Source organism: Gymnoscopelus braueri (genome assembly GCF_963280865.1).
Source record: "Gymnoscopelus braueri genome assembly, chromosome: 22".
NCBI classification, from domain to species: domain Eukaryota; kingdom Metazoa; phylum Chordata; class Actinopteri; order Myctophiformes; family Myctophidae; genus Gymnoscopelus; species Gymnoscopelus braueri.
In genome coordinates, this window is record NC_137624.1 from 41021406 (window position 1) to 41093494 (window position 72089).

General features: G+C 41.0%; 4 protein-coding genes and 2 long non-coding RNA genes across 12 annotated transcripts in view; all 6 read right to left on the reverse strand.

Annotated features, from left to right (window-relative positions):
- Nucleotides 1-8876: 8876 nt before the first annotated feature.
- Nucleotides 8877-9987, reverse strand: LOC308078144. Its single transcript, XR_013932500.1, has 3 exons — nucleotides 9916-9987; nucleotides 9353-9397; nucleotides 8877-8991 (listed from the first exon to the last, which is right to left on the reverse strand). It is a non-coding gene; the product is annotated as an uncharacterized lncRNA (long non-coding RNA).
- A 2794-nt stretch (nucleotides 9988-12781) lies between these two features.
- Nucleotides 12782-14507, reverse strand: LOC308078143. The gene is made up of 4 exons (XR_013932499.1): nucleotides 14413-14507; nucleotides 13499-13546; nucleotides 12983-12998; nucleotides 12782-12880 (listed from the first exon to the last, which is right to left on the reverse strand). It is a non-coding gene; the product is annotated as an uncharacterized lncRNA (long non-coding RNA).
- Nucleotides 14508-14565: 58 nt separating this feature from the next.
- LOC308079027 (Fc receptor-like protein 5) lies at nucleotides 14566-18523 on the reverse strand (the record flags this gene model as incomplete). The annotated part of the gene is made up of 7 exons (XM_080420364.1): nucleotides 14566-14631; nucleotides 14900-15135; nucleotides 15275-15523; nucleotides 15936-16241; nucleotides 16429-16707; nucleotides 17227-17496; nucleotides 18382-18523. 7 exons carry the CDS (start codon nucleotides 18521-18523, stop codon nucleotides 14566-14568), a joined length of 1548 nt encoding a protein of 515 aa, XP_080276490.1.
- Nucleotides 18524-22720: 4197 nt separating this feature from the next.
- On the reverse strand, nucleotides 22721-40993 carry LOC308078131 (arrestin domain-containing protein 3-like). Its single transcript, XM_080419240.1, has 8 exons — nucleotides 40290-40993; nucleotides 35728-35809; nucleotides 34690-34837; nucleotides 33662-33764; nucleotides 29635-29891; nucleotides 28748-28901; nucleotides 28017-28171; nucleotides 22721-25598 (listed from the first exon to the last, which is right to left on the reverse strand). The coding sequence occupies exons 1-8, from the start codon at nucleotides 40597-40599 to the stop codon at nucleotides 25536-25538; spliced, it is 1272 nt and encodes a 423-aa protein (XP_080275366.1). The 5' UTR covers nucleotides 40600-40993; the 3' UTR covers nucleotides 22721-25535.
- A 3462-nt stretch (nucleotides 40994-44455) lies between these two features.
- On the reverse strand, nucleotides 44456-45502 carry LOC308078136 (ubiA prenyltransferase domain-containing protein 1-like; the record flags this gene model as incomplete). The annotated part of the gene is made up of 1 exon (XM_080419250.1): nucleotides 44456-45502. The coding sequence occupies one exon, from the start codon at nucleotides 45500-45502 to the stop codon at nucleotides 44456-44458; it is 1047 nt and encodes a 348-aa protein (XP_080275376.1).
- Nucleotides 45503-53307: 7805 nt separating this feature from the next.
- LOC308078121 (multiple C2 and transmembrane domain-containing protein 1-like) overlaps nucleotides 53308-72089 on the reverse strand; it is a 47353-nt gene continuing 28571 nt past the window's right edge. For 4 of the 7 annotated variants that reach the window (XM_080419210.1, XM_080419208.1, XM_080419209.1 and 1 more), the window contains 16 exons: nucleotides 70883-70921; nucleotides 67449-67616; nucleotides 64528-64658; nucleotides 63071-63257; nucleotides 60185-60278; nucleotides 59884-59986; nucleotides 59153-59255; nucleotides 58889-58990; nucleotides 58507-58581; nucleotides 57939-58058; nucleotides 56742-56849; nucleotides 56570-56623; nucleotides 55792-55901; nucleotides 54531-54640; nucleotides 54293-54390; nucleotides 53308-53547 (listed from right to left, as the gene is read on the reverse strand). In XM_080419210.1, coding sequence (XP_080275336.1) covers nucleotides 53470-53547; nucleotides 54293-54390; nucleotides 54531-54640; nucleotides 55792-55901; nucleotides 56570-56623; nucleotides 56742-56849; nucleotides 57939-58058; nucleotides 58507-58581; nucleotides 58889-58990; nucleotides 59153-59255; nucleotides 59884-59986; nucleotides 60185-60278; nucleotides 63071-63257; nucleotides 64528-64658; nucleotides 67449-67616; nucleotides 70883-70921 — 1680 coding nt within the window. In that variant the 3' untranslated portion in view covers nucleotides 53308-53469. The remainder of the gene's footprint in view (nucleotides 53548-54292; nucleotides 54391-54530; nucleotides 54641-55791; nucleotides 55902-56569; nucleotides 56624-56741; nucleotides 56850-57938; nucleotides 58059-58506; nucleotides 58582-58888; nucleotides 58991-59152; nucleotides 59256-59883; nucleotides 59987-60184; nucleotides 60279-63070; nucleotides 63258-64527; nucleotides 64659-67448; nucleotides 67617-70882; nucleotides 70922-72089) is intronic. The other 3 variants (XM_080419211.1, XM_080419212.1, XM_080419213.1) reach the window with 3 other exon arrangements.

The following is a 72089-nucleotide window of genomic DNA, read 5'->3' on the forward strand; positions in this document are numbered from 1 at the left end:
TTACACCCCAACAATGATGGCATTGAAGTGCTGGCCAATCACATCTCCAGTTACCTCCCCAAAAAGTGACGCCAGTTACCACAATTGAGTATACTACCAGTACCACCTACCACCAGCTCCTTTCACACCACCTCCACTATTCCAGTTCTCATCACACCTAGGTGCAATCTTGGTCTCAGCGTAGGCTCACTCACTGGCAGTAACCCACATAATCTAATAAAGATTAGCCAGACAGAATCTGTCTCTGCACATTACAAACCTAACATATTGTATTTTGCACTTTTGAATATAAGATCGCTGTCCATCAAGAAGATTTCTTATATTAATGATTTGATCTCTAATCATGGCCTAAGCTTTTTGTTTTTAACTGAATGTTGGCTGTCATCTGCTGCATCAGCCACACTGTTAGAGGTTTCCCCACCAAATTACAGTTTCCTATATTCCATTAGACAGGGGAAAAAAGGAGGTGGAATTGCTACAGTTTTCTCTAATGATTTCACCTGCACTAAATGCACTTTTGGGGATTTCCCTACCTTTGAATATCTGGCAACAATCATAAAAGCGCAGCAGTCTGTACTTATTGTTACTGTTTATCGGCCACCTAAGTATGACACCAATTTTTTATCTGATTTTTCTGACCTTATGTCCATTGTTCTCACCAGTTATGATAGACTGATCCTAATTGGTGATTTTAACTTCCATATTAATGACTGCACTAATTCAAGGGCTATGGAATTCATGGACCTCGCTGCAAGCTTTGACCTAGTCCAACATGTAACTGGCAGCACCCATGACCATGGAAACACGTTAGATTTGATTTTCACAAAGGGAATAGATATTAACATCTCATCAATCTCTGAAAGTCCTGTATCTGATCATTGCTGTATATATTTTAATGCCACAGTTTTAACATCAAGAGATCGCTCTGAAACTGTTTTTAAAAAGCGAAATCTTGATGATACAGCCATAGCAAAATTTTCTGATTTAATGAGCACTCCTACTCCATCTAACATGACCTCAGTTGATAATCTTGTAGATTATCTCAATGACAAATTAAGACACTCCCTAGATACAGTGGCTCCTCTACAAATTAAGAAAAGGTATAAAAGCCATAAAACACCATGGAATAATGCCGCCCTCTGTCAGCTAAAAAGAAATTGCCGCAAAGCTGAGCGAAAATGGAGGAAAAATAAACTAGATGTCCATCTTGAAAAGTTTAAAGAACACCTACATTATTATAACACTGCTGTCAGAAAGGCGAGACAAACCCATTTCTCAGACATAATTAATGGAAACCAAAATAATCATAAAGTCCTCTTTTCCACCATCAACAGCCTTTTAAATCCTAGGCCCACTACAGTTTTAAATGATCAAGCACTTGCTTTGAAATGTAATGATTTTGCATTATTCTTTAGGGATAAGATTGTCAATATCAGAGCTGAAATTGTTAATCCCATTCATAATTTCATCTCTAACTCCCCCTTAGGTACTCAATGGGATCTCCCTGGGCGGGGGCCTACATCTGCGATGACTTCATTCGAGCCTGTCAGTGTTGACTATGTCAACACTTTGATTGGAAAAATGAAGTCATGTACCTGTGCCCTTGATCCCATCCCAACCAAGCTTTTCAAAGCTACCTCCCACTATCTTTCCCAGGATACAACTAATATAATAAACTCTTCCATTCAATCAGGTATATTCCCCAAATCCTTCAAAATGGCCCTCGTAAAACCTCTGCTTAAGAAGCCTAATCTGGACAGCACTGATTTGCACAACTATAGACCCATATCCAACCTCCCCTTCCTCAGTAAACTCCTTGAGAAGACGGTTTTTAATCAACTTATTAATCATCTTAACAATAACAGCATTCTTGACAAATTTCAATCAGGTTTCCGATCCCAGCATAGTACTGAGACAGCACTACTGAAAGTAGTCAGTGACCTTAGATCAGCAAGTGATAAAAATAAAGTGTCTGTCCTCATCCTTCTAGATTTAAGTGCTGCATTTGACACTATTGATCACTGTATTTTAATTGACAGACTAGAAAAATGGGTAGGTCTCTCTGGTAGTGTCCTTAACTGGTTCCGATCGTATCTAGCTGAACGACAGTTCTCTGTCTCCCTAGGTGATTTTGTATCGGATCCAGTTGAGACAGAGTATGGGATTCCCCAAGGAAGTATTTTAGGACCCATCCTCTTCTCACTATATATGTTGCCACTTGGTCACATCATTAAACGCCATAATATTAACTACCACTGCTACGCAGATGATACCCAGCTTCACATATCTGTCTCACCAGACGACCCCAATGCCTTAAGTGATCTCAATTCCTGCCTCAATGAGATACATCTTTGGATGGGTAAAAACCTTTTAAAACTCAACGAGGCAAAAACTGAGATCCTCCTTACTGGCCCCAAATCAGAGAGAGAGAAATTACAGGCAATGCTTGGCTCTCTGGCCAGACTGGTCAAAACAGAGGTCACAGACCTGGGTGTGATCTTGGACTCCGACCTAAATTTTAATTCCCATTTTAACAAGGTCACAAGAACAGCCTTTCTCCATTTAAGAAACATGGCTAAGGTAAGACCTTTTTTAAATCAGAGAGATGCAGAAGTCCTTATCCATGCTTTTATAACTAGCCGGCTAGATTACTGCAACTCTCTTTTTACAGGGCTACCAAAGAAATCCATTAGAAAATTACAACTAATTCAAAATACGGCAGCTAGAATTTTAACAAACACTAGAAGAAGAGATCACATTAGTCCAGTCTTATCAACACTACACTGGCTACCTGTATCTTTTAGAATTGATTTTAAAGCACTTTTATTTGTTTACAAAGCACGAAATAACTTAGCACCTTTATACATCAAGGAGTCTATACAATTTTATGTTCCAACCAGAACACTCAGGTCCTCCTCCGCTCTCCTACTAGAGGTTCCCGATGCTTCTCATAAAAATACTGGTGAGGCTGCTTTCTGGGTCTATGGCCCTAAGTTGTGGAATACATTACCACTAGAGCTTAAAAAGGCAAGCTCTCTCAGTATTTTTAAGAGTAAACTAAAAACCTATCTTTTTAATATGGCATTTATTTAAATTCATCTTGTGTTCACGTTTTGTTTTTATTATTTTATTTTGTATTGCTATTTCTATTTTTGATTGTGTATAAATCTGCCCTATGTTTACTTGATTTTTAGTTTAACTACATTGTTTAGTTATATTTCTGTTTGCCAATTCCTTTTCTGGCATTCTACTGTTTATTGTCTTGATGTGAAGCACTTTGGGTTGCAATTTTGTATGAAAGGTGCTATACAAATAAAGTTATTATTATTATTATTAAATCAAAATTTGCTGTAAAAATTAACACTGCCCACAACACACACACACACGCACACACACACACACACACACACTACTAATACTACTACTACTAATACTACACTCTCCTAATACGACAGGGGAAATGGAAATGTACAGTACTTGAGTAAATGTACTTAGTTACTTTATAGTTAACACCACTGCTCATTTACCGTGTGTGCCGGTAGCAGTGAGCAGCAGAGAGAACCCATTCACTGTTGATCAGGGAGCCGCCGCACGTGTGACCATCATCGTACACCGTCTCAACATTGACCTCTGCATCCACGCCTCCATCTCTGCAGTCGGAGGTGTTGAAGGATGGACCAGGTCCAGTAGCAGCTGCACCAGAACCTGGGGAAGAGATCAGTGATATATAGATCAGTGGTTTTCAACCTTTTTCATGCCAAGGACCCCTAAATTGATATGAATTTGGCCGCGGACCCCCATCTGAAAAAGTTTTGTGTCAGGGACCCCCTGGAAGCAAAGATTTGAGTTAAGAACATTCGCTTAAAAATATATGTATTCAAAGATTTGAGTTAAGAATATTCGCTTAAAATATATGTATTCAAAGATTTGCACACATTTTCAAAAAAAAAAAAAAATAGCAGATCTACAAGCTCATAGCGCGGCACTCACTGATATATATATATATATATACTTGACAACCACTGATATAGATACACATATAATGTATACATAAAGCACATATTGGACTCCATTATGACGTTACATTTACAGTCACAAAGCATTAGGCCTGCTATATATACCAGTGGTGGAAAAAGTACTCAAAATGTTTTACTTAAGTAAAAGTATCAATACTGCAATGTAGAAGTACTCCGTTACATGTAAAACTCCGGAATTCTATATTTACTTGAGTAAAAGTACAAAAGTATTGGCATCAAAATGTACTTAAAGTACCAAAAGCAAAAGTACTCATTATGCAGAATGTCCCATTTCAAGTTTTCAAATGTATAAAAATCTTTTGAAAATAGCAGATCTACAAGCTCACAATGTGTCGCATCGTGGCGCATTGTGGGCTTGTAGATCGGCTATTTATAAATGGCCGAAATGTATGCAGAGCTGAAGTGGTTAATGTAGGTTTTGTAGTAATAAGTAAAAGTACAATATTTGGATCCGAGCTGTAGTGGAGTGGAAGCATAAGTATTTGAAATTGGAAATACTCAAGTAAAGTACAAATACCTCAACATTGTACTTAAGTACAGTACTTAAGTAAATGTACTTAGTTACTTTCCACCACTGGATATAGATACACATATAATGTATACATACAGTACATATTGGACTCCATTATGAAGTTACATTTACAGTCACAAAGCATTAGGCCTGCTATATACCAATCAAGGGTTAAAAAGTGAAATACAGCTTATTCTGCCTTAAATTCACCTGGCCTTGTAAACAGGGGCGTTTCTGGCATAGACATTCACACCAAGGGAAGGAAGTCGGGAGAGAGTGTGACGTGTGGTGTTTAACACGCACGCATGCATGCACTCACGCACGCGCACACATTGTGGAAATTGCACTGTAGTGCACAGTGTAGTGGTGGGGAAAAAACAGGTTCATTTCAGTTCACGGCACTGATTCGTTCAAATGATTCGTTCACGTTTTCGTTCAGTAGCGCTATTTTCTAGCGTTCAAAATTTACTCGAGTAAAAGTACAAAAGTATTGGCATCAAAATATACTTAAGGTACAAAAAGTAAAAGTGCTAACATATTTGAAAATAGCAGATCTACAAGCTCACAACGCGTCGCAATGCGACGCGTTGTGAGCTTGTAGATCTGCTATTTTCAAATAGCCTCGGTATAAAACAGGGCTAAAGTGGTTAATGTATGTTTTATAATGTGTGTAAAACACCATCGCGGGAGCGGGGGGGTTTTTACGTCGCACGTGAACGTAACAGTTTCAGAAAGTGAACGAGCTTGTTCACGTTCGCGGCAAATTAACTAGTTATTTTGAACAAATCGATCATGAACGACACATCACTAGCACAGTGCAGGCATGGGGAATGGCATAGACGCAGACAGACTCATCATTCTGTAACACTCCTCCAGATAATGGGACAGCCACAAATCATATTCATTTATGTTATAGTCATAATCAGTCATACAGGACACTATTCATGATAGGGGTCTTAAATCAATCAAAAAGTGACAGAAAAGCTGCTCTACAGTTGTGCCACCTTTAAATGTACCACGTCACTACAGTACTATTACTTAATACTGTAATACTACTAATGATAACATATTTTATGGGTTATCATATATGCTATTGTATACTGGGGAAAAAAACACACTCATCATTATGCAGAGTTATAAAACATTGCAAGAAAAACATTGTTATGAAACTTGTCTTACAGCTTAGGCCAACGATCAAGCTGACGAGTCTCAGAAGAGTTCCAGCAGCACAGGCGTAACGATTGCGCCTGAAAAGAAAAGTTTTGAATCGTTGAAAAAGGTTTTGAATCTTTGAAAAAAGTTTTGATAGGCCGAAAGTGTTTTTCAAATCTCTGCAAACACATTTTACAATGTTTCGCAAACACATTTTCAGAGTTTCAAATTTGTCACAAACACAGTTTCAGAATATGCATTTTGGAACCGTTCTCCCATGAGATCGTTTTTGAAACTTGCAACTTTATTGTTGAAAGACTTTTTTCAATGGTTAAACTTTATTTTGAAACTGTGATTCAGAACAAACTTCATTTATATGATTACATTTTCAGGCTACAATACCACAAAAATCTATATTTTCCAAAGGCCCTGCATGGATGTGAGTTGCAAAATGTTTACTTATCATGAATTACGACCATAAAAATCATTATTACAACCAATATGGTATTGACAGTATCATTAAAGGGATATTTCACTTTAAATTTCTTTTTGGGTCATTTCATCGTCTACTCAGGCTTTTGTGAACACCACAGACAGTTTTTAAGTTGCTTGATTCAGTATTTAGATATTTGTCTTATCAGACACGCCCCCTTCCTATACAAACCCATTGTAACTTCAAACTCCATTTTAACCATGATAGATTCATCAAGAAAACCCGTTCTTGGTTCTGGTGACTCACACTGCCCTCCTAATACGTGAGGGGGCCATGTTTTTATCGATTACTTTTTATTTATTTATTATAAAAAAAAGAAGATATCGTATTAAAATCTTTTTTTAGTTTTTTAATAAATGAAAAAAGTAATTGAAAAAACACAGCCCCCTCACGTTTTAGGAGGGCAGTATGAGTCATGCACCAGAACCAAGAACGAGTGTTCTTGATGAATCTAGTAACTTAAAAACTGTCTTGGGGTGATCACAAAAGCTTGAGTAAATGACAAAATGACCCAAATTCATATCCCAATGGCAATGGCTCTTTTTGTACCCTGAACTATAAACATTTTTTTTAACAGCATAACCATATTTTCAGATATTATATGATGTTACAGAACACACCTTCATCCTGGCATAGCCTACTGTTGGTGAATGTCAAGTGTATGAAATGGGTCATAAGAACATCTCAAAAACTCACTTGCTGATGCCGGAGACCTTCAGAGAATTCTCCTTGCCGTCTTTTTTCTTAAACATCCTGGTGGTTGGTTGGTTGGGGTTGATGGAGGTGAAGAAGCTCTTGCTGGTGCTGATCGTCTTCCTCTCCTCGACCTCTGGCTCTCTCTCTCTCTCTGTCTTTTATACTCTCTCGCTGGTCCGTCCCAAACACACACACTCCCCTCCTGGAAAAAGTGGAGCTTCTTGTCTCTGGTAACCCCTCCCCTATATAAGACTAAATCTTAGTTATCTGTCCACAGCAGTGACACAGCATATTTTTTTTACTTAAGTAAAAGTATCAATACTGCAAAGTATGTCTACATTGCAGTATCGATACTTTTACGTAAGTAAAAAAAAAAACGTACCTTTTCCACCACTGCGTATAAGCCTTTCACGAGTCTCGGGTGCCCATACATATCTGCTATAACGACTGTCTGAGTATTTACTCAAGTACTGAACTTAAGTACAAATTTGAGATATTTTTTACTTTAGCTGAGTATTTCCAATTTTCAATACATTTACTTCTCCTCCACTACATCTCAGAGGCAAATATTTAATTGCACTTTTTACTCCACTGCAATTAATTGAAAACTTTAGTTACTAGTTACTCTATAGATTTAGATTATTATTACAAAACATACATTAACCACTTCAGCCCCATATACAGCTCTATAAACTAAAGTTTTCAAGTAATTGTAGTGGAGTAAAAAGTGCAATATTTGCCTCTGAGATGTAGTGGAGTAGAAGTAAATACAAAAACAGCACCAAAATGGAGCCGAACTGATCACATATATATTTCAGTTTTTACTAAATACCTTCTGTACTGCATTTTCTTAATCCTTGAAGTGTGCTTTTTAAGATTCTGCCATGTACCAGACTGAAATAATGTCCCACTGGTTCATTTTTAACCCTATGTTAACACTTATCCTACCCAAACCCAAAAAGGGAAACCCATCTTCGAGGTTTGGTCCAGGAAGCAGACACCCTAAGTTCTAACAGCACCATCATCATCCATAGTCTCTAATGTTGTCATAGCCAGTGCAGTGCCATGTTCGATTACCTCATTAACAAATGACATGACCTGCCTGGTGAAGCTTACTCTTATTAACGTGTGGTTTGGTGAAGTAAGTACCCGCGGGATGAAAAAAGGTAAAAAACAAAAAAGTTTGGAATGCCCCTCCACAGGTCTTGGGAGCAGCTAGCCTGGTAAACCCTCCCTCCGGAAATGTAATTTCCATTTGATTCAATCAAATGGAAATGAGATTTCCGGAGGGAGGGTTTACCAGGCTAGGGAGCAGCAGCCTCTGTGGACATTTTTAAGAACCACTTGTGGAATGTCTTAGAATTTTGTGTTTTTGTTGTTTTCAATCATTTGAATGTTTCATGCTGTGTTTTTATTTCTGTTGTATCTAAAGCACTTTGTGAGTTCTCTAAAAAAAAAAGAAAAAAAAAGATTTATTTAAAATCCGTTAATAAAGCACAAGTTTACATTAAAAGTTTAAAATCTAATTGAAAATAAACAAAGAATAATTAAAGACAGGCAAGAGAATAATTTGAAACTCTGGAAAAAAGAAAATAATTGTACCTATGTTGCTTGACCACACCCCTCCAGAAATTCAGGGACATTTACGTCATCAACATACAAATCATTTCAACAGCAGAAAGCCTTCCAGAGCATTGCAATATATTGCCAATATAGCTGGTTTTGAATACTAGGCATTTTAGATGTACATTTATTTGCCAATAATCATTTCTATAATCCACCAATTAATGGTCGAGAATGACAACTGTAAACCAAGATGTTAACATTTTCTGTGTGTTTGCACAACATGTAAGATAAATCAATAGTGGTTTTACACTGTCAATCCAAACTCTGTGTGCGTGTGACACAGTGTGCGTGCGTGCGTGCGTGCGTGCGTGCGTGCGTGCGTGCGTGCGTGCGTGCGTGCGTGCGTGCGTGCGTGCGTGCGAGAACATGGCTCTTGCATTCATGATGATGTGTATAAATGCATTTATTGGTGAAGATCCATGTGACTTTATCCAGCGCTGTGTGTTGGGTTGTCCTACACGTGTCTGCCTAAGGAGCTGAAACAACAGTAAACATTTAAAACAGGACACTCTGTCATTGAACATGCAGTATAACATGTAGTCTGCATTTAATAGACTGCTTTTCCTTGACTGTGTAATATGTTTGCCTTTCAAGGCTTCTGTCCAATTTGTGGCAAAAGACATTCTTGAACATAAGAAACACAAACAAGCTCTAAAATTCACCTGCTTTTCAAACATGAATTACACTTTTTCATTGTGATAAATGTACCAGCAGTGAGATAGTCAAATCCTATTGTCAACAACCAAATTATACTGTTTACTGATTCTTCAGAAAACATTCAGTAAAATTATAAAGCCTCAACGTTTTGAGATAAGATAAGATATTCTTTATCTTTACCTGATTGTAAATTGGTGGACACAACAGCAGCAGTTGTTCCAGGTTCTGAAAAAAACGATAGCAGCTTGTGATAAAAATCACAATGAAAGAATAAACACAATGAAATTTGCATTGTATGTATATGTAATACAATGGTGACAAATGTACAGCACGGGCAGTACGGTGCAGTGTCTTTATGGCAGAACAACCATGCTTGTGCAGCTATAGAACGAATAAACCACAAGTTTATACTGATTCCACATGCAGGAAACAATCGGATCAATGACGTCGTATAATGACGTGAAAATGTACCCTATTTGTACAGTGTATATCCAACAACATTGCAAGTCTGGAGATAAAATAAACATGCAGGCCTAATTCTCCAGACAGTTTCTCCTTCATAAGAAAGCCTGTGAACGAGGTGGTGACACTGTCACACAGTAATTAACAAACAATAACAAATCAAGTGATATAACTGAACGTGAACAAATGACACTCCTAACACCTACCATACAACAATAAAACTTAGAAATGAGATTGAAATAATTTGATCTGATCTTTTAAAAGTATATACTGTACTGTACCATTTTCAGAGTGGTTGATTACGCCATAGAAGCTGGTGTCGCCTAAAATTAAACAAATAAGCATTAATGTGGTGCATGTTTTTGTTATTTCAAACGTGGTTTCAATTATTTAGTTAACGAGGAAAAATAAACACAAAACAAACTGACAGACTTGAACTTCCAAAAGAAGTTTAGCGAATTAATTCTTTATTTTGACTAGAAAAACTTCCTATGTGAAAGGCCCCGCCCTGAGTAGCAGATGAATTTGTAAAGTAAGTTAGAAATGTGTGCCGTGGGGCGTCCGCTGGCCTAGCGGTCCAAGCGCATACCACATATGCTGGTAACCCAGCTTGACAGCATGCCGCGAGTTCGACTCCTGATCCCCGCAACCTTTGCTGTATGTCACCCCCCCATCTCTCTCCCCATTTCCGGTCAACCTCTATCCTATCAGTAAAGGTAGAAAAAGACCCAAAAAATATATTAAAAAAAAAAGAAGAAATGTATGGTGTGGAAAGTGGTTGGAAATAGGCCTAATGTATAGTGTACATAATTTTAACATGCATGGTACATATTGCCTGGCATTTAATGGCTTAACCAGGCCACTTGTGGCCTGCAGCCATACAGACTCAACTGGGTGTGAAGCAACTGGCAACAAAAAATTTTTTTGCATCTGTTTTGTTGGCCTGTATGTATGTACATCATAGCAAGAAAATGCACTCCAATCTAGTTTGTTTATGTTGTCACGGCCGGGGCATATAATGGTACACTATTGCACCGCATGTATTCATCCGAGTCGTCATTGCAGTGGTGACAGGACAGAACATAATTTGATAGGTAACCAAATGCGGTGCAACACCACCATATACGGATAGTTTTGACCAGAAACAGCGCCGGTCACGTGGTTCATGTGAACTCGAAATAGTGACAAACGCTCATAGACTCCAGTGCATACCGTAAACTTCCGATTCAGGGCTTTGTCACTATTCGTCTCCTCCCGAGCCGCAATTGGACTGGCCCGATGAAGTTAACGGAGGTGACTCAACTCTCCTTATATGGCTCTGGTTTTGACACAATACCTTTGTATGTCTCACGGCTGCCTCGGGCATCCCCCTTGAACTCGAACGCGGTTGTGACACAAGGTGGAGTTCAAAGTCTAATCCTGTTAGTAAAGTGCTTAGACTAGAAGGGAAGCAGACTCATTGTTGCCTGCCATAAAATGCATGGGGGATGCAATGGTAAAAACTCTCGATGTCTCTGGCAGGGTTTTTGGTGCTATAGTTAAAGAAGACGACCTTGCTTCATTTTGGACCCACCTTGCTATCAAAGAATGCAGGGGAGCTACATTTGACACACTACTCAAGGTTTTGGACATGTGCCCACGTGACGCTTTCGCCAGTGTCCATTACTTCTTAAGGGCACTAATTACACTGCCACTGACAACATGCAGCGTTGAACGCCTATTTTCCATTGTCCAAAGAGTCAAAAGTAAACTCAGAAGTACAATGACAACTTCTCGCCTAAATAGTCTGTGTCTCCTAGCGTTTGAGAGAGATTTATCTGAAGGTCTGAACTACGATTCAGTTATAGATATTTTCAAGTGTAGCAAGTCCTGTCGTCTCATGTTTTGAGACATCACTACATGCTTGAACACTATTTGTATTGTTGCTGTTGTAATCGCAATGTTGAAATGAGTCAATAATTTGTGCAGGACATCATGTTCGCCATATCTGTAATTTTCCCCCGAGATTTGTAGGCTACCTGAGATTCTAAATGTAATTCCTGGGGACGCTACTGTGGCCAACCCCTGACAAACGCCATGTCTTGGCCATTTCAATTATAATAGTTAGACTAGATTAGATTTGAAGTTCTTTCATTGTTTTTGTTGGACATAATTTCTTTAAACCAGTTGTCCTTGTCAGAAGTGTTATTAACCAACATGATTGGTTCAAAGACTGACCGTACTGCAGTGGGCAGTACACATCATGAGGAGCCCCACTGTGATTTGTCCTCTGGTCTGCAGCTGAGCCCCGATTGGTTCCCTGAGACTGAACTGGTCTGTTATTAAAAGATAATATATTTAACAGAAATTAAGTTAAAAAATTAATAATAAAACTGTACTGCTGTCATGAATAGACAGAGATTAATACTGTACATACCTGACATAACCTGGATCTGTAAATTAAAGAAAGATTAAGTTGTATCATAATTATTTGAACCAAATGAAAACATACAAGTCTAATTGTTTAGACAGTCTCTTCTTCACGAGAAAGTCTGTAAACGTGATACTGTCACTAAAAAAAATCTAACAAATCAAGTCATACATGTGACCCTGAAAGGAAAGACATTTCTAATATTAATATTCCACAATAAAACCAAATTAATTTGATATTAAAATAATACAGTACCATTTTCATAGTCATCGTGGTGGCTGATTACACCATAGACACTTGTGTTGCCTAAATGTAAACAAATAAGCATTAATGTTTATTTTATGTAATTTCAAACATGGTTTCAATGTAGTTACTCATAGTGCTGATTGGCAAAACAAACATGAACTGACAGACTTGAAATAAAATTTAAAAAATCTTCTTCAATGTATCTCCCAATTTAGTCGTTTTCGCCAAATTATTCATTTCAAATAGCAGATCTACAAGCTCATAGCGCGGCAGCTTGTATATCTTCTATTTTTGAATAGCAAATAAATCTTAAAATGACACAGATGCGTTCCCGGTCTTAATGGGTTAAAGTACTTCCAAAAAGGACATTTAATGAATGTACACATATCTTTTATTGGAAGTTCTAACTTAATTAAGATTTATATATAGAACCAGTTGTCCTTGTCAGAAGAACTTGTCATAAGTGTCCTTCTTGTCCAACCCTTGACTGACCGTGCTGCAGTTGGCAGTACGTATCATCAGGAGCCCCACTGTGATTGGTCCTCTGTCTAGTAGCTGAGCCCTGATTGGTTTCCTGAGACTGAACGGGTCTGTAATTGAAAGATCATATATTTAGCAGCAATGAAATAGAAAACAAGATGGATTGTACTGCTGTCGTGTCATGAATAGACAGAGATTAACACCGTCCTTACCTGACATAACCTGGATCTGTAAATTAAGACAAAAGTCCCATTATAAATATTTTAAACAAATAAAAACAATTTGATTGTGATGGTGGTAGTCTTGAATGCGCCCCACCGGAAGTCTCGCTAGACGAGATTGAAATCTCGAGATTGAAATCCCGTCTAGCGAGACTTCCGGTGGGGCGCATTCAAGACAATCACGTTGCATAGTGTTCTGTCACTATGAACGTCAGATCAAAAAAAAAAAAAAAAAAAAAGCTATCAAAATATGCGATCGAGCGCAAGGCCTATTGGCGCACGTTTTTAGCTGTGGTGGACCCGGGATGGAGTTAGGAAATTTTTCTACTGTACATTCATCCTAGGATATCATAACATCATAGAAAAGGTAAGAAAACTGTGGTCCAAAATTCCCCTTTAAGGAAGAAATGTGAGCACTTTTTCCACCACGGTATATATGACTACAAATGTAATGTATTGTTGTTTTGCTTTTTGTATTGAGCAACAATGTTATATACTGTACTGTACCATTTTCATAGTCAGGGTGGCTGATTACTCCATAGACACCAGTGTTGCCTAAAGATGAAACACATAAGGCATTATTGTGGTGCTTATTTGTGTTATTTCAAACATGGTTTCAGTTTAGTTCATTATTCTGTTAATTAGGAGGGGAAATTACAGACTTAAATGTACTTCCAAAAAAAGAACATTCAGCGTTTAATTAAAATATATATTTTTTAATTTGAAGTTGAAATTAATTACAAAAATAATGAATTACTAAATGACTAAATTAATTTAGATTAAATTAAATTCGAAGCAATTGTGCTTGTCCGGACTTGTCAGTGTTCTTAAAGTGCAAGACCACTTTGGTAGAGGTTTGGGTTGTGTAGTTACCTTGCCATGATGTAACCACAAAGTTGGACAAGAAATCAAAAACTATTTCTCCATTGACTAGAAATTGATAATTCAAAATGATGCTCCTCATTGATTTACATGGTACGGCAAGACCAGCATGCTGGCTCTTTTTCAGCCTGAAAACTAATGCAAACATACCTGATTCTGTCAGTAGTACATCACCAAACCCAGTATTGCTTGTTATTTTTTGATAAAAATGACAACTTTCTGTTGATTTTGCCATTTTTATTAGGAAGACAAAAACCCGGATCCGTGGATCTGGATCCGGATCTTCAAATAGTAAAACCATCAGGAATTTGACATTTTTATTTAAAAAACAAGCAGTAACTGGGTAGCCTATGGTGATGTTCTATTCTGTCAGAATCAGGATTGTTTGCATTCATTTTCAGGCTGAAAAAGAGCTTCCAGAATTGTCTTGCCGTGTGAGCCATCATGTAAGTCAATGAGGAGCATATTTTGAATAATCAATGTCTAGTCAATGGAGAAATGATTGCCCTTTAATCAACATGATTGGTTCACAGACTGACCGTGCTGCAGTCGGCAGTACACACTATCAGGAGCCCCACTTTGATGGGTGCTCTGGTCTGTAGCTGAGCCCCGGTTGGTTTCCTGAGACTGAACGCATCGCCGCAGCAGGACCAGAAGGACGGTCAGTAGAATCACAACCAGAAGTCCAACAATCAGACCCACGACATGTGGCAGACCCATGACATGTGTAGGAGGAGTGTGTTGCACAGATCCAGACACTGCAAGAAAAAAAAAGGTTATTATATTAAAGAGGACCGATTGAGGAAATACACTGCTGTTCAGCCACTGGTACAAACCACGTAGTTCATTTTTTATATATAAAGTCAAGTGGTTTAACGGTTTAACAAGCTGTTTTGAAAACTGCAAATTTTCTGTTCATACTGTAGTAAAATGTACTTACATCAGTAAAATGTTGAAGTACCATCTGCAATTGTAACATGACGTGCGTCATATGTTAAGTATGTTTTAAGTATACTCACGTCTCACTGCCATCCAGCTCTGTGGTGACTCCCCTCCAGAATAGCTACACTTGTAGAAGCCCTCATCAGACTTAGATACAGCAGGTATGATCATCTCTCCACTGGTTTTAGTTTGGATCAGTTCTTCGTTCCTATAAAAGTCCACGTTGGAGAGTGGCGAGCCTGTTCTGAGTTTACAGCCAAGAGTCACAGAACGTCCCTCACTCACAGGGTGAACAGGACTCACCAGGATGACAGGACCATCTGTAAAACAGTTAACACGTTAAAAACCACATGTTAGGATTCACACTGAGCAAATATAAAAGCAGGCTTTTATTTTATTTTAATGAGTTGATGGAATGCTGCAGTATTGTAAGGTAATGAATGAAGTAACTGGACTCACCATGAACTGTGATGTTGACAGCATTGCTGTACTCTCCCAATCCAGACTCACACCAGTACACTCCACTATGACTGGTAGATACCTTTTTAGTCCATGTAGATCCAGTCACTGGACTCCTGGCCGAAGACACTGGGTAACTCATCACTTTCCATTCAGTAGAGATTCCCTCACAGCTCAGTGAGAGAGACTCACCGATGAAGTGCTGAGTTCTGTTAGCACTCACTGTGAGAGAAGCTGAGGAATGAACATCTAAAACACAACAGGATGAAACAAAGATCAGTGTTACAATGACACAGTGAACTAAACTCTAGAAAAGTGAGAACAAGATCAGAGAATGTGAAAGAAATGCAAATAGAAAACATGAGAAAGAGTGAGTGAGTGAGTTAGTGAGTGAAAAATCTGAAAGACCCGTTTCGTTTAAGGACTATAGAGATACTGTGCAGTACGATTTGTGTGATGCTTATGATAAAAAAAATGTTTTGCAAAATATCTGCTTCCTGGTGGCGCTATAATAGGCCCATGTGAAACATTTGGGGCAGAGGTTCTGCTCTGGCATCCAGGGAGTGTGTGTGCACAGTTTCGCTGCCATCAAGCCAACGGTGCCAGAGATTAGCTGTTCACAGACGGACACACATATGCGGACGGACGGGCGGACACTCACCACCAGACCACACAAACTGAGGTTCACTGTCTCTAGTGTAATAAACTGGATCTCCTCTCCCAGCTCTACACACATATCCTCCTGTGCCTGTAGGACCATAAATGATGTAGGAACCTTCCACAGTCCCATGGTGGCTACCAGGTAAGGGCTCATACGTGTAGGAGTTGAGTGGTAGTTTAGGAACAGTCCTGTCCCAGTAGAACCTCCAGTCTGCAGATGATTCCATAACCTCACAGCTCAGAGTCACTGAGGCTCCAGGACTCAACCATTGAGGAGACAAACTTAGCACAGGCTGGGGTTTGTCCGCTGGAAAACACATTTCTCTGAATTAAAAACATTGTTTTGCTATTTGACATGACATACGTCAGTAGAAGATATCGATATTTCGTGCAATGCCTGGAGACTGAATAAAATAGTTTTATCTTAGTTCCCTCTCCAATTAACAATATTCCCTCCCCATTTTCCTAAACAAATTATATATATTCTGACTTACGTGACACAGTCAATTTAACAGCATCGCTCCATCCTGTTGAAGAGTGCAGGCTATTTTTGGGACGGCCCTTACACATGTAGTCTCCACTGTGAGACACAGAGACACCGTCGATCCTGAATTCAGCCTGGCTCTCTGGTTTGTTTGTAGATGAGCCGGTTGTCTTCCATTCATAAATCCAGTCGGTGTCTCCTCTCTCCTGTATCTCACACTGGAGAGTGATGGTCTCTCCGTCGAATAACTGAGACCAACTGGGCTGCAGGATCACAGCAGACCTGCCCACTGTTTACATTAAGAAACACAAATTAGTGCTGAAAATTACTGCATATAAGTAGATGTGTCCGTGTAGCAGTGGTGTAAAGTAACTAAGTAAATTTACTCAAGTACTGTACTTAAGTACACTTTTGAGGTACTTTTACTTTACTGGAGTATTTCCAATTGTCTATACTTTTACTTTTACTCCACTACAGTTATTTGAAAACTTTAGTTACTAGTTGCTTTGCAGATATAAATGATTACATTATAAAACATACATTAACCACTTTAGCCCTATTTTATACCTAGGCTATATGAAAATAGACGATCTACAAGCTCACAACGCGTCGCATCGCGACGCGTTGTGAGTTTGTAGATCTGCTATTTTCAAATATTTTAGTACTTTTACTTTTGGTACTTCAAGTACATTTTGATACCAATACTTTTGTACTTTTACTCAACTCTAATAAGGGCCTAGGCCTCTCAGTCTTTTGCCATCGCTATAGCAGACCACTGTATTTTGTCCGTATGGCAACAATTACTCACCAATTGTGTATATGGTAACAGCATCACTGTATTCAGTGTAGTAAGCTGGCTCTCCTCTCGCTCCTCTACACCTGTAGATTCCACCTGCTGACACACTGATTGGTCCATCAGAGTATTGAACAGCATCTTGCATGATCAGTGAGTCTGTGTTGTTTTGGTACCATTGGTATCTCCATCCAGTTGAGCCCTCCACAGCGCAGGTCAGTGTAACACTGCCCCCTACTGGTATCTCTGTTTGGTCAGCTTCCAGTGTGGCCTTGTTTGGTTTATCTATAATGTTCACAATCATTAAGAAGAAAAACTTAAAACTAGAACAGACAGTACTACCAGTGGTTGTCAGAGTGGCATCCGGGGACCCCCCAGGGTCCTTGAGGGGGTTCCAGGGGGTCCCCAGCAAAGGTAGTTAACATACTGTCACAATCATTTTAACCAATTTATCCATTTATACATTGGCTATTCAAAAATAGCAGATCTACAAGCTCACAGCGCACCACTTCGTGTGGCGCTGAGAGCTTGTACATCTACAATTTTTGAAAATGTTTGGAAAATATTGAAAATGTTTGGAAGATTTTGAATAATTTGTATTATTTAAAAAATATATAAATCTTCTCTTCTGGGGAACCATGGCACAACACCTTTCCAGATGGGGGGGTCCGCGGCCAAATACATATCAATTTGGGGGTCCTTGACATGAAAAGGTTTGCGAACCACTGATATAAGCTATTTTCACTATTTTAAATATTTTTTTTTAAATAACAATTTAACTAAAGGTAGGGTAAGTGATATTTTTTGGTTAATTATTTTGTTAAAAGGTTAAAGTACTATATTGTGATAGTAATCATTGCTACAGAGCGTTTGTTCGGTCACAGGGGTCTCTCCAGCTCTTTAGTAAACAGAATATAGTACATTTTCAGGTAGGTGACACATTTTAAGCGAATCAGGAGAGAGCACTGAAAATGCATGTTCTGTTTAATAAAGAGCTGGAGAGACATGGGAGACTCCTTTTACTGAACAAACACTCTATAGCAATGAGTACTATCAGAATATAGAGCTATTTAACACTTATTTTAACAAAAGTAAATCACTTATCCTACCTTTAAAAAAAGGAATGGTTTTGGACATACAAGGTTTCCACCGACAGCGAAGATATCTTACCTTTAAAAGACACAGTGATGGTTTTGCTGGAATAGACGAACGCTCCCCCAAGCTTGCGTTGACCTTGACATTCATATTTGCCACTGGGATCGTTGGCAGAAGGACTTATAACATATTGATGTTTTTGATCCTGTTCTTTCATCCTTTTATCACCCTTCCACCAGTAGAAGTGCCAGTCAGAGGCACTTCCATCCTGAATGGTACACGTTAGAGTAACTCTCTCTCCAATGAAAAGGTCAGGCCAGTCAGGGTGTCTGCTGAGAACAGACACAGGTTCTGTAGAAGCAACACACACACACACGCACGCACGCACACACACACACACACACACACACACACACACACACACACACACACACACACACACACACACACACACACACACACACACACACACACACACACACACACACACACACACACACACACACACACACACACACACACACAGTTAAGTTGAGCTGATATTGTCAAGAGGTGGAAAAAGTACTAAAATGTTTTACTTAAGTAAAAGTATCAATACTGCAATGTAGAAATACTCTGTTACAAGTAAAAGTCCGGAATTCTAAATTTAATTGAGTAAAAGTACAAAAGTATTAGTATTAAAATATACTTAAAGTACAAACGTAGAAAGTAGTCATTATGCAGAATGTCCCTTTTCACAAGTATTCAAATGTATAAAATGCTATGAAAATAGCAGATCTACAAGCTCACAATGCGACGTATTGTGAGCTTGTAGATCGGCTATTTTCAAATGGCTGAAATGTATAAAGGGCTGAAGTGGTTAATGCATGTTTTGTAAAAATAATCAAAAACAAAAACGTTTTCAAATAATTCTAGTGGAGTAAAAGTACAATATTTGCCTCTGAGATGTAGTGGAGTAGAAGTAAAAGTATTGAAAATTGAAAATACTCCAGTAAAGTAGGCTACAACTACCTCAAAATTGTACTTAAGTACAGTACTTAAGTAAATGTAGGCTACTTAGTTACTTTCCACCACTGATATTGTCCTTCTAATGCGTGCGGGGGCCGTGTTTTTTTTTCAATTCCTTTTTTCATTATCAGACAATATCAGTCACCAGAACCAAGGACGGTTGTTTTCGATGAATCCATCATGGTTAAAATGGAGTTGGAAGTTACAATGGGTTTGTATGGGAAGGTGGCGTGTCTGATAAAATGAATATCAAATCTAAATACTGAATCAAGCAACTTGTCTGGGGTGAAACACAACAGCCTGAGTAGACGTTAAAAATTACCCCAACATGTTTGAACGTGAAATATCCCTTTAATATGTAGTAATAACCTGACAGAAATAAATGTAAGAAATATGTAACGGGTGTCAAAATGATGCTGACTGAGTGAATGTAGCGAATAGATAGAAAATCAATCTTCACCTTGACTGAGTCCATAGGAGACGAAGTTACTCAGCACTGAAAGATATTTGATAAGACAATAAATATCTGCATTTTCATCATTCCTAATTAACACAACACAAACATAGCTACAGCTAAAGTTGACAATAACAAGTTTACAATGCGTCTGCACATTAATGCTATTTTCAGCATTGATGTGGAATCATTCTTACATCAACACAGTGCTCAGGGAGCAGTTAGAGGTTAAGTGTCTTGCTCAGGGACATGTCGACGCGTAGACCGGGCCGTGAACCGGGACCTTTCTGTTCCCCAGGCGACGACCTCTCTATACCCTACACTTATCTAGGCCCACCCTGGATTTGCAACAACATTCTGATAACCAACAAATGCTGTAGTTTGTATGTGGCTACAAGCTACTCATTTGTTAATGAGTAAAAATAAAGATGAAATTAATAAATAAATATACTTTTTTAAAGGGTGTGGTATAGCACTGTATATGTACTGTATAGGCCTACTGTAGTTGCATGGAAATTACAAATGTATTGTTGGAGATACTATAAAAACAACTCCAACATTGATTCCATTTACTTTTTTCATTTTTTACTGTATTCTAACTTAGCTTAACTTTAACAAAATGTTGTTTTTCTTTCATTGACATGGTTTACATTTAGTAATAATAGTGATATACTCACAGAGGAGCACGCAGCAGGGCCACATATGACCCATCCTCTTGTGTGATGAACGCCTCTGAAATACCTTTCTACTAACTATTCACACTGGAATAATAGCTACTGCTGAGCGAGAGAGAGAGAGAGAGATGGGGGGGGGGGGGGGTTGCGTGTGAGAAAGATGTTGGACTTACACACATGAGCTCATATACATATACTTCTATAGATCTGCTTTTCCTTCCTCTTTCTTTTCAGAAGAGAGGTTGAGATGTGTCGAAAGATAGGGCTTTCAAACCAGCCTTTCAACCCTGGCTTCCTTTAACTTTGGATCAAGTGAGGCCTCCATTTGAGCCTATTAGGCCTGCTAAACGAGGGGCAAAGAAGAGAAGAGTATAGCACAGCAGGGCTCATACACCTTGCTTATAAGCTTATCAATAATGAATAATTAATCAAATCATTCTGCATAATGTTGTGTGTAAAGCTTGTATTGTATTGCTGAAAGGAGGACACATCTGGGGGAACAGGATGTTACTGCAATATACACACACACACACACACACACACACACACACACATACACAGACATATATATTGCTTTGTGTGTAGGGCACGATGCTGTTGCAATACAGAGTCAGACACCCATATGAGAGAAGTTCTGGGACATTACAAAATCACAGGGGTGGTAAAGAAAGAGGAACTTTCCATTGCAGTAATGATGCACGGAGTTGCAGATCTAATGCTGGACATGAACATTATTTGAATAATGTAATTTAATCAACAGTATTGATCATACTGAAGTATTAAACGGAATAAATGCAATATTTACAATATCTGTGATGGAATGGGATCTGTATTATTTGGTTGTTCGTTCGTTTATTAAATTATCTTTTAAATATCACATTGAAAACCTTGTCACAAAACTAAGAGAGAAAATTGTTTTTCTCTATAGGAACAAAGTGTGCTTTCCTGCATCCTGTAAAAAAAACTATTATTGAAGCCACTTTTCTTTCTGTGTTAGATTATGGAGACATTATTTATAGGATTGCTGCCCCATCAAATTTAAATCACCTCGACACAGTGTACCATTCTGCCTTAAGGTGGGTAACTGGTGACAGTTATGGTACCCATCACTGTACTCTTTATGAGAACGCAGGCTTATCCTCACTCTCTGTGAGGCGTGATAAGCACTGGTATCGGTTTATTTTTAAAGCTATATCTCAGGAATGCTCCCCCCATATATTTGTGATATGTTGGATCAGAACCCTAGTACCCACCAGACCCGTTCGGGTTCCATCTGCGCATACAGAGCTAGGCAAGGTAGCATTCTCTGTTAGTGCACCATCTGCCTAAGTCCCTAAAAATCTGATTACTGCCCTCATTGGGTCAATATAGAGCAATGGTTTCCAGCACCTTTGTACCAGACTGTAACTGTTTTATTAAATTTTCCTGTTCTTTCTTGAAATGCTGAGTATTTTCTATTCTCTATGATTATTAATTAATATCGATGTATGTAAATGTATTCCTGTTGATTGTTGTATCTCGGCTACATTGAAAATGAGGGCTTGCCCTCAACTGTGCTCCGAGTTGAAATAAAGGTTATGATGATGATGATTATGTACCTGCGAAATAAATTATTCTTAAGTCTTGTTTTTGTAAGCAACATTATGAAATGTACAACTATTAGGATCTGATTCACTCTTATAAATATTATTGTGTTGAACCTATAAAAATAAGGGTGGCCTAACTTGTTTGGGTATTTCTTTTTTTATAATTGTTTTTATCCCACGATTTTGCAACCCTTTTTCACCCAGTGCCAATTCTAAGTAATCCTGGGCGCTACACGCCCCCTGCCAGCATAGGGATCTCAGAGCCGAGCTCATGCCTCCTTCAATGCATGACAGCCAACTAGCCTTCTTATCACCTGACAGGGGGGAATTTCCCCAGTAGGACGTAGCGCGTGGAAGGAACACGTTATTCCAACCAGTTCCTTTCCCCTCCATCAGGCGCCCCGGCTATCAAGGGGGAGGCAGTATAGAGACCAGGATTACTGCATGTTTTTGTGAGGGTACCTACCCTAGGGGACATGGGGAGAACAATGCAAACTCCTCACAGAAAGACCCTTTCGCCAACCCCACCTTGGGTATGGGCGCTGATGACGCAGAGGAGAGGACACGCCCCCAGCACCCACTTTAAAAAATTTCTATTTAAAAATGTTTTTTTTTACCGGGTAATGAGTCTAAAATGTAAAAACAGGGAATATGGGCCCTGAAAGAATGAACAACAAAGATAGATCAGTTGCTATTATTAAATATTTTTCTTTTATTATAAAAAAAAACAATAACATGACAGCATTAAGATCAGAACAATGACGTAATGCAGCAACAACAAAAAAAGAACACCAAACTGTATGAAAAACTAGTGCAAAAAACTCACAAATATAAAAATATATTGCACTTGGTATTTAGAAATTAGGAGGAGGAGTAATATTTGAACAACATTCTCACTTCGATTATTAAATTGTAAACATTGTCATTTTTACACATTTTCTTTTCTTTTTTTAACACCTGCATCTAGAAACACAAATGCTTTTTCTTTTTTTTTGTTGAGCCAACAATCCGTCTCCATGGTAACACAATCACAATATTTTGTATCGATTGGTCAAAATTGTGCTTCAACATAAACCCAGTTGAGGGTGTATACCTGGTCATTATGATCACACACACACACACACACATAATACGCACGTATGAAAGCACGCACGCAGACAGACAGACAGACAGACAGACAGACGCGCACACACACACACACAATGTGTACCGTTTTAACCGCTGTCAACCTGGCATCACTGTTTTTGGACATGTCATTATAGGTCACAATATTCCAACATTTATAAAGACATTCTGGAGGAAAGAAATTATAATAACCCTGAAAAAAAATGACCAAAATTTTGCAACAGTTTTCAATATTCTTTAGTTCTTTAGAAAGGTTCACACATCGGCTATTCTAGAATGTTTTTGAATGATGTCACGTGGTCAAACGCTGCAGTTTAATGAACTGGCTGTCTTTTCCAGTGTCTCATCTCTTCTTGTTCTTTTTTTGTTCAACTCACATCATGCATCGTGTTCAACACTCAACACCACCACCAGCACAACAATATCTCACCCTGAGGCCAAGCAGGTTAGTGACACCTGTAGGCCACACTCAAGACTGCAGCTCAAACATCCCCACTGTAATAACACATGTGGCCTTTCTGCTTCAGCACAGTGATTCTCAACATTTACTTATTTCAAGGACCCCCAGTTTGATATGTATTATTAGGCCACGGACGCCCATTTGATGTGATTTGTACCCTCTGGGACCCCAATCTAAAACTGTATAATCCTCAGTGTTCATTTAGCTCTGCATAAGGGTGCACTCACATCCCTTTTGCACACTCTTGGACCGGTTATAGACCTGTAAAAAGGATCCATTTGGTTCCTAACTATCAATCATTTAGGAATCCCCTCAATTAGGACCCCCTGGGTGTCCTCAGACCTCACGTTGAGAACCGCAGTGGCTTATAGCGTGTACATAGTGGAAAAGAACCTGACAAAGCGCCTGTGGAAGTTAACCATTTCAAGCCACAGGTAGAAAAAACGAAACGAAACAAAACATTAAGATAGACGTGTGCAAAATTCAGGTTGAGGCAAAAACAGATGCTTCTGACCAGTTACTATTGTCTTTTTGTTTTGTTCTGTCTCTCTCCATAGTCACACCACTGTTATGAGGTTTTGGCTTTCCTCTAGCAGAAGGATAGCAGTTCTCTAGGAGCATGTATGCCTTTCACAGTCAAACACATTTCAAACGTTAGCCATTGGCTAACGCTGTCCATCCGGCGGAAAGCGAGAGTCGAAAATATTTCAAACTCTGGACACCCATTAAAACCGGGAACGCATCCGTGTCATTTTAGCTTTGAGCTATAACCATTATTTTATACTTTGGCTATTCAAAAATAGCAGATATACAAGCTCATAGCGCGGCACCGAGTGCTGCGCTACGAGCTTGCAGATCTGCTATTTTTGAAAAATCATGAAAATGTGTGCAAATCTTTGAATATGTTATTTTTTTGAAAGCGAACATTTGTAACTCAAATCTTTGCTTCTGGGGGTTCTACAATGATGTCAATAACCCCCCCCCCCCATCTCAAAATATTTCGTACATTGCACACATTTTCACAATCTTTTTTTCTAAAATAGCAGATCTACAATGAGCTTGTAAATCTGCCATTTTTGAATAGCCAAAGACATCTAAAATGACAGACAGATGCGTTCCCGGTTAAAACCTCCAGACTGTGACACCCCCGCAGCGCAAAATGGACGCTCATCGCCTTGTCACGGCGCTGGCATTGCCAGCACAGCGTAAAAATATGTGGCGCTCCCATTGGAAACAATTCAAAAACATACGCATGTGCAATTTGGAAACCGGTGCTAAAACTATTCCGTCCTCCCTGGCTTTGCCAACTCAAGACGGCGCGCTTGTCGACGACGGTACAAGGCCATTGGGTGCTCGGCGCGGCCACTCCCAAGTAAAAAGAGGGCGTGGTTTTGGAAATGTGTTGGCGCAAAAGGCATACACACAGGTTTGGATTATCTGGGGTGGGATGGGGGTCTGCTCATTCGTTTTTAGTGGTCGGTGGGGGGGGGGGGGTTATGTTTTATCACTGCTTCTGGTCACACTGAATGAAATACATGCATTTCCTTTTGGGGAAATGCATGTCTGATATGTTTCATATTTATGTTTGATAATAACACCATTTAAAAAAATTACGTTAACCTAACGTGAACCCTGGCATCCATATTTCGGGCAAATATTCCAAATTTGTCAAAAAGAAAGTTCTAGAAAGCATTCAGTACATGGAGCCGAAAAACCCGCATTCCCCACAAAACAACGGTCAGCGAACACTTCTCTCCTATAAGTGGCATTTCTGTGTGAACCGGTGTTCCTCCTCGCCTCCACTCATCGTGACATGATGATGTGGCCCGTTGGGTGACCTCTGTGACCTCTGACCTGAGGCATGCTGCTGGCTGCAGCTGCAGTGTGCTTCTTCTGAGCAGCTCTGTGCTCTTCTTCTTCATTCAGCGCGATGGACACAGGAACGGTCTGCCACAACTGTCCACGTCATCTGGGTAAGGGTCAACCTAAGGGAGACACACACACACACACACACACACACACACACACACACCTCAGAATATTTATCGCTGGACGGGTTAAATGCCATTCACATGGATTTAAGCAAAATAAAACGTCACGACTGGAAAAAAATGTCCTATTATGCGATTTGTGAAACAAGTGTGAAAGTATCCCCCCCCCGCGCTGTTTCCTAGACAATTAACACATTATGTAAAATGATTATGTTTTAGTAATATTGTTACTGCTGTTCTTCATACAGCCAACCAGGTGAAGAAATCACAGATTGAGGCCTTAGCTTTTATTTACCCAATGGTCCGAGACCATTAGGGTTTTATGGAAAATGATTCTAAAACATAATGCTAGTTTGACCACATCAAATGCTCAAATCTTAAAAAAGAATAATACAGAAAATAGCCTATCTACAAGCTCTCAAAGCGTCTGCGACGCATTGAGAGCTTGCAGATCGGCTATTTTCGCTGCGCAACGTGGTTTCATAGAAGACAAGCGGGGAAAAAAAGAACAGAAACTGAGAGACTGGTTTCTGCTGCCTGCACCTTGCACTTTAATCACATTCACCTGCAATATTGACTCTACCGTGATGAATTATGTTTATGGACAGGACACTGCTTTTATGGACTTCAATGTGATACGCAATATATGGATGTCACTTTAAATATATATATATATATTATTATTTTAATTGTGCGTCTGTGTCTTGTCTTTTTATGCACTGAAATTACACCAACAGAGTGGCAATAGAATGTCACTGAACGCTTGCATACGATGACAATAGGGATTCTGATTTAATAGCATCCCTATTCTGGGCATTACATAATTGATTGAATATTTGCCGAACATTTGGCGAAAATAGCCAATCTACAAGCTCACAAGATAAACAAAATATATAGGGTTTAAGTGGTTAAAGTCATGTTAATTTTGGTAGTGTATGTATATGTATTGTATTTCGATTGAGGTTCGAGACTTGTACAGGTGCGACCTGGCCGAGACGAGGCCTAAGAAAACACGTAAGCAGAAGTACAAAACGATAACAGAAATGTGCAGCAGATCCATAATAAAGAAGATCAAATACAAATAAAAAACAACTAACGGTTAATTATTAATACTAAACGTGAGCAGGACATGGACAACGTGTCCATTATCCGTCTCTTAGACTCTGGTAAAGATATTAGATATTCTATTTTAAGTTCTGCCTGTAAATCATTCCACGACCAATGACCTTGATAATAGTTAGTAGTGGTGTTGCATGCTGTAATGAAAGCAGAATGCCGGCACTCACGGAAGTGTCCTTCATTATACCGGTAGGTTTTACAACACGGTAGGTTTTACAACGCGGTAGGTTTTACAACGCGGTAGATTTTATATCGGTAGGTTTTATATCGGTATAGGTTGGCACACAGACGCATTTGGGTAGAGCCATCCTCAGTGTAATGATCACGCTGAGGAAGGCTCTGTTGAACTCATCCAGTAAATAAAGTAGATTATTATTTGTGACTGAGTTGTGCTCACTCTCTTTCTATGCTGTGCCCAGTGGCGTCAGTTCAGCAAAAGCTAAGGTATGGCAAGGTTAGGGTTGCCAACTCCCAGAGATGAAAATAAGGGACACCTATCATGGCCGTGCGACCATTTTTTCCCCGAAATGCATAGAAAATTACGCATTCTACCTATAACACAATAAAAACACAATGGTCTTACACCTGCATTAGGCTACTATTCATGATTATTATTTTTTATTTATTATCATTCTTTCTTTCTGGAGCCAAGGTATGGCACCTGCCATACTGTACCTTGCCATACCCAATTGACGCCCCTGGCTGTGCCCTAGTTTAGTCTAGAGCACTGGTTCTCAACCAGTGGTCCGGGGACCACCAGTGGTCCCTGAGGGGGTTCCAGGTGGTCCCCAGCTAAATGATGGGAGAGTTGGTAACCAAATGGACCCTTATAGATCTTTAACTCTTGAGCGCGTAAAAATGTTACGCTTTCAAGAGTTAACTTATTGTTAAACATCTGCATTACTTAATTGACAAGAAGTCTACACAATTAGAGATTGTAGAAGAATTGTTCTTTTGATCAACGTTTGCCTATTGTCTCTCCTATGGTACATCAATGCAGCATGTAATTGTGGCCAAAATCTTATCCAAGGATAACAAAATACTTGTAGTTTTGGGTCTGAGAGGCTAAATCTCATCAAATGGTGAATCCGTGGCTCAAATGCGGAATAAATAATGGACCTTGATATGAAAAAGGTTGAAAACCACTGGTCTAGAGGTTAGAGGATGATTATCTACAACTAAGCCTGACACATTATGATTTGTAAACTAATTGATGTCAGAACACAAGGACGCCAGGATTGTTTTCCTGACGTTTTCAATGAGTAGGAATATTTGTGAATGAATGTTGTTTACCTCGGCGTAAAGTGGCGGTGGCAGATATGTGAACTGTGTGACGTATGCCAGCAGCAGCGACCCCTGGTGGTCGGCCTCTGCATCTGCGTCGCAGCCACGTAGACAGTCCTGTCTGTGCTCCTCTGACACGGCCAGGTCGCTGTAACTGGGAGGAGCTACGACAACACGGAAGAGAACGCACGTTAGAGATCGTTGTGTGTGTGCATTTGTGTGTGCGTGTGTGTGTGTCAATACTGGTATACAATATTGGAATTCAAATGTACTTAAAGTACCAAAAGTATAAAGTACTCATTATGTAGAATGTCCAGTTTCACAAGTTTTCAAATGTATACAATCTTTTGAAAATAGCAGATCTACAAGCTCACAGACGCGACGCATTGTGAGCTTGTAGATCATCTATTTTCAAATGGCCGAAATGTACATATAGGGCTGAAGTGGGCAATGTATGTTTTGTAATAATAATCAAAATCTACAAAGTAACTAGTAACTAAAGTTGTAAAATAATTGTAGTGGAGTAAAAGTGGAGTAATATTTGCCTCTGAGATGTAGTGGAGTAGAAGTAAAAGTACGGAAAATTGGAAATACTCCAGTAAAGTAAAAAAAAGACCTCAACATTTTACTTAAGTACAGTACTTGAGTAAATGTACTTAGTTGCTTTCGACCACTGGTGTGCGAACACGATAGGCTGTTTGTGTGTGTGTGTGTGTGTGTGTGTGTGTGTGTGTGCGTACCCTCAGGTCTGTCGGACTCGTCCAGCCAGCTCATGTTGCTGCAGTGGCTGCTGATGCTGGAGGTGCGAGTGGAGCAGCTGTGCAGCGGGATGGTCCCTATGACCAACGGTAAGGACACACACAGGTTCAAGCCCCCTGGGACGTCCACGTACACCTGGAACATAACAACAGACAGATGAGGGATGCAGGTTTTGTTTTGTGTGGATGTGTCAGACTACTGAAGGTGGCAGACTATTTGGGGGTTCGTTGATTTCGTCAACTATGACGAAAAATGTTCGTCGACTACCGTACCTTTTTTCACTGACGAAAACTAAATAAAAACTAAGCTATGATGACTAAAACTAAGACTAAAATATATTGACAATTTCAAATAAAAACTAGACAACTAGAACATGTTAGGGACTAGAAGAGATCCAGTAGAACTAAGAGAAGTAATGTTATGCTTGGTTGCGCTTGGGTGTTGCGCTCTGAAAATAGCAGATCTACAAGCGACGCGTTGTGAGCTTGTAGATCGGCTATTTTCAGCATGCAACCAAGTGTAAAATCAGCCATTACGACGCCATCAAGGCACCACCAAAATACATACGACTAAATCAACTGTAGATTTAGCCGACTATAATCTTATGATATTTAGTCGACTAAAACTAGACAAAAACTAAACATTTCTGATGTCAAATTTGACTAAAACTAAATGGAATTTTATTCAAAAGACTATGACTAAATCAAAATTTACTGTCACACTCAACATTGGGTCCAATAGCAGCGCGGCTTTCCCTGTGGATGTCAACAAAGTTGACAAAATGTTTTCACTGTGGTGACATGTCACACACACACACACACACACACACACACACACACACAAGAAGGGTCAGAGGTCGTGGACTCACCACCAGATCGTATTCGACTCTGATGATGGGGCAGTCCAGGATGGACGGGGACACGGGAGGGATCTTGAGCAGCTTGCCCTCCCAGCTCTGGCTCTTGCCCTGAGGTAGCGTGTCTCCTCGCAGCTTGGACACCAGCTGCTGGATCTGCCGGGCCTTGCCCTTGGCGAAGAAGGTCTGGGTCTGGTACAGGGCGGCCTTGGGCACCACCACGCGCGATGAACAGTTCTCCACCTCGGCAAAGATCTGGATGGACTCACCTGAGGGCAGAGAGGGTAGAAATGTAAACGCATTATATATAAGAAAGATATGTACAGTAAACACTGTTTTAATGGAAAATGCTTCTAAATATATTGCTAGTTTGACAGAGTTGGTAACCAAATGGACCCTTATAGATCTTTAACTCTTGAGAATGTACAATGTAACAGGGGCCAGTTCAAAATTACAGCCACCTGTAAGTGCTCTTTAAGAGCGGTTTTGAAGGAAAGTAAGGATTCACACTGTTTCATGACTGTTGGTAGGGCATTCCACATTTTGGTGGCATAGCAGTAGAACAAATGTAACCCCTTGTTTGAGCCAAATCTGGGTTGAACGTGATTTGTGGAGCTCCCGCTGGTGTTGTGATTGTGGACGTCTTTGACGTTTTTGAAGTAGTTTGACAGGTACATGGGTGTCTTTGTGGTGTAGTGTATCGTGTAGACCAGGCCCATTGCAAGTTGCTGTCCTCTGTCCTCTACCCTGAGCCATCCCACCTTAGTGAAATGAGCAGGGGTTAGATGAGTTGTAGGTGTGAGGCCAAGCAGTAGCCTGACCAGTTTGTTTTGGGATGTCTGGAGCCTTGTTTTTAAGGCCTTTGTGGTGCTATGGTACCATGAGGTGCATGCATAGTCGAAGTGACATTGGATGAGTAGGAGTATGAGAATGTATTCCTACTGACCAGTGAGCAGATCCTGTACAAAAATCTTGTTCTTTGGTTGACTTTTTTTTGATAACTTCAGTTGCCATTTTTTCACTGGAAAGATTTTGCCTCTAAAATACAACCCAGGTATAGGTCATTTCCTCCTTTCCTTTTCTTGTGATAACATTGTCACTCACTTTTACTGTGAAGCCGTCGGCCTTGCAGAGGTTTTGGACACAAAGAGAATGGATTCAGTTTTACCCAGGCGTAACGATAGTTTGTTATCAGCGAACCAGGTGCAGATTTGACAGAGTTCCCAGCGAAGGGCTTTTTCGACCTGAACTTTGTCCTTGCCCGTGACCAGGAGAGCCGAGTCATCCGCGAACAGGAACGAATCGCAGTCACAAGCTGATTCTTACTAGCAGAAGCTTACAACCCAGCATGACGCGTTATAGAAACAAAGCTCAGCTGGTTTCAACTTTCTTCAGCACGTCAATGACGCAGTGAAGCATCAATCAAATGTTTCTCTTTCACCATTTCCACACCTCTCTCTCTCTCTCTACAATTCCTGCTCCGTTACGCAAATGGAACAAAAACGTAATTCTAGTCCCCTGTGCTGTTTTACCCTTTTCATCGTCATTCCATTTGATTTCTTAATGTATGCCGCGTCGTTGCACAACGCACACACATGTTTGTCTTGTCGATGTCACGCCTCATTCTGTACGGCACTTTGGTCAATTCCGATGGTTGTAAATGTGCTCTATATAAATAAAGATTGATTTGATTTGATTTACGCAGTGTGGCTTGAGCAACACTCCACTCGGCAGCCACCATGCACAGCAGTGGTGGAAGAAGTATACTCAGATTTTTTACTTAAGTAAAAGTAGCAATACCACATTATACAAATACTCTGTTACAAGTAAAAGGCCGGTGTTCAAAAATGTTACTTGAGTAAAAGTACAAAATATACTTAGAAGTACCAAAAGTTAAAGTACAAAAATGTTTGAAAATAGCAGATCTACATGCGCTGTAGATCTGCTATTTTCAAACATACTCTACACATTTGTAGTGTTGTAGGTCTAAAGTTTAAAAATAATTGTAGTGGAGTAAAAGTACAATATTTGCCTCTGAGATGTAGTGGAGTAGAAGCAAAAGTATTGAAAATTGGAAATACTCCAGTAAAGACAAAATACCTCAAAATGTTACGTACACCACTGTACAGTACAGGGCCGCACATTTTGTAGCTTTATTCGCTGCTTGTGTGAACGCAGCATAAAGGTATTTTCACACTTGTAGCGACTGATTGAATTAATTCATTTTCATTGAGAACATTTATAGAAGGGGGGGGGGGCAATCTGACAGGCGTAGTAGTGCCAAGCATAGTAGTGCGGGTGCGGTCCCCTTGAAATTGTTGCATTCGTGCTCATCTCTCTCTCACACACACACACACACACACACACACGTCAGGAAGTTGAACTGTGTTTGACCCTTTTTATACGTGACGCGTAGAAACGTTCTGTTGCACTTTCTATACTGTATGTACGTATATATATGTAAGCAGTGAGTAAGTAAGTAAGTAGGTCAGAGAGGCTTATTGTCTATATATAGACAATAAGCTATATATATATATATATACACACAGTAAGTCTATATATAGACAATAAGCTTATAGAGCGTGGGAGTCTATCCGTCCGTTTCACAATGCACTATAGACCCCTGGGAGATGGATCGCTGAGGTGGAGCGCAGCAACACCTACCATCAGCTCCCGGTAGGCTACTTACCGCACGACTTGCCGCAGCCTAGCCGTGCTATATCCTCATAAGCTGAGTTGGCGGTGAACCTTGTGGTTGGAAACGGTCATATGGTGTAACCTGACCTGTCTGTCTAAACAGATGTGAAGCCAGATGTTGGCTGGTGTTGTTGTTACCTGGAGCGTAACCTTTCCTCTCCATCTAACAGATGTGAATCCAGATGTTTTCATTACCTGGAGTGTAAAACCTTTCCTCTCTGACAGATGTGACGCCAGATGTTGGTTGGTGTATTGTATGTATTGTTGTATGTATTATCCGGTGGTGTAAAGTGACTAAGTACATTTACTCAAGTACTGTACTTAAGTAAAATATTTAGGTATTTTTACTTTAACTCATTGGCCGCCATTATCGCATTAACGCGATCTAATAAATAGCGCGCTTGGCCGCCAGGATCGCATTAATGCGATCTAACGTCTTTATTGATCTTTATGCTCTGATCACGCTATTCTGTTATGAATCAGGCTAAGTTTCGGGTTCCACTTACTTCAACCACCACTGCATCCGGTTCCATGACTTGGGTTCCGTTTTCGGTTTTACATTTTTCCCCCCAGTCATTTTCGACCATAATAGGGAAACAAACGGTTTTTCACACGCTATGAAAAGCGATCGGAGACCTCCCCTCCTATAATCTATGGTCTGGGTGACGAACAGTTATCCCCGTTGTGTATCACAAAGTAATTTTCGCCGATAACAGAATCTGAAACATTTCACTTCCGGTTCATGTGTTTCACTGTGTGAGTGGGTCTGGGAGGGGGCGAGTGTGATCGAGAGGCGATCAAGCTTGGTATGTGCTGCTCTCTGGTGGTGGAACGATCAAAACGATTCAAGTGTCAAGGTAGACTTTCTAGATGTGAATTAAATAACAAAATAACGAAACAAAAAAACACGAAAATCGCTGGCAAGGGCTGCTATGAACGAGGTTTTAACTCTGGCAGTCAATGAGTTAATGGAGTATTTCCGATTTTCAGTACTTGTACTTCTACTCCACTATTGTACTTTTACTCCACTACAATTATTTGAAAACTTTAGTTACTAGTTACTTTGTAGATTTTGATTATTATTACAAAACATACATTAACCACTTCAGCCCTATACAGTATACATTTCGGCCATTTGAAAATAGCCGACCTACAAGCTCACAATGCGTCGCATTGTGAGCTTGAAGATCTGCTATTTTCAAAAGATCGTTATACATTTGAAAACTTGAAATGGGACATTCTGCTTAACGGGTACTTCACTTTTGGTACTTTAAGTACATTTCGATGCCAATACTTTTGTACTTTTACTCAAGTAGATTTTAAATTCCGAGTCTTTTATTACCTGGAGTGTATCCTTTCCTCTCTATCTTGGCACTGACAGAAATGGGCCCAGAAGCACAGAACCAGCAGCACAGGGTCTTCTCCTTGGTCCCAGCCTGAGAGGCCTGTTCAACAATAACAACACAAAGCTGCACATTATAGGGCTGAACTATTCATATGACAACAATGCAATAGGAACTACTGCAATTTCCAAATTGTAGCGGCTGCAATTCCTTAAACAAGGTATTTTTGTTGTTTAGGTCATTAACCCATTAAGACCTGAGGCCGATTCTCCAACAGTATTCTGAAAAAAACGTATGTTTCTATATCAGTGGTTCTCAAACTTTTCCATGTCAAGGAACCCCAAAATCATATGCATTTGACCGCCGACCCCCATCTCAAAATATCTTGTTCCAGGGACCCCCCAGAAGCAAAGAATAGAGTTAAAAATGTTCGCTTTAAACAATATATATTCAAAGATTTGCACAAATTTTCAAGTTTTTTCAAAAATAGCAGATATACAAGCTCGTAGCGCGGCACTCGGTGCCGCGCTACGAGCTTGCATATCTGCTATTTTTGAATAGCCAAAGTGTAAAATAATGCTTTTTAGCTCAAATGAAAATGTGACACAGATCTTGTTCAGGTCTTAACGGGTTTTAAACTAGGTATTTTTGTTGTTTAGGGCATTAATAGTGGATGAATCATCTGACATGGGAAGCCGTAGTTGAATGGGTAGAGAGGCTGTCTAGGAACTGGAAGGTCGCCGGTGCGACCCCTAGCCCACCCACAGTCCATGTGTTCCAAGTGTCCCTGAGCAAGACCCCCTAACCCCTAAGTGCTCCCTGGATGCTGTATTAATAGCACCCACTGCTTAGTCGGGATGGGTGAATGTATTAATAGCACAGCTTCAAATAGTCGGGACGGGTGAATGGCAAAGGGCACATTTCACACAACTCTATAAGCAAATGTACAAAAACGTATATCTTTCAGCCTTACTTGATATGAATGGATTATTATGTCTGAATGCTGATGGGTTTATGTTTTCCTTACCAGCAGGAGTGGCGTGTTGATGTCGATGTGTTCGAACACCACAAACTCCTTCTTCACTTTGACGGTGGGCAGCCACGGACGGTGCAGCTCGGCTCGAACCCAGTACCTCACGCTGCCGTGCTTCCCTTCGAATGAGGTGGCCAGGGGCCTGACAAGAGGAGCAACGACATAAGAGGAGTCAGGAAAGAGCGTTTATAGGGCGCCGTTTGATCTACTGCACTGCAGTGGTTTCTCAACCCTTTTTCATATCAAAGCCCATTTATTTATTCGGCATTTGAGACCAAGACTTAGAATGTTTTGTTGTCGTTGGATAAGATTTTGTCCACAATTCCACATGCTGTATTGATGCTGGTACCACAGGAGAGATAACAGGCAAACGTTGATCAAAATAACAATTATTTAATTAAGTAACGCAGACGTTTAACACTTATTTAACTCTTTGAGAGCGTAAAATGAAACCAAATGGACCCATCTATAAGGGTCCATTTCATTACCAACTCTCCATCATTTAGCTGGGGACCACCTGGAACACCCTCAAGGACCACTGGTGGTCCCCGGACCACGGGTTGAGAAACACTGATCTACATGAGTGACATGGTCATAATAGGCAAATGTTGGGCCGAAAATAGACAGATCTACAAGCTCAGAATGCGTCGCAACGTGACACATTCTTGTAGATCAGCTATTTTTGGCCAAGAGATTTGGTGCGGAGGGGGAAAAAAAGGAGGAGGCCCAAGTATAGAGCCCTGATGGATCCCTGTCTATGAAGTATATATACTGTAGGGTTTAAGAGGTTAATTCTCCAATATCCCCCCCCGGACAAGCAGGGACTGCCTCTTGAATGAGCGGTAGGTAGGTAGGTAGGCGTTTTGATCCCTCCCACGCAGGAGACCCGCGGGTTCGAATCCCGGAGCGTTACATAAAACTTGAGGATGGCAGCTTTAAGGTTGCATTTGCTACACTTGCACTTTGCAGATTTGTTTCAAATGTCAAGTGCAGAAGGCCTATAAATAAAATTGTATTATTTATCATACTTACATCTGTGGCAGGTTGAAGCTGAAAGCAAATTCGTGTACGCCTGCATGGAGGACCGTTAGGCCTTCCTCTGGGCTGTCTTCATCTGAAAGACAGAAGAACAGCATTCCAAATACACCATACCATGCATGGTGCACATACTGTACTGTACAGTACAGAATCCATACAGACACGCATGTGTACAAGTTCACACCTGCTCTGAAGGAACACCCGTCATTTGATCCCCGCTCTGTATATTTAACCACGTTCAACCTGGCGCTCCCCTTTTTTTGGTATACGTCATTGTAGGCCAACAGATCAAAAATGTTCAAAAACATTTTTTTGTGCCACACACCACCATAATAGGATGAAGGTATAAGGGACTCACATGTGATTCATTTCAAATGGAACAGCTTGAGAGCAGAGACACACACACACAAATGTACACAGACACAATCATGATTTTTTTTTTAATAAGAAAACCATTTTATTTTCTCCAAAATGTGACAGTGACTGACAATCATACTATCATTGAAGATGATAATTTGGAACGGACATCACAGCTTTTCCGAAAACTTCACATAGACAAGACCTTTATTTAATCCCTCGAGAGAAATTCAGTTCGGTCATCATAAAAAAACACCTAAAAACACAAAACCATCTAATAGAAATAACAGGTCGTTGTACAAATACTGTACCAAAAAAAAAAACTGTTGAAAAACCATGAAACCAATCCCAAATAAATACTGTATATACTGTACATACTATGGAGACAGCGTAACACTGTACAGAAGAGACACACCCTGAGAAAGAAAGATGACCTTGTTCCACTTCCTCATTCTCACTGTTCTGTTTACATTTAAATTCGAAGCTGCGCTCAACCCCATCTAACTTTTATTTCCTGTGTGTGTGTGTGTGTGTGCATGCCTGCACGCGCACGCACGTATGTCTGCATGTTATCTTTGGCACCAGGGCCGTCCGTATCAGCCTACCCGGGCCTACAACATATCTGTTGAATGTGTGTGTGTGTGCACGTGCGTGCGTGCATGTGCTGTCAAATCGCCGGCATGCAGTGCAGACAGAGAAGCAGGAACAGACCGGTATGAACCAGACTGTGCAGCCTCCCTCAGCCGGATACTCCAACACACACACACTTACACACACGTAGTATGACCAACCCCCATCCCCTCATAGGAGGAAGTGTGACACACAGAACGACTGCTGAGGCTTGCCATTTGTTGGATTCTGACAAGTCCCCGCCCCATTTTGTGTAAGACCATGTGGTCTTGTGGCATGATGGGTATGAGGAGGGCAAACGGAGGAATGCTCCGATTTAGACTTTAGCCGCGCGCCGGTGTCGCGCCCCCCGGAAATAGACGATCTACAAGCCGATCCGCAAGCCGATCGGCTTGTAGATCTGCTATTTTCCAGGTGCGCGACACCGTACGCGCAGCTAAGTATATACGACCCTTAAGGCTGCTTAACCTTTTAACATTGAAGCAGAGATGACATTAAGAAGACACAGGAGAGTTGAGATAAAAAAGGACAAGACGATTGAGCTACATTCACAAGTTATTTATTTCTATTACCAACATGAGAAATGTACATGTACATTGGAAATCAATAAACACAAATCACCATCACAGTACAAATACATACATATACATATATATATACCGACAAATCAGCTCCTGAGTGAGTTTGCTCCCGTTTCTGAGCAAAACTTGCTCAGACACTGAAACAGGAATGTTTATATTTGTGAGATTTCTTCAATAGTTGTGACGTTGATAAGAGAAATTGATCATACAAACTATTCTCCTCATGAGGTAAAACAGGTCTCAAAGTGACTCTTTTGCCACATAAACAAATGCAAATAAAGTGGCTTCTGACTATGTATAATGTTACAAAACAAAGCATTTGTTTTCAGGGTGCTGAGTCAGGTTTTGTAATGGTGTACACACTATCAGAATATGCTATATTTGCGTTCGTTTTTGTGTTCTAAAAGAGTGACTTTAAGACATGTTTCAGTGTGAAACGTAAGTCAAGATGATCAATTTCTAATCAATGTCGCAAACAACTGAAGATATCTCACCAATAATATCTGGAGTTACATCATCATGGCAAGCTATAACTACACAACCCAAACCTCTAGCAAAGTGTCATTTTTTTCTTTTACATACAGTAAATAAAATCCCAAACAGGAGTATGGCTGAAAGCAAGCACATAACAAGCACAACATGTATAATTGCCATTGTACATGCCAGGTGTTTATTGTTGTTATTCATTCAGGTTATGAATCATAAGTAAATGCTGCTGGGCTATTGTTGCCATCTTCTGTGCAGTCTTCCTGTTGTCTCAATGCAGAAAAACTCTTTTTTTTTTTAAAGAAAAGGAGTCTTGTCTTTTCTTGTCGTGAACTCACTAACCCGTCACCATTTTGACCTCAATGTTTTGTCTATAGTTGCAATTAAGTTGTGTTTTTTTCTGCTCGTGTCTTGTGATGTGTACACATGTGGCTAATTGCCTTGCTGTGTGAAGAATTTTAGATGAACCAAGTGAACCCTACAGCATGCCTATTATGGGGGGCAAACGTTCGGCAGAAATAGCTGATCTACAAGCTCAAAGGGGTATAAAGTAAGGAGGTCTAAGTATAGAGCCATGGGGGACTCCTGGGTCAACTAGGTATAATAGGGTTTAAGTGTGCTAAACGACACATCAACGTTACAGCAAAGTGTGTAGGCTATGGTCTGAGCTGGACCAGAACGAGAGAGATTAGCAATAGTTGTTTTCACAAATTGTTATTGGTTGACGGGGGCTTGACGATCCCTTTTAATCAGCGCAGAGGTTTAGAGGTTACTAAACTGATAATCTCCTCATCTACGATACGCTACAACAACAACAACAACACCACAAGGCTATACTGGTTCTCAATGTCAGGTCTGGAGACCACCAGGGATCAAAATTGACCAAAATTAGGGTCTGTAACTCTGAGAGTACACATTTGTTTTGCACCCTCTCAGAGTTAGAGTAAAAGACCTGAGGCCGATTCTACAAATGCCTTCTAAATCCTAACAGTTTTCTGAAAAACGTATGTTGCTATATATATGTATATAGCTAAAATCTAAAATGACACAGATGCTTTCCGGGTTTTAATAGGTTAACCCAGGTTATTCCATGGCTTAAATAATGCATATCAAATTGGGGCGTCCTTGATATTGGGAAGGTTGAAGAGTCATTGTTTACATACACTATCTATCACATATAGTGAAGTGTACTTAACTTCCTCATGAAATGTGACGTCACTAGTGCTGACATCCTAAGAGCAAACACTCTCCACAAGATGACAGCTAGCGGCCACTTTCTATGCACACATGAGCTTGACATTTAATGACTTATTACTGAAAATTAAAGTTACCTTCAGGCTACTGTCGGCATATCACATTCTAGCTTAATATGTGTGTGGGAGAAGGAGAGAGAGAGAGAGAGAGAGAGAGAGAGAGATGCTTGTCTCAGTGGTGTAACCCCTCCCCTCCCCTTTCAGTTCCTGCCAGTTTGTGAACAGGTTTGAACCGCTTCTAACAAAGGGAGTTGCCTGAAGAATCATAGATAGGATAGCCTCAGTTATTTTATTCTTTACCATAATTACCAGAGATTTTGTTTTTAAATCCCCAGCATTAACTGCTTTATAGGCCTATACTTGTAGTCATTGTAATTTGTTCTAAATCTTTGCAAATCAACTTGAAAAGAGGGGGGTTGGGGGTTCTTCATTATGTCAATATGCCGACTGTAAAACTCTCAAAAATCGGTTAGTTTTAGCCGGTAACTATAATTGTTATGAGCGGGTAACCGATATAACAATTCATTTGTGCCACAATATTGTTTTACCGTCTCCATTTAAGGTGACTGTCTTTAAGCTTATCTATTGCATCTTTTAGTGTCAGCTGTTGTCGCATCATCAGGACCACTAGTAAGCAGAATGTAGGTCACCTCACCACTTCAGAAACAACATAAAGATTGTTTGCAATAATAATAACAGCTAAAGAAGGGGAATCCCAATTTCAATACAAACAATAAAACACTTCGTAAAACAATCCACAAGCCAGTATTAGGGCCAATATTAATACTAATGTGTCAAGTATAGCCTTATACATAATTTAGGCCAATAGCCCTACATTCTTGCATCACTGCAGTAACTGTGGTATAACAGTTATAACAGTCATTACAGCCCAACTCTGAGAGTATACAAATGTAACCAAATGGTGTAACCACTGGTGTCCATTTGGTTACATTTGTACACAGTTATAGCCTAACTCTGAGAGTATACAAATGTAACCAAATGTAACCCACTACTGGTGTCCATTTGGTTACATTCTATCCCATCAGTTAGGTTAGTTATACTTATAACTGTTATAACTAATAACTGTGTTATTACACAGTTACAGCCTAACTGAGAGTATACAAATGTAACCAAATGGACCCGCTAGGGTCCATTTGGTTACATTTGTATCCTCTCAGAGTTCTATTAAAATAACACTGGGGGCACACAAACACACCATCATCATCACTACAGCACCCATATTCCTTACCTCTCTCCTCTCCTATAAGGGTGTCATGATGGCTAAGGTAGTCCACCTCCTCGGTGTAGTTCTGCGTGTAGGCGGTGTTGGCGCCGGCGTTGCGGGACTCGGTCCAGCGGACCTTGGCCACGCCGCGCGCGGTGATGTCCAGCCGCCTGACCCGCGCCTCCCCGCCGGCCACCTCCAGCACCACCCGGCCGGAGACCGCGTCCCCGCCGGAGAAGCACGCCGGCATGCCGTGGCTCATCTCGTCCGGAGGACCGTGGTGGCGGCGGCCGTCGAAGTGCACGGCCAGGGTCTTCACCTTGGCCAGAACCATGATGATGATTGATTGATGATGACCCAGAATGTTGTGTCCAGATAATAAACTGTATAACCGCAACCTCCCCGATAAAAAAGGAGAATAAAGTTAGTATTAAAGGCTGATTTTCTCCAGACGACGCCTTGGACGCTCCCGTCCCTCCAGCTGGGTCACCAGGGTCACCAGGAGGGCCACCATAAGGGTCAGGGGCTTCATGAGGCGTTGGATTGTCATCTAAAAGTTTGGGGTTCGTCAGTCAGTCGCACACCGGGTGGTTGGATAATACTGCTCTTACGATGGTCTGTCACTGGAACTGTGTGGCGCTCTCTCTCTCAGTCTCTCTCTCTATGTCTGTCTCTATGTCTCTCTCTCGCTCTCTCTTTCCTTAAAGGAGTCAGGTCTGCTCAGTGCGCAACAACAGCCTCCACTGAGCATGTGCGCACAGAGAGGAGGGGTCATATAGCTTACACACACAGTTTCTCAACGTGTGGTCTGGGGACCAACCAGGGGTCAACACAAAAAAAAACGTGTGAAGCCTAGAAATGGAACCAAATGAGTTAATGCCTGGGCCCTAGTTAAATAAACCTTTTACAATTAAGATTGGGGTCCCTATAGTCCTGACTTATGAGATGTATATATATATTTATTTTCTAGAGTTTAGGATGGATTTAACAGCATGTGCTCCCAGATTAGGCTTTTCTGGATTTAAAAGCAACAACATGGCTTTAGTTTTTTGTTGTTTTTTACTACATGTCTAGTACATTTTGGGTCGGAATTCGGAAAAGTAGGCTACAGCACATGTTCACAAGCCCAACACTGGATAACACAATACTAAACCTCACTCTAAACTAACATAAGACAATACTAAACCTCACTCTAAACTAACATAACAGTTAGAACTGAACTGAACCAAACCACAACGAAGCAGCACGAAATCATCTGTCAGGCAGTCTTTAGTCTCAGGAGCTCGTTAGAAAGACAAGGCTCATCTGACAACACAGGTGAGTCCATTCAGTGCAATCAGGCAGGGAGAGGAGAGAGAGCTCAGGGCAGTTGAAGAGAGGGGAGGAGTGGTGTGGGCTGGGGTGGGGTGGAGTGGGCAGAAAAACACACTGGGTCAATAGAACAAACAGGGGACACCGGACAGCTGGTGTAAAGTAACTATAAGTACACTTATTCAAGTACCGTACAGTACAATTTTGAGGAACTTTTACTTTACTGGAGTATTTTCAGTACCTTTTTACTCCACTACAATTATATGAAAACTTTAGTCACTAATTACTTTGTAGATTTTGATTATTATTACAAAACATACACTAACTACTTCTTTATATTTTGTCCATTTGAAAATAGCTGATTTATAAGCCCACAATGTGTCACGATGCAACACATCGTGAGCTTGTAGATCTGCTATTTTCAAACGATTTTTAAAAAAACATTTTGAACTTGTGAAATGGGACATTCTGCACAATGAGTACTTTTACTTTTGGGACTTTAAGTACATTTTGATACCAATACTTTTGTACTATTACTCAAGGACATTTTGAATTCTGGACTTTTACTTGTACCAGAGTATTTCTGCATTGCAGTATTGATATTTTTACCTAAGTAAAATAAATTAGTACTTTTTCCACCACTGACACTGGACAGGGAAGGGCCTAGCCTTGGATCAAGAAATACTATCATAGATGATCATGTACCTGTATGATAATAGTCTTCTTGATCCAAGGCTAGGAAGGGTCTAAATCAGGGGTTCTCAAACCTTTTCATGTTAAGGACCCCCAAATGAGTATGTATTTGGTCACGGACCCCCATCTGTGCCTAGGGACCCCCAGAAGAGATACATGGATAAAGTGGTTAAAATTATCGTGGTGCAGTATTAACTAATTTTACGGGGGACCCCCTGGAAACACTTATTTGCCAGACCCAGGGGGTCAGGCCTACATGTGGCTTTGTCAGTCCCCTTTTGCTATGGTTTTCGTCCATATATGGACGAAAACGTTTTCTTACATGTTCCTCTTTTTGATTGGCCAAGCTTAGCGTGACGTAGTTTAGAAACCATTCAGACTTCCGGCCATTCAGATTTCAACCACTAGGGGTCTGGCAGGTTCCCTTGTTTTCTATTGGATGACACTTATTATATAAAGTTATTGTTGTCTTGTCTGTCTGGACAGATATGCCCATACATGGATGCCTGACATCACAGATGAGATATGCCCATACATGGGGATGCCTGACATGATCCCAGTACGTTCCCCTCTAACTTCAAACAGTTTGATTTGAATTGAACAACATCCATTTTGGCCCATCTCCAAATGAGTAAAACATTTACAGATTCACACGGCGCTCTGTGAAGACAATTATGTTTAGATTTGGTTAATTGACATCCGTGTGTCTTGTCTTAAAGGTTTAATGACATTCACTTTTACACCACATTCAAAGTCTTTGTCCTGGTCCTTCAAAAGTGTACAAAAAGTTTTAAGTGAAAATTCCATTCCAGTGATCCGTAGCAGGTGTTTTTCTCTCACATTTCTAAAGCCTTTTCAACTGCAATGAAAAAAGAAATCTTTGCCTGCGGGTGTCGCTGGTGAGGGATTTTGCCTGTCAATCATCGCCTCTGCTCCGCCCCCCCCAAAGGAAAGGATAGGGGAGGGGAGGGGCGAGGAGGAGAGTGGGCGGGATTAATCGACTGTGACCTCACTGTCGAAGGGCCAAGCTCAGATTACTTTTCAGCCTAATTATTCAGAAAACCCCAGACCACAGAAAATCCACTGAATGTTCTAAGTTCAGTTTTTTTGGGTGTAATTGAGGTCATAAAACCCCAAATAAAACATTGAAAATAAAAAAAGTGAAAATGAATGTCATGATACCTTTAAAGTACAAATGGAATATATGGTCATTGTTCCTGGGCTGTCTGCCCATATTTAAAGAAAACACATTGAAACAAAACATGAACCCTTTAACTCAACTAACACACATTATGGTGTGCTTAGTATTGAAAAAAAATTAAGGAAAAAAAGAGAATACCCATCTCACCTGAATTAGCCTCGATCTCCAGGCTTTTATTGTTTAGTTTTGCTAAAAAATTAAAGCCTGGCCCAGCGCGTCGGTGTACTCGGTATGAGGAAGTGTTTCATTTCCCAACCAACCAGAGTGCAGTGGGCGTCACTCGTAATGTTGTGTTAACGGGGCGGTGGTTGACGGACAGATCGGTGAACCAATGGGATCAGGCGCAATCTCTCGCCGGCTCTATACACCCGCCCCTCTATACACGAAATCAGGAGCGTTGGGGCAGCCTACACCTGAATAGACCCTCCGTATCACGGATGAGGAATTAAATTATGATCTCTTAAACATATAAGTGTACAATTGTATAATCTCTTATACAATAAATGTAAGCATTTCAAACTCCTCAAACCATTACAACAAATACAAAGACATGTGGTATTGTTTTCTTTATTTTATCTCCATCAGGCCGGAACAGAATTGAGTTTTCACCCTGTGAACAGCTAATAACTGGAACCACTGGACCAATAAGCGCCACGTGAAATATTTTTTTAAGTGGATCGATGGGACAGTTGACATACACAGAGATTGTGCGTAATTGCATTAAAAATGTGTGTGTATATAAAACAGCCATATATCATAAACGCAACATCCAGTCATACCCACATTGGAATCTCATGTTGAGAGGGGTTTTCACTTCTGCCCTTAGGGGGCGCCACAAACACAAATAGTTGAGGCAACTCCGTGTTCTGACCGCTGCCCCCCACGACTGACAAAGCCGTGGGTACTAGGCGAGCAGGCCTGGCGGAGATCTGCACTCCGAGGAGCGCATTTTCAGAGTTTCTTTTTGAATGTCACAAATATTCAATCACAGTAGTGGCAAGCTGCCTTGAGGCGCGAGGATGATCCCAAAGACGTAAAGAAGTCCCATGAGCAGGTTGAGCCTTGCCGTCTTCTGTGGGATCTCTTGATAGCACCTGCGGCGGAACAGCCTCTCCAGGGGGAAGGCCATGGGCATGGTGAGCAGAGGCAGTGCCATGCTGACGGTGCAGTTCGTGGCCAGGATGCAGAGCAGGACGTAGGGGACAAAGAGCAGGAGGGTGTAGAGGACATAGGACAGCGTGGGGCCAAGGAGGATGGCCAGTGTGACGATGCCCGCCCGCTTGTCGGAATGCACGTCTCTGGTGTTGTTGCTGTGGACGATGGCCTCTGTGTTGAGGGCCAGAGGGACGGCGTAAAGCAGGGGCAGCGCCAACGACAGGTGGCCCACTTGCACGGCGTGCGCAAACATGACCGCCAGCGGGCCAAAGGTGATCAGGACGACCACGTCCCCTAGAGCCACGTATTTGAGACCGATGCCTCCGGTGTACAGGAACGAGCCGGAGAGTCCTCCGAAGTAAATGAGGGCGAGATGCTCCAGTCTCAGCGAGGAGAGAAAGTACAGCAGAGTGGCGCACAAGCAACCCACGGAGTACAGCACCGCTCCGAACGTAACCACGTCCTGCGGGGCCAAGATCTCGTCCACCAGAGTCCTGTCGTCGCTCTTCTTGTGGTCGATTCCTTTGGAGAAATCATAGTAGGTGTTCACGAGGTTCCCCGCCCCGTGGACAACCAAGACAGCCATTGCGCACACCATCAGAATGACCAAGTCCACAGAACCCTCCACTTTGTATGCCAGGGCACTGCCAAGTGCCACGGGCAGCAGAGAGGCGCTGAAGCTCCACGGTCTCAGCGCCAGCACGTAGGCAGCGCACCTGTGCCTCATGCGGGTGGTAACGCGGGCCGCCCTCGACGTCCGGCGGTGGTTTTGCGCCACCGTGTCATTCAAACCGGTCTGCCGTTGCTGGCCATTGTGACCATTCGATCCAGCTAACGCAAACGTTTCTGCCCGGCTTTGTGCCTGTCCGTTGGCCATTTCTGTGCCAGGAGTGTCCCAGGGTATATATACCAGCAGTGCTCCCAAATTCCAAAGTGTTACTTTCCTTTCCCAGGTGGACTGTATATGTTCTTTCAAATGCGTACAACTCCGTTTTAATAGGGATCCCTAGAGAACAACCACCTTCCAGCATGTGAGATGATTAAGTCTCCAGAACACTTTTTATACACTTTACTCAAAGTAGGAGGAGTGAAGGCTGTAACATTCTTAATAAGGAGGAGGAGTATAGGCTGTGACATGGCCAGACAGCCAGCCTCCTGACTAGATCATATTATTACAATGGGACCGTCCTGTTTGAATGATTACTGTGATGAATAAACAGAGAGTAAACAAGTCTCACCGACACCCTGGTCAGAACAAAAGCCATTGATTGATGTGCTAAAGGTTTGATTAAATCGACACAGACCACACCCAGCTAGATCAGTTGTCAGGGCAATCAACATACAATTTGAGAGAAATATGACACAAATGAAACAATATTTCCCACTACAATGTCATTGACAGAATATTCTGTATCTGGTCCACCAGCACAATAACCTGATACCAACCAATACACAGTACTGATGTCATAGTAATGATGTCATAGATGACAGACATACTGTATACACACATTGATGACATCATGAAAACATGTTTCTCTTCTATGCTGTAGCTTGATAGTAATCATTGCTACAGAGTGTTCGTTCAGTAACAGGCTTCTCCGGCGTCGCTTTAGTAAACAGAAAATACATTTTCAGGTGGGATGCAATTTACAAACAAATCAGAACTCTATAAAGACAATTGATCAGCTTGTGTTCCAGTTCCAATTCTGTCTACTAATTTCTTTGTTTCATCACTTCCAATTGTATTTGTTCATTCTTCATCCTGATTGGATGAAACTGGTATCCTGACCTGGAAATGTGCTCTCTTGTTTGCTTAAAAGCTGGATAGAGCCCTGTATATATATATAGAGCTATTTAACACACTTATTTAAACAAAAACATATCACTTACAGCACCTTTAACGTACAAGAACAAAAAACTAAAATTGTTCATATACAAAGAATAGAATAAAAACATGAATTAATGTATGTACAAGGAATTATGACGAGCACCGTTACTCAAAGTTAGCTCCGGGGACCACCAGGGGTCCCTTATTCGTTCCATTTGTACACTCAGAGTTAAATTATCACTGAGGATTTAAGTAAGTAAAAACAAATACAAATACTATCAAGTGGGGCCCCGTGGCCTAATGCATATCAAACTGGAGATCCTTGAAATAAAAAAAAGATATATTATTATTAATCTAGGATCATAGGTAAAGGTATAGGTATAATATAAAAATATATAATCTGTACATTGAAACTGTAGAAACAAAACGCCAGGTAAACAAATGAGCCTAGCATCTGTCTAAATTACATTTCAAACCTTTGCATAAGACTGCATGGTCGTCAAGGCTAGGTCAAGTGCTACGGGCTGAGGTGGGGTCTGAAGAGGTGAGTCTTCAGATTACGGCGGACAATTGGGAGTGAGTTTGCAGTTCTGACTGCAACGGGGAGTTTGTTCCACAGTTTGGGAGCAAGAAGGGAGAAGAGTGGGACGTGTGGAGTTTTAGGGAAGAGTGAGTGTTTTAGGGAAGGTTCAGACAGCGGGAGGGAGGGGTTTGTAGATCAAACTGGAGATCCTGAAATCTCGGGGGTCTTGGGCTGGATGAGCGCCAGCTCACCCTTCACGTAGTTAACGTAGGTGTTTACCTCTGCCAGCCGATGTCCCGTCCGTTTCACTTCCTCGTCCCGTATCCCCTCCAGGAACTCCACCAACCACTCCCTGATGCGTGTCGTTAGCTCTTCCTCCCGCTTGTTGATTTTCAGCAGGCGGTTGTCGTGCCAAGCTTCCATCGCGGCGACCACGGTCTCCTTCTTTTTGAACAGCATTCTCACGTCGATAGGCAGGTCCTTGAGCTCGTTGGCTTGTACCTTCCGCACGGTCTCCACAACGTTCTTCGTGAGCTCTTCGTTGGCCTTCTTCTCTTCCTCGCGGACCAGCTCGAATATCCCCTGAGCCGTTTCGGTGAAGTTGTCGACCATTTCCCCTATTCTCCTCCCGAGTTCTTTGATGAGGGTCGCCAGCTGGTCCACCAGCTGCATCTCCAGGGTCATGAGGCTGTCAAAGAAGAGTTTCAGCTCGTCGTTGTACTGCAGCCGCTGGTCTTCCAGTTCACGATCGTCTGTCACCTCGTGCATCTCCAGCATCCTTTTTTTCCTCCTCAGCTCAAAATCGGTGACCACCTGACCCGCGACCTGCTGGTTGTCCGCCACGGCTGCTTTCAAGCACACGTAGAAGGCCTGGATCTCGGCCTCTCTCTGCTCCTGCTCGTGCAGGCCCGTGTCGAAAATCTGCGTACACTGGTCGTGGATGACAAACTTAAACGTTTGAAGAATGCCGGCCATTCCGGGCGCTTCGGTCCATTTTTGTGCCTCTTCGTCATCCTCGATTATGCTGTCGTACAAGTAGTGGTCGTTCAGGTACTCTACGAAGGCATCCCTGTGCAGCTGCACCGGGTCCACCAGGCTCTTTTCGTATAGGATTTCTTTGTCTCTGAGCATCGAAACAATTAAATCATATTCGCCAATGGCTTTTACTGCCTCCTCTGACACCCTATCGATTAGCCTGTAGTCCAGGTAGGACAAGGTTGGCAGCCTGGAAGCAATGACATTTTTGTAGTCTAGTGTGTCACAGACCAGGTTTCCAGCTAGATTGAGACAGTGCAGATCCTTGAACTGTCGGAGATATTCCACATTTTCTAAATCCTTCACCTGGTTCATTCCAATGGAGAATATTTGGAGGTTCTTGAGCGAGTCCATGTTCTCGAGGACCGAGAGCTTGTTGCTGTACAGACTCAGGTCTTCCAGCCTAACCTGAGATTCCAAACCTTCAATCCTCTCTATGTCGTTGAACGACAGGTCGAGGCATCTCAGATTGGTGAGACATTCCAGTCCCTCTATCTTCCCGATGTTGTTGCTGTTGAGCTGGAGTTTGGTCAGGGATCTGAACTGCTGCAAACCTTCGATCTTCGGAATGAACCTGTATTCCAGGCGTAGCTGAACGACTTCGTGGAATGGTATGGCTATGTGTGCGCCCTCTTTAGGCTTCTGTGACTGTATAGCGTCCGTCAGAAGCTTGTCGTCAATGACATTGATCGGGTCGTCTTTGCCCAGGTCTTCCTCTTCTTCTTCACCCACGGAAGACATCCTAGAATGAAAAGCTCAAATGCAAAAGAACTCACCCGTCCAACTACCCGTGGCGAATATTCATGGTGGAGAAAGCGGCTCAATTAATGTGCCTTACTGTGTTTGGTGACGTCCGTACATACGTCACAGGTTTTGTTGGCCAATCAGGTAAGCTGGTTCAGGCCAATACAGGCCAATACAACACCTCGTTATGAAGTGATATATATATGTTACAGGACGATTGAATAACCAGGACGATTGAAGAAGGAGCGCTTGTTTTCAGGCAATTCTGTAAAACCAACGCTAGAGGGCAATGCAAGCCAGACTAGAGGGAGGGAGGGTGTGTGTGTGTGTGTGTGTGTGTGTGTGTTTTTGTAACGTAGTTTAAAAAGTTAGCACCTTAATTATATCGATGGACATGTATTACAACCTAATCGCAAAAGGAACATCTTTGACTAGATAATTAACTTTCAAAGCTTTAATTAATCACCGCAGCAATCACGATAACGAACACGCATTGTTTTAGTTTCTCCCTGAGACACACACACACACACGCACACACACACACACACACACACACAGTGATCCATGAAAAGAACTATTCTGTCCCTATCGGTTTACAACTCGGACGGCGCTGTGTCGACTATCAGAGCATCGGCCGGTCAGCGCGGGCACTCGCGCCTCCTCGGCCTCAAGCTCTGCTGAGTCGGCGCGCCTCCGTCATGGACAATAACTATTATCACGTGCGTGTGAACGCGTGTTCAGCGTTCCCCTAGCGTAGCTTCCTGGTTGTTATGTGGGGGGAACAACAACAGACAGGTCCGCGTCACATCAAAGCCCCGCCTGGCCCCGAAGCCCCGTGCCTAAAAACGAGCGCTCTGTCTTCAATCGTCCTGGTTATTCAATCGTCCTGTGACATATATATCGACCCTGTCGGATGGGAAACTTGTATAAAGCTGTTACTTTTAACCAAAAGGGAAAAAATAACCTAACCCTAACTTGAAAATTGGCTAGCATGTAATCATGCATTTAGTGTTTGCATATGCATACACGTTGCTGTACAAATAAATACCTTAAAATAAGACAGTGCTTCACCTCTTCAACTCATCAAGCACTTTTATTGTGCCAGATGATAATAAATAATAATACTGTAGGTATAGCCTATGTATAAAATTATTTATTTTTATATTTTTTATACAAGATACAAGATGTTTTGCAGTCAATACAGAAAGTCGTTTTGTGCTAAAGCAACAATCTGAATAGCTGTGGTGTAACTGGACCAATTGATCCACAGAAGAAAATAAAACACTTTAACCACTTGAAGTCATATTGTGTAGCATCCATTTTCGTAGTCTTTTTGGTGACACCTCTACCTCTGGTACTGTAGCTCTGTTGGAACTGTGATTCACAGAATTCAGTTAAAAAAAGAAGGGAAAAAAGGAAAGAAAAACAACACAGAAGAAGTAGGCCCTACCGTTCCATAACAAACGCTGCAGGTTCCCTAGTGCCGAGATTGCCGGGGGCAGACACTCGTGAATAAAAACAACAAAACAGTGAAAGAGTATAACAAAAATAACGTTTGTTTAATTGGAAAAAGTTACACTGTATGACTTCAAGCCCTATATACTTCATCATCATGATGACCAGTGAAAATAGCCGATGTACATGCTCAAAGCTGAATCTTTGGAAATGTTTTGAAGATTTTCACTTGCCATGCCCAAAACAGGGACAGGCCAGGTAGAAACTAAAAGTGGTTAACGGTGGTTCTACTTTATCCGCTAAATATTTTTTTAAAGACTTTCTAAAGCTTGGTTTATGAACAGCTTCTACTGTAGAGGCAGCATACATGCATGAAGTGCCCACACAGTACATGATTATACAGTCTATATAAATGCACTTCAGTATCATAGGCTCCCAGTCATCATGCAACACAGTTATGCAAGACATACATGAATAATAACCACTTGTATTCAACAAGACATGCAGGGGCTGTTTATTCTGATCGCATCTGAGTCATATGATATATGATGACCAGAATGACATAACCAGTGTTGCCAGATTCTGTGAGAGAAACAAGCAACCAGGTCTTGGAAAGCCAGCCCAAAATAAGCGACTATGGGCCACATGAGCACTTTAACATATACATCAGCGATTTGAAAATAGCAGATCTACAAGCTCACAAGCTTGTAGATTGGCTATTTTCAAATCAAATCTTGCGGGGAAATTATAATAAGCAGATCTGGCAACTCTGGACATAACATATATATATCTATATATCTATATATATAGAGAGAGATATATACATATGCGCCCCTGCTGTAATGCTAAAAATGATAATATTGTAGTGTTATTTCAACAGGTTGAAAGAGCAAGGAAGGGAGCTCTTTGCATGATGACAACATTCAGCATTCCTACTTCATAATTTCATAATTGACTGGCCTACAGAATGGAAGGTATAGGCATTGTGGTGATTAACAGGATACATACATACATACAGGTACAGTAATAGTCGGTACATTGTCTAGAGTAAAGTGACTTCATGCTCGATACGTTAACACAAGTTCATTCCATTCATTTGGATTTTTCTGTGAAACAAGGGGGTCCAGCTGCTCGTTTCGTTTGGGAGAAACCTTTCGCTCTCTCTGTGCCATATCAAATAGTGCCCACACTTCCTCTTTGTAACGTAGTTTAAAAAGTTAGCACCTTAATTATATCGATGGACATGTATTACAACCTAATCGCAAAAGGAACATCTTTGACTAGATAATTAACTTTCAAAGCTTTAATTAATCACCGCAGCAATCACGATAACGAAGGCGTTTCAGAACTTCTCGCCTTTTGGACCTGCATTTTCAAAATGCGATCGTTTACAAAGGCAGTGCACTAAAGCTTCTGAAACGTATTGCGTATTGTGCGAATGTTCCTTTTGTGATTATGGATGTTTAAGAATCGGCATGAATCTAAAGTCTGATTTATACTGAAAATCTACAAGCTCACGTGTTGCATAGCGACGCGGTGTGAGCTTGCAGCTCTGCTAACTATAAATTAGGCATTTAGTCCCGTGAGTTTAACGTGCCAATCATTTGGTCTTACAGCAGACATGACACTTTTAAGAAAAAGTACAAATCAATTTAAAATGATGGCATAACACTACATAGTGCACGTAAAATACCTTCATAGCATACATACTGTACATCATTTGCATTTGTTACACACATTTATATCCTCCTGACCCTAACAAAGACAAAGGTGCTGTTACTGAGGCATGGAAAGCCTGCTTAATGTGGTGGCAGGTATAGTTTCCTCCTATCTCGCAGCAATACAACTAAAATTCCACAAAAAGGAAAAAATATATACAGTATTTGCTCATGACTCTTGGTAAGAGTATGACAAAGTTACTGAAGTATGTGTTCTGCTCAACGAGCAAAAGACTAAAGCTATGTCTACACACCAGGGGCACACAGTGGTGTAAAGTAACTAAGTACATTTACTCAAGTACTGTACTTAAGTACAATTTTGAGGTACTTTTACTTTACTGGAGTATTTCCAGTTTTCAGTACTTTTACTTCTACTCCACTGCATCTCGGAGGCAAATATTGTACTTTTACTCCACTACAATTATTTGAACACTTTAGTTACTAGTTACTTTGCAGATATAAAGTATTACATTATAAAACATACATTAACCACTTTAGCCCTATTTTATACATAGGCTATTTGAAAATAGCCGATCTACAATCTACAAGCTCACAACGCGTCGCGGTGCGATGCGTTGTGAGCTTGTAGATCTGCTATTTTCAAACATTTTAGAACTTTTACTTTACTGGTACCAATACTTTTGTACTGGTACCAATACTTTTGTACTTTTACTCAAGTAAATTTCAAAATCCGGACTGGCGGGGGGGTCCTTCAAATATATGAAGCATCATATTACAAAAATATTATAAAAATCCACATGCTTCTTTTGTAAAGAAAACATACACAACAAACCAACCAAAGACATCGCGACCAAAACACACAAAATCTAAATAAAATGATGGGTATAAAATATAGGCTTTATAGCCACATACTATTCATGTTCTTTGGGGATGTACTTTGATGACAAAAGATGTATTTTCAGGCAAAATGACGCACCAAAAAAAACCGCCCCCTGGTGTGTAAAGGACCTTAAAAGGAAATCTTCTTAAAAATAAAAAAGAATATATTCATAAATAAACAGGGGTTTCTTATTTTTTTTACACTTGTTCAGGGTTTGAACATCATTTACAGCAGCGGTTCCCAAACTGGGGGTCGGGAGCCAAATAATTATTTTGGGGGGTCCCCAGATGATTATCTTAATATGCAACATTGTTTTCTCACTCAACAGTAAACAAACCAACATACAGTATAAGTGTGTACAGGCTATCATTTCTAAAGTTACAATTTAAGGACTTTTAAGACCTTTTTAATACCAATTAAATTGGCCAAATTGTCGAATATTACCTAAGAAAGAGGCAACCATTGTGAAAATACCGATCTACAAGCTCACAACGCCTCGCAGTGCGAGGCGTTGTGAGCTTGTAGATCGGCTATTTTCACAATATTTATCTGTGGAACCGAGTCAAACTAAATGTAATGCCTACAATTCCAAGTGCTTGTCAGGGTGGGGGGTCCCCGGTACTAATATGATTATTTTGGGGGGTCGCGGCCTGAAAACGTTTGGGAAGCCTTGATTTACTGCATGACGAGGTGGTGATGATCAGGAGCTGATGTGAGGGCGTCTGCGTTTGCTGGGACTTTGCGACGACGGGTCGACCTTCAGCTCGCTGTAATGCATCTGAAATAACAGCAGAACACACAGTCAGTCAGTCAGTCAGTCAAACAGCCAGAAAGAAACAGACGCATAACTGGACAGATGTTGCCAGATTTTGTGAGAGAAATAAGCAACCAGGTCTATGAAAACAACCCCAAAAGAAGCGACTAGGCCACATGAGCACTTTAAACCTATATACATCGGCTATGTCTTTGGACAAATACATATTATTTTGGGGGGTCCTTGACATGAAAATGTTTGAGAATCACTGGTTTAAACAATATTAAGAAACAAGCCCAAAAAAACGCAACCCGCAACTATTAATATTTACAAGCTACTTTACAGAAAAACAAGCCCAAAGTCGCTTATAATTAGCGGAAATGGCAACCCTGATAACTAGGGCTGCAAAAAAATATTTATTTTAAATATATAAATTAATATTATATAATATAATAATATATAATATTTATATACCCACGAATCAACGCAAACAATCTAATAGATTATTTTTTATAATAAACTAAATTGATTAGTCTGATCAGCCACTTGAGAGCTATTTTATACTTTGTCGTACAATGGTGTCCCATTTACAATTTAAGCACTTAGCAGACAAGTGCTCTTAATCCAGAGCGATTTACAGTAATCAAGGTAAACACAAGGTAATACATCAAATGCACAGACAGTGTAGTGCCTCAGTAATCTATAGGATCACAGGTAAACCAAGAACCTATGATCCTAGATTGCGTAGTATTTACACACGTATACGTACCATCTGAACGTCCGAGGGCACTCTGGAGAAGAAGTTGAGAAGCTCATTGGTGTCAATCAGATATGGGTCACGCAATTTCTTCGTGAATTTATTCACGCCTATAAGAAAAAAGTCATATGGTTCAGGAACAATGAGGTTTTGTCTGATCTAAACGGAGAGCGTGCGTGCGTGCGTGCGTGCGTGCGTGTGTGTGTGTGTGTGTGCGTGTGCGTGCGTGCGTGTCAGGCTTAAGACTTACCCCATGCAAGCACAAGGTATCTCAGAGGAATGAAGTAAAGCAGAACTGTAGCCACACACAGGGAAATGATGGCCAGCCAACTTATGAAAGGCACTGTCCAGTTCACTGTGCTGCAGCCGCAAGACAGAGAGCACACACATGTTACTTTAGAAAACAAAAACAAAAGGCAAATCTTGGCTACTTTACACTGGGCTCCCTGTTTCATTTGGGACCAGCCTATCTCATGGACTCATTAAAAATATAGCCTAATAGGCACCCGAGAGTACGTCTTAGATGTTCTTCGGCAGGTCTACTAGAGATTACAGTTAGCACCTTGATGTTGCTGCAATTTTCTCTGACACGGCATGTCTATGGAGTGTTCCAGCCAGGTCTCCATGTTGGCTCTGCCACGACGCTAGCCATCTATGACAGGTCAGTGTGTGTGCTCAAGTTTCCTGTTTTTAAACAATATAGGGGGCATCCGGATTTGAACCGGGGACCTCTTGATCTGCAGTCAAATGCTCTACCACTGAGCTATACCCCCACACTACATGCTGGTCAGAAAACACATCTATGTCCCTTTGTTCAAGGCTAGGTCAACAGTAGATCCTCACTCTGCCTTCCTCTATTTGCATATCAATGTGTGTGTGTGTGTGTGTGTGTGTGTGTGTGTGTGTGTGTGTGTGTGTGTGTGTGTGTGTGTGTGTGTGTGTGTGTGTGTGTGTGTGTGTGTGTGTGTGTGTGTGTGTCCATCTTGCTTCTTGTTTTCAAAGCACTACATGATGGTATGGGACCAGCCTATCTCATGGACTCATTAAAAATATAGCCTAATAGGCACCCGAGAGTACGTCTTAGATGTTCTTCGGCAGGTCTACTAGAGATTACAGTTAAAAAGAAAATTGGTGATGCTGCGTTCATCAGTTACGCCCCCTAATCTGTGGAACACATTACTTCAAGAAATCAGGGAGGCATCGAGCACAGTCAACATCTTGAAAACCCACCTTTTTAACTTAGCTTTAACTAGCATCTTATGAGATGTATTGCTCAGCACCTTGATGTTGCTGCAATTTTTGTTGTTGTTTTTAATCTGATTTGGATTTTTGTCTGTTTGTTTCTAATCTGTTTTGCTGTATTGTACAGCACTTTGAGTTGCATTTCTATGTATGAAAAGTGCTCAAATAAATAAAGCTCAATAGCATTATCATCAAATGAATATAAACATGAAATATGAACCGAGCTGAAATCTTTCATATTGAACTGTGATGTTAGTGAAACAGCTCACTTCTTGATCCTCTCTCCGTAAGACGCCACATCATCCAGAGCACTCTGTACGCTGACAAACACGTCCTGGATGGCGTACAGTTTGTCCATCAGTCCCTTGCGCTCCGAGTCCTGGCAAAACAAACACGTTTTTCAAAGTTTTTGCCATCCAACAGAGCAGTGATTCTCAACCTTGTGGCATAAAAGAAATCCACTTCAAAAGGTATTGTTGTTTAGTCTCTGGGACCCTAATAATGTAATAACAGCACCAGAACCAGTTACAGACCCATAAGGGTCCATTTGGTTCCTATAATATTAATTATTTAGCTGGGGAACCCCCTTCAAGGACCCCTTGGGAGTTCCCGGACCTCATGTTGAGAACCAGCGTGTTTGGGTCATCTCTACTAAGGGTGGTTCTCAACCTTTTCAGGCTGCGACCCCCCAAAATAATCACATTTGAACTGGGGGCCCCCAACCCTGACAAGCACTTGGACTTGTAGGAGTTAAGCCTTACATTTAGTTTGACTCGGTTGTGAGCTTGTGTATCGGCTATTTTCACAGTAGTTTCCTCTTTCTTATAGCCTATTATTTGACAATTTGGCCAATGTTTGAACAGTTTTTATAATATAGTTTGTTGATTACTTTTGATGCAGTAATGGTATTTATTTTTTGTTATTAAAAAGGTCTTAAAAGTCCTTAGAATTGTCACTTTACTGTCATCTGGGGACCCCCCCCAAAATCATGTGGGGACCGGCCTCGGGGTCCCGACCCACAGGTTGAGAACCACTGTTGTAACGTACCTTGTCGTCTTTGTCATCGTCCTCGTCTTCCCAGTCAAACATCACCTCCATCGACTGCAGAGGGACATAATATCGATGTGTCACAATTACTATGATTATGCGTGGCTAAATCACTAAAGTGCTTTACATCTTTCATTACAGACAGAGCAGCATAAGGTGTGTTTCTTCTCACCAGGTCTCCTTGGTCCCTACAGGTGAACAGGTAGTTCCATGTGAACATCAGCACCAAGGCCAGAGGCAGCATGTACAGCTCAAAGTTCCACACCACCACCACAAACAGCTGGACCGTAACACAGGAGGGAGAAAACGTTAAACAACACACCTCTCTTTTGGTCTGCTCCAAACATACACTGTCTGCAGTCCCTGTTAAGTGAACCATCATCCGCATGAAAATACAGTTTGATTAGCTCACATTAATGGTATTATTGATTATGCTTTAACTTTCCAGTCCATCATGGCTATCAAGACATACAGTACACCAGTGTTGATTTTGACAGCAAATTTTGATTTCGTTTTAGTCATAGTCTTTTGAATAAAATTCTATTTAATTTAGTCAAATTTTAGTCATCCTAAAAGTTTTAGTTTTTGACTAGTTTTAGTCGACTAAATATCATAAGATTATAGTCGACTAAATCTACAGTTGATTTAGTCGACTAAAATGTATTTTGGCGTGCCTTGATGGTGTCGTAATGGCTGCGACGCATTGTGAGCTTGTAGATCGGCTATTTTCAGAGCGCAACACCCGAGCGCAACCAAGCATAAAATGACTTGTCTTTTAGTTCTACTGGATCTCTTCTCCACTCGTTTGTCAATACATTTCGTCTTAGTTTTAGTCAGCATAGCTTAGTTTTTATTTATTTTGTATTTAGTTTTCGTCAGTGAAAAAAGGTAGTCTACGAACATTTTTCGTCATAGTTTTAGTCAACGAAATCAACACTGCAGTACATTTTCTCTGACACGGCATGTCTGTGGAGCTTACCAGCCAGGTCTCCATGTTGGCTCTGCCATCTATGACAGGTCAGTGTGTGTGCTCAAGTTTCCTGTTTTCAAACAATATAGGGGGCATCCGGATTTGAACCGGGGACCTCTTGATCTGCAGTCAAATGCTCTACCACTGAGCTATACCCCCACACTACATGCTGGTCAGGAAACACATCTATGTCCCTTTGTTCAAGGCTAGGTCAACAGTAGATCCTCACTCTGCCTTCCTCTATTTGCATATCAATGCGTGTGTGTGTGTGTGTGTGTGTGTGTGTGTGTGTGTGTGTGTGTGTGTGTGTGTGTGTGTGTGTGTGTGTGTGTGTGTGTGTGTGTGTGTGTGTGTGTGTGTGTGTGTGCGTGTGTCTGTGTGTGTGTGTGTCCTTCATACCACAAAGGAAGCGATGCTCCGCTGCGCTGACTCCCACTCCAAGCAGCTGTTAATGTACGTCCCGTTGTTGATCAGGACCATGATGCATTTCTTCACACGGTTGTAGTTCTGCCGGAGCAGCTGAAACGTAGACACCATGATTATTGTGCCAGTATTTTTCTTATTATCGTTATTAACATCATATTCTTTTTCTTTTTTATTTTTACCCCTTTTTCTCCCCAATTTAGTCATTATGCCAAATGATTCCTCCTCCCCACGCACATTTGTGTGTTGTCACTGCTGTCGTATCCTACTGGCTCACCTGCCAGTGAGGAGCCCCCACCGGAAGGACGTAGAGCCTTCGTCCTACCCCCCCCCCCCCCCAGCCCGTAGGAGACAAATATCACCCTCCCCTCCCTCCCCACACAGTGTTTGTCTAGACGCTCGACAAAGCCCGGTGGATTTCAACCACCAGACTCTGCAATGGTGGGGCAGCTACTTAACCGCTATGCGAACACCCGAGCGCCCATTATCATCATATTCTTAATATCATATTCTTAATATGAATTATTAACATAAGAATACATACTTGTTTGGAGACTTTTGGTTCTTCTTCAAGGTACTTTTGTTCTGCAGGGGCCAAAGTATTCAGAGCAGCTTTGACCTGAAAGAGAGAAAAATAGACCCTTAAGCTCTCTATTTTATACTTCCAAAAACTTTTCAAAATGTGGTCACGCCAGGTGTGAAGCAGATCTTTATCACGGCGCAATTACACACAAAGTCACAGTGAAGACACCAATAGGCACAAATTCTTACTGTGCTTGACATTGGTCCTGTAGACGTGAAAGTTAAAATGTTCCAACTTGAGCAAAGAAAATTCGCGAGTAAACGTGACTAATCTTGTGCGAGTGACTTTACGTCTGTTGTGAACTTGTGTACGTCGTAGTATACAGGTACAGAAGTACACTCACAGTGTTGTAGATGACTTCAGTCTCTAGGTAGATGACTCCCTTCGTTGGACCAGTAAGGTCCTTATTCTTCAACACATACGCCTTCTCCGCTCCAGGACGCATCTGAATGACAATATGATATATTCTCAAAATGACATCAAATTATTGTCCTTTTGTAAACAGGTTTAAGCAAATACATGCTAAATTAATTCTCTCACAGATATACACACTATACACATACAGATATAACATACACATACATACTGTGTAAACACATACACATACTTGTAATAAGGGAATGGCCAATTTTCCCAGGAAATCTGCACTTCGGTCTCTGTCCTCGTCATAAACGGTCACCTCCAGCACAGAGTGGATGTCTTTTACATTACTGATGGAGGAGGAAGAGGAGGTCAGTGACTGTACATATAAACCTATGGATGTCTTTTACATTACTGATTGAGGAGGAAGAGGAGGTCAGTGACTGTATATATAAACCTACTGTATGGATGTATTTTACATTACTGATGGAGGAGGAAGAGGTCAATGACTGTACTTATTACATGGCTTGGTCTGAGACCGGTCTGAGAGCTGTGCAACTCGTCTAAACAGTCCGACGAGAGGCAAACAGCAGTACACAACAATGGCGGCCGCAATTTCTCAAGGAGAAATTGCTTCCTGTCGCTCCTATTTACATGCGACACCCACTGGATGTGGATCCCGCCCCCTTTTCTTCATTGGCTGTTGATTTGATTGATTGATTGATGTACTTTTATTTAGTAAGACATGAGAATAACAGTACATGGAAGTACAAATTCACATTTGAATCAGTACGCAGTGGCCGCGCCCCTGCTGTCCAGGCTCTGAGTCTCCCAGACTACTTCTCCACTAGTCACTAACATTTTTGTCTAGTTTTATTTGTTGACGAAATTGTCAATATATTTAGTCATAGTTTTAGTGATCTTAGCTTAGTTTTTATTTAGTTTTCGTAAAGTGAAAAAAGGTAACACTGCACTCACAAGGTGAAGACTTTGTTCCACTCTGGGCTGAGGTTCTTGTAAACGGTGTGTGTCTGCAATCTGTCGTTGTTCAGCTCCAGAACACAGAACGGGTCACTTTTACCTGCAACAACCAACAACAAAAAGACACACAAAAGGATGCATGAAAGTGAATTAAAATGCATCCCAGTTGAAGGTGGAATAAAAGAAAATCTGAAAAAAAAAAGTCCATTAACAAATTGCTATTGTCAGGCATTGTGAACATGTTTCTGTTATTAAACAAGTATGGGGGTGTAAAAAATAAGCATTGTGTGTACTGTACCATTGACATCAGCAGCCATCAAGCCCTCAGCTCTCATCACCTTGATCTGCACCATCCCCACATCCCTCCACTTAGACAGAGACCTCCACACTCCCTGTCAAAACAACACACAATTCAATTCAATTCAATTCAAAGGGCTTTATTGGCATGAGAAAACATACGTTTACATTGCCAAAGCAGAAAGCACAATACAACAATACAGCAATACAATCAAAACTAAAAATATGTACATTTGAAAGTCAGAATCTTCAATAGATCAATTTCTATGTACCAAGATCACTGGGTGCAGGTATAGTGCAGGAATATACACAATGATTAGTCTTTAGGGTGGTTGTGTTCCGTTTGATATCCTTCTCCTATCACAGCAACTCATGAATCTTGCTGCTGTGTTTGCACATTGTTGTACTTCGCCCAGCAGATATGGGAGTTTTTTGTCATTGGTCATGTTTTCAAAATCTCCGTGTGTGGTTGTAATCTGTGGGAAGTATGTGTCTCTGATGTCTTGGTACAATGGACAGACGGTTAGGAAGTGTAGCTCGGTTTCCACTTCATTTTGTGTGCAGTGGGTGCATAGTCTGTCTTCTCTCGGGATACAGGTCTACCTGTGACGACCTTTCTCGATCGCAAGACTGTGCTCACTGAGTCTGTACCTAGTTAAGATATTTCTTTGTTTTGGGTCGGTCACGGTGCTCAGGTATTCTGCCACTGCGTATTCTCTGTTTAGGGCCAGATAGCATTTAAGTTTACTCTGCTTTTGTGTTGCTTCTTTCCAATGTGTCAGGTAGTTTTCCTTTAGCTGTTTTATAATTTGGTTTAGTCCAATGGGTTTTCTATCTCGTGGCTCTGTTTGTGTTTGTGCCCGGAGTTCCAGGGCCAGCTGGCTGAGGGGGCATCTCTCTAGAGTTTCGCTGTGTGTGAGTGCCTTGTTATGGAGTGCATCTAGGTCGCTTTCTTTTAGGTGGTTGTAGAACTTAAGTGCTCTCTTTTTTATTTTGATTATGAGTAGGTATCGTCCTAATTCTGCCCTGCATGCATTATTTGGTGTTTTTCGCTGGGTACAGAGAATGGATTTGCAGAATTCTGTGTGTAGGGTCTCGGTTTGGTGTTTATCCCATTTTTCAAGGTCATGGTTTGCTAATGGTCCCCAGATCTCACAACCATAGAGGGAAATTGGTTCTATCAAAGAGTCCAGTATTTTAAGCCAGGTTTTAATTGGGATGTCTATTTTGATGTTTCTTTTGATAGCATAGAATAGCCTTCTTGCCTTGTCTCTCAGGTCCTTTACAGCTTGGTTGTAGTTCCCTGTGCTGCTGATGTTTAGGCCAAGGTAGGTATAGTTTTTTGTTTGTTCTAGTGGGGTTGTATTTAGGAAAATGTTATGGTTTTGGCGGCTGGATCTTTGAAATATCATGATTATAATCTTAGTTAGGTTCACTGTCAGGGAGAATTTGTGTAGGAGATCAAGTTTCTGCCAACACACACACACACACACACACACACACACACACACACACACACACACACACACACACACACACACACACACACACACACACACACACACACACACACACACACACACACACACACACACACACACACACACACACATTGATATGCAAATAGAGGAAGGCGGAGAGGGGATCTAGTGTTGAGCTAGCCTTGAGCCCAGGGGTATGTATGTGAGGGGGGTATAGCTCAGTGGTAGAGCATTTGACTGCAGATCAAGAGGTCCCCGGTTCAAATCCGGATGCCCCCTATATTGTTTAAAAAAACAGGACACATAATATGCATTTCTTTGCCAAGTATGTATCACTGCTGTTTACAAATATAAATGGAGCATGAACAGGATCTCTATTAATATAAAGCAGAACATTTTGAAAAGGAGTATTTTTAATTCTGCACGTTGCAACATACTGGTCTATGAATGAAACCAAATGTCATCATTTGGCAAGTTGAATGGAGGCACTGGAGCAACTGACGAAGATGTTGTAACATCAAAACATTGTCATTCCTTGCACCCTGTTAAAGGGATATTTCACTTTAAAAAAATGTTGGGTCATTTTATCTGTATAGGAACGGGGGCGTGTCTGATAATAATTAATATAAAATATCTAAATACTGAATCAAGCAACTTAAAAACTGTCCGGGGAAAAGCCTGAGTAGACAATAACATGACCAAAATCTTTTTTGAAAGTGAAAGATCCCTTTAATAAAAAAAAGGCTCAAACTGTCCATGTTGCTCCAGTGCTTTCATTCTACTTATATCATATCTGTCTTGCTCCTGATATGCACCGGACCAGCCTTGACTTGACTTGAGGCGCCGTGAAACCCCCTTCATTCTGGATAAATGTTTGGCTTTGAAGAAGTTTGAAATGGAAAGAAATACCCCCCTCCCTCCCCGGGGAGGCATGCAGGCATTTCCATGACCATTAAAACTGCAATCCAGAAATGATTTCAATGGAGAAAAACAATGTTATTTTAAGTACCAATAGCATCTGTATTCTGGGGAAAATGTTCACAGAAAATAGCAGATCTACAACATTACCAATGCCAACACATTGTGTTGGTAGAGGGTTAAAGTGGTTAAACTGATTTTGATGCTATAATAATAATAATAATAATAATAATGATAGCTTTAATTTATATAGCGCCTTTCATGAACCCAAGGACACTTTGCATCAAAAAACTATGAACAACCAACAAACAAACAAACAAACAAACAAACAAGCAAGTTAACAACCAACCAAACAAAACAAAACAACAAACAACTATTATTGCTATATTAAGTCATTTAGCTGGGGACCCCCTGGAACCCACTGAAGGACTCAGTGGGGTTAATTAAATTTAATAAAAGTGTCACGGCTCTTTAGCGGAGCCTCTTACATATCTCTGCAGTATGTCGTTGCGTTCCTCGGGGTCGTCCAGCGGCGTTACTTGTAGATCCGCTATGCAGACGTGCGAGGAGGCGGTCAGCGTGACCAGCAGCACCACAGTGCCCCTAGAGTCCTCCAGCGGTAACTCCAGGTGATGCGTCTGCTCCTTCGCCAGGGTGGAGAGGTCCAGCTCACACCTGAAACATGAGACGTGCCCGTCTTAACCACTGTGAGTGGTTTAGTTTAAACCACAGGGTTCTCAACGTCGGGTCTGGGGACTACCAGGAGTCCAAATGGACCATTACGGGTCTGTAACTCTGAGAGTGTACAAATGGAACCAAATGGACTTTTTTTTTTTTTGGTTCCGGTAAGACACACAAGTAGCCTCCTTTGTATCTCCTACCGGAACCACTGCCTACAAGTCCGTTGGTCATCAAATTATTGGCTTAGGACAAAAACAAAAAAATATCCATGAATTCAAGTCTCCATGGGTTGACTAATTGATAGGAAAAAAGTGTTTTTTGGGTGAACTATCCCTTTAACCCCTTCAATACGGAGAAGCATCTGTGTCATTTTAGATGTTGCTCGCAATATAGCAACATAATAAACATATATATATTTTTTAGAAAACTTGGTCCATTTGATAAGGGTCCATTTGATAAGGGTCCATTTGATAAGGGTCCATTTGGTTCCATTTGCACGCTCTCAGAGTTATATTAACAATGAGTATTTTACAGTGTTGATTCCCAAAGATAAGTAATGGTATAAAATGAGGGTCCGACGTGGCCTAATGCATATCAAACTGAAAAAGCACTTTGTCATTTGTACTTTTGAATACACAAGTATTTCTAACAGCAAGTACTCCAGTACTTCTTTAACTCAAGTGCGAGTTTGACTGAGCAACTTTCACATGTAGTTGAGTAATATTTGACCGGGGGACGTATCTATACTTTTCTCAAGTAGGTTGAATTGATTGATTGATGTATTTTATTTAGTAAGACATGATCACAACATGATTACAACGCCTCGCAGCGCGAGGCGTTGTGATCTTGTAGATCTGCTATTTTTGGCTAAGAGGTATAGAGGTGTAGAGGGAAAAAAGAGCAGACCAAGTAAACAAAAAAAGGTTTAATCTGAAACTAAATTTTATACAATATAGAGGGGGTCCCTGCTTCATCCCTCTCTCAGCTAGGGGGTCCCTGGGCTGAAAACGTTGAAGACCCCAGGTGTACTAAACTGGAAGACTCATAAAGCACTAAGCTTGTTTGAAATGAGATCCCACGCACATAAATCATGATGACATATAAGAGACAGACGGATATACACACTACTATACAGTATGAAAACAAGAAATATGTACAAGAAAAAAGGAAAGCGTTCTGGGGGGAGGGGGCTAGTGGGGGAGGGGGGGTTGGGTTTAGGTTAAGAATACTTTGTCCACCACTGAGAACCAACCAACCAACTGACCGTCCAATGAAGTCGTCTCTGCGTCCCGTGTCTTTGTCCCAGACGCAGATCTCCAGAACCTCCCCCGTCTCCTCGAACAGGTGCAGGTCAAACTGCTCCCTCCACTGGGGGCTCAGGGTCTTTGGCACGGTCTACACACGCACACGCACACACACACACACACGCACACACGCACACACACACACACGCGCACACACACACACACACACACACACACACACACACACACACACACACACACACACGCACACGCAGAGGTTTATATTTCTATACTTGTGAGGACATCAACATTTTAGGTTGGCGATTGTATGAATGACATTTAAAATAGAAATTTTAGCCATTTTGAACCGTAAGCCTGAAGCGGCGCGTTGTGAGCTTGTAGATCGGCAATTATTTGGTGCGCAGAATCAAGTACAAAATCTGCCATAACTCTGTCTCTAATCCCTAAACCTAACTTCTAAATCCCTAAAGCCTAACACTAACCCTAACCTGAATCTTTTTCAAACAGTAAATCTCTAAACATATATATTTTAAAACCATAAAACAAGCATTTCTCTTGTGAGGACTGTACTATACTTGTGGGGACGTTTGTTCACAAGTATAGTAATAACACACACACACACACACACACACACACACACACACACACACACACACACACACACACACACACACACACACACACACACACACACACACACACACACACACACACACACACACAGATATGCAAATAGAGGAAGGCAGAGTGAGGATCTACTGTTGACCTGGCCTTGAACAAAGAAACATAGATGTGTTCTCTGACTGCTCTACTATGTGGGGGTATAGCTCAGTGGTAGAGCATTTGACTGCAGATCAAGAGGTCCCCGGTTCAAATCCGGATGCCCCCTATATTGTAAAAAAAAACAGGGAATGTTAGCATTTCTTTGCCAAGTATGTGGTACAGCTGTTCAAAAATAAAAATGGAGCATGAACCGGATCTCCACTTATATAAAGCATACTGGTCTATGAATAAAACCAGGTCTCTCTCTCTCTCTCTCTCTCTTTCTCCTTCCGCTCCAGAGGGTTGCTCTGTCACTTGGCTTTCCATTCTATGGACATTACCTGAGGCAGATTATCATGAAAACATGTTCATGTTGACAGAAAAGTTCGATTTGGTTTTAGTCGTAGGGCCCTATTTTCGCCAGTGCCTTACCCACTATCCCTAAACTTCTTTGCCATTTTTTACTATTTTTAAAAGCATTTTTAATTAGTTCAAATAGCCAATCTACAAGCTCACAACGTGTCGATGTAGCTCGGCTAGTTGAACTATGTGAAAATGTTTTTTTAAATAATAGAAATGGCAAAGAAGTTTAGGGATAATGGGTAAAGCACCAGCGAAAATAAGGCCTGTAATCTTTTGAACATTTAGTTTTAGTCACATTATAGTAGGGCATTCACAGAATAGTCGAATATTCGAATATTCGAATATCAAACCGACTATTCGACTATCAAACCACTATTCGATTATTCGAAAAAAAAAGAAAGAAAAAAAAAACATTTTTTTTTTTTTTTTTTAAGATATTTTTTTTTTGTGTTGCTTTTCTAGAGCAGACACGCAGCTGTGAGCTCTGGTGTGACGTCAACTCCCATTCCTTGAGTCGAGTCATCAATGCCATTGAAAAAAAAAAAAAGAAAAAAAAAACTTTTTTTAAATTTTAAATTTTTTAAATTTTTTATAATCAAACCGAATAATCGACTATTCGAATACTTTTCGGGTCGAATATTCGAATATCATAAATCACTATTCGTTAATGCCCTACATTATAGTCATCTGAAATGCTTTAGTTTTAGTCTAGTTTTAGTAGACTAAATCTACAGTTGATTTAGTCGACTAAAATGTATGTTTGGCAGGCCTTGATGGCGTCTTAATGCCCGATTTATTCCTAGCTGTGTGCCAAAAATAGCAGATCTACAAGCTCTATATCGGCCTTCCTCACGCAGCGTGATTAATGATTAATCACGCTGCATGAGGAAGGCCGTGGGCCAAAACATTATCATAGATTATCAAACATTATAATGATAACTTTTTGAAAACTGTCCTCATATCCTCAGGGACTGTAGATGTAAAATAGCGCTTACAGCTATTTCTGGTGCAATAGATGTATTGTGCATTTGTCCCTCTGTCAAATGAACAAACAAATACATAATACATGATGAATGAATACTCTCTCTTCACACAACTCTGACGGCACTACATACTCCAAAGCCTGATCCACCCCCCCCCCTCCCGCTCTCTCAGATCAGCTAACACAGGGAACACACTGTCCTCTAAATCTAAAACACCCTGGACAACACTCCATACGTCCCAGACTCTTCTCCCTCCTGGCTCCCAACTGTGGAACAAACTCCCCATTGCAGTCAGAACCAGTGTTGATTAGTGTTTTAGTTTTAGTCTAGTTTTAGTTGACTAAATATCATAAGATTTTAGTTGACTTTTTGCCATCGAAATGGCTGATTTTCACTTAGCCGAAAATAGCCGATCTACAAGCTCACAATGCGTCGCGCTGCGACGCATTGTGAGCTTGTAGATCAGCTATTTTCGGTATGTGACACCCAAACGCACCCATGATGACTTGTCTTTTAGTTCTACTGGATGTCTTCTCCACTAGTCCCTCCATAACATTTTAGTCTAGTTTTTATTTGCTGACAAAATTGTCAGTATATTTAGTCTTAGTTTTAGTCATCATAGCTTAGTTTTTATTTAGTTTTCGTCAGTGAAAAAAGGTAGTCGACCAACATTTTTCGTCATAGTTTTAGTCGACGAAATCAACACTGATGTGTTTACCTTGCTTTACTGTAAGTGGCTCTGGATAAAGAGCGTCTGCTAACATTGTAAACTGGTGAAATATGGTGAAAGAGGGGTGGTATAGGTGGTGTACCTTACTCCTGTATTTCTGGTCTCCCAGGCGGAACTTGACGTACGGGTCACTCAGGCCGTTGGTGTCCATGGGAAGGAGCTCACGGCCCTCGATGAGGGCGATGCTGACGATGCCTCGCCACAGCTGGGCCTTCTGGTGGAACTCTGAGAGACGCAGCGACTGCTGCTGCTGTCGCGCACGCACACACACACGCGCACACGCGCACACGCGCGCGCGCAAGCACATGCGCACGCGCACGCACACACACGCACACACACACACACACACACACACACACACACACACACACACACATTGATATGCAAATAGAGGAAGAGCAGAGAGAGGATCTACTGTCGATCTAGCCTTGAACAAAGGAACATATACGTGTATTCTGACTAGGCTATAGTGTGGGGGTATAGCTCAGTGGTAGAGCATTTGACTGCAGATCAAGAGGTCCCCGGTTCAAATCCGGGTGCCCCCTCTGTTACTTATGAACACATGCACAGGTATACTGCATGGACCAGGAATTAACTACTACATCTCAATACATGCTCATCCTGATGTTGGACAGGGGGTTGTGGAAGGTAGGGGTCCCGTGTTGGCCAGTACACACTGCACTAATTTAATATCAAAGACCCCCAGTTTGATATGCATTAGGCCACGGACCTCCATTTGATAACTTTTCATCATTAATCATTATTATCTCTGGGACCAAAGTTTTCACTGTTAAATCAATATAAATCGGGGCCAGCGTTAATCTAACTATGCAAGTGCACACTTGCAGAGTTACAGACCTGTGAGGGTCCATTTGGTTCTGAACCATCTATTCTATCTATCATCTGTCTTTTAACTGGGGACCCCCTAGAACCCCCTCAAGGACCCCTAGGTCACACACTAGCATATAGTTACAGACCTGTGAGGGTCCATTTGGTTCTGAACCATCTATCAGTATTTTAACTGGGGACCCCCTGGAACCCCCTCAAGGACCCCTAGGGGTCCCCAGACCCCACATTTGAGAACCAGTGCTCTACAATCATGTAGGTAGGAGAAAAGAACAATGCATGATGGTGGCACTATTACCACAAGCCACAACACTAATGGTCCCACATGTCAGCGAACAGCAAACATACTGTATTATGGCAATGAAGGTGGCCAAGCGCGGTGAAACTATTTGATCTAAAGCGCAAGCCAACATTGTAGCGAGGCGTTTCAATCACACTCTTCATAAAACTGAAGTTCCTGAAGATGCTTTGCAAGCTAGCAGAAATGAGCATTGTGCACTGCATATGGAGTTGATCGCAGAGGTTGAAAACACTGCCACCCAGTGGGTGAACAGTGTAGGCTCTTGGAGCAAAATAATACTTTGGTGGAGAAAAACCCTTCAGTGAGCAATAAATAGAATAAGATAGTCTTATTTTATTAAAAGTCTTCAATTACAGCATGGCTAATATGTGTAATTGACACATCACCTACATAGCCCACATATTAAAATGTCAATTGAAAACATTTCTACAGTCACCTAATGTAGAGGAATAATTGTTTTCCTTCATTCATTTACATTGGGCTATAGTGACAAGCATATGTGTTGAACAATATGAATACGAATATGATTGATTGATTGAATACTTTATTAACAGTTTGCAAAGACAAGCACAGGGAAGTACAATTCAATACAAGGTCTGTTAAAGGAGAATTCCGGACAAATTAAGTGTTATCTTTGATGTCTCGTTACTCACCTACCGATGTGAAAAGTAGCGTTCTTTTTTTTCATATATTCCCCTGTCGTCATTTTTTAAACACCCTCCGTTTTCTTCCAGAACCTGGCAACTCGTGTTGCCAGAATCTGGAAACAAGCAACCAGTGTTAAATCGTTCGCCATTAACGGCAGGCTCGCAGGAATTTTCAGCGCATGTTTGACTATCATGAGACTCTACAATGAATCGTAGTAGAGAAAAAAATAACATTGCATCGGTTATAATAGACGAACTTCACTAACCCAGCGGCTCCCATTATAACAACGGAGGGTGTTTAAAAAATGACGACAGGGGAATATATGAAAAAAAAGAACGCTACTTTTCACATCGGTAGGTGAGTAACGAGACATCAAAGATAACACTTAATTTGTCCGGAATTCTCCTTTAAGAGGATTTTAACCCCAAGAAAACACTATGTGTTGTTTCCATTGGGGTCCTTTGTACTCAATTCAGCAAAAATGAACAATGAACAATACTTGATGTACTGTTTGCAAACTGTTAAGAAAGTATTCGATCAATCATTCGATCAAGCACGTCATGACGCAACACAATGTAAGCTTGTAGATCTGCTATTTTTGCTATTTGTTTTTCGTAGAAGTATGTAGGGCTCAAGTGGTCAAGTGACTGCACAGGGGATATGGGAGTGGGGGGGGGGAATAATAACGGATATCAACTTAGTTCCCTACTCCCTGTCAGAGTTGCTGAGTTACAGACAATAGGCGGAAGGAAGCGTTTGGAATCTATGATAGCCAACGCACGCTGTCATGAGAGCAGTGGTGGAACGTAACTAAGTACATTTACTCAAGTGCTGTACTTAAGTACAATTTTGAGGTGTTTTTTACTTTACTGGAGTATTTCCAATTTTCAATACTTTTACTTCTACTCCACTACATGTCAGAGACAAATATTGTACTTTTAGTCCACTACAATTATTTGAAAACTTAAGTTACTTTGCAGAGATTATAAAACACACATGAACCACTTTAGCCCTATTTTATACATAGGCTATTTGAAAATAGCCGATCTACAGGCTCACAACGCGTCGCGATGCGACGCGTTGTGAGCCTGTAGATCTGCTATTTTCAAACATTTTAGTACTTTTACTTTTGGTCCTTTAATTATATTTTTATGCCAATACTTTTGTACTTTTACTCAAGAACATTTTTTAATTCCGGACTTTTACTTGTAACAGAGTATTTCTACGTTGCAGTATTGCTACTTTTACTTAAAGGAGGAGTTCACCCAAAAAATGACTTATTTTCTATCAATTGCACACCCCATGAAGCCTTCAATTCAGGGATTTATTTTTGTGGCATTCCTAAGCCATTAATTTGATGACCGGGTGTATTTCCGGTAGGAGACACAAATAATCTACTTTGTGTCTCCTACCGGATACATTAGCCGGTAGGAGACAGGAATCAAATTATTAGCTTAGGAATGCCACAAAAACAAAAATAAATCCATGGATTCAAGGCTTCATGGGGTGTGAAATTGATGGAAAATAAGTATTTTTTTGGGTGAACTACTCCTTTAAGTACAATAAATATCCACCACTGTCTTGAGAGCCTTACTAAACTGTCAACACATGGAGGGCTGCTACAGTGTGTCACAAGCTGTGGATCAGATGAGATATGCAGAGGAGCATGAGGCTGGATTCTATGATGATGAGGATGTTGTTGTTGACGTTTTTGTGTTTACCTTGCTGGATCTTTTCCAGGACCTCCTGAGCAGCATGGTCTGAACATAAGACACATTATACGTATGACATCTCTTCTTAAAGCAGCTCTATGTACTATATATGTCTATAGAAGTGCTTCTCAAACATTTCAATCTCAAGGACCCACACTTTGATTCAGTTTTTTGCCTCTAGGACTCCAATCGACACTGTAAAATAATCAGTGTTAAAGGTAGGGTAAGTGATTTACTTTGGTTAAAATAAGTGTTAAATAGCTCTATATTCTGATAGTACTCATTGCTATAGAGTGTTTGTTCAGTAAAAGGAGTCTCCTTGTCTCTCCAGCTCTTTATTAAACAGAGAATGCATTTTCAGTGCTCTCTCCTGATTGGCTTAAATTTTGTCACCTACCTAAAAATGTACTATATTCTGTTTACTAAAGAGCTGGAGAAACCCATGTGACCGAACAAACGCTCTGTAGCAATGATTACTATCAGAATATAGTACTTTAACCTTTTTAACAAAACAAAAAAAAAGACCAAAAAAAATTCACTTACCCTACCTTTGATTTAACTTACGAGTCTGAGAGTGTACAAATGGAACCAAATGGACCCGTAAAGGGTCTAACTCGCCATGGACTCTTGGGGGTCCCCGGACCCCACTTTGAGAAGCACTTCACTACTGCACCGTATGTGTGAGGGCCATGATGTAACTACAGATCTACACAATCACTAAGTTAAAGGCGAATAGTCCTAGAATTAGGAGTTGTCTAGCTGAGGATCTACAGGTCTCTGAATCCGTGAACATTTGTAAAAAGCATTGTTGTTTGTTTTCTTTGTATTGCGTTGTCCTAGGTTCTTTTCGTTGCTTTTATTTGCTTTCATTCTCTTTTATTTGTTTGTAATAATGTTTAGATTTTTTTTGCACCATCCTATGATTAAGTGTATTATAAATGTGACCACTAGAGGTCCTGCTGTAGCCAATTAAGTGTAAACTTAAGCCATGAATGCACTCCTGCTGAGAATAGGTCAGACAGAGGAAATGTGTCCCTTCTGTTGTGCTGCTCCACGCTGCATGAATACAACAGTCTAGACCACGCCCATGTCCTGTCCACATGCTGGAAAATACGCAGTGATCATTCTGTAGCTATAGCTGGAGTATTGTTGCAAAAAAAAAACATTTATAACCGGCTATATATTCCTTTCACACTGTAAACACTGAAGTATTTAC

What these genes read in the sequence shown, in the direction of transcription:
- LOC308078131 (XM_080419240.1), bottom strand. Translation starts at nt 40,599, where the DNA reads ATGGTTCTGGCCAAGGTGAAGACCCTGGCCGTGCACTTCGACGGCCGC. An exon ending in CCTTATAGGAGAGGAGAGAG is followed by an intron (nt 35,810 to 40,289) that starts GTAAGGAATATG and finishes TCTGTCTTTCAG; the next exon opens with ATGAAGACAGCCCAGAGGAA. An exon ending in GAGGAAAGGATACACTCCAG is followed by an intron (nt 29,892 to 33,661) that starts GTAATAAAAGAC and finishes CTCTGCCCTCAG; the next exon opens with GTGAGTCCATCCAGATCTTT.